Source organism: Cynocephalus volans, chromosome 18, assembly GCF_027409185.1.
Source record: "Cynocephalus volans isolate mCynVol1 chromosome 18, mCynVol1.pri, whole genome shotgun sequence".
NCBI lineage: Eukaryota > Metazoa > Chordata > Mammalia > Dermoptera > Cynocephalidae > Cynocephalus > Cynocephalus volans.
Window position 1 is genome coordinate 3,787,993 of NC_084477.1, and position 67,185 is coordinate 3,855,177.

The following is a 67,185-nucleotide window of genomic DNA, read 5'->3' on the forward strand; positions in this document are numbered from 1 at the left end:
CTCTCCCCCCACACACACCTAGCATAGTAACGATTTTGTGACTAAGACTGGTGTCACCATAATGTTCTTGGGACAGAATGACAGTCCAATGACTCATCAGGAAAAATATTCAAGACATTAACATCATTGGTATGTGAAATATTTCAGTACTGTGTGACTCTTCCCCAAAATAAGAACAACTAAATAACTTTACTCACTAATAAAAAGCCATGAATCAAAACAACTGTGACAGACTGTGGAACAAATTATAATTACTGAAAGAATCATTAAGATTACTCATAAAAACCTTAACATTTGCCAACCAATTTTTCTTGTCAAAATACATTGTTTCTTCTGGGATTCGTACCTTCAATTTGCCCAACTTCTCCCCATGGATGTTCTTTTTGGTGGCTGAGACACACAACAGCATTCAGAGTCTAAAGACGTCTTTCTGTCAGGACAACATTTGAGAAGCAGATGAGAACCTTTCAAAAGCAATTGTAGTTGGAATTTGTGGGTGAGAAAAGTGGAAACAAAAAGTTATCCGAGGACACTGGACGATCCAGAGCGATCACTGAGTGGGGCAGGTGCTCTGGGAATGAGTGGTACGGTTGGTGTCTCTCTGCTCTTTCTCTCCCTTATTTCTCCGATTCTCCCTCCTTCACTCAATCCGTGCTTCAGTCAGTTCTCTCCCCCCACTCCTGCTCCCCTGCTTTACCTCTTCCTGTGCTTCTTTCTATGCACAGCAGCCTTCTGAGGTCTAGCCTTCAGAGATAACTGAGTTGTGGATTCTAGAAACGTGGGTGTCAATGCCTTTCTATTGCACCATGTCCAAGATACAATTAATTCCATCATATCATATGCCCAGTAAGACAGAGGGTCATACACATGAAGAGTTGTATAGGCACAGAACACACAGCCTGGAAGTTGTCCGTATTTGTTTTAAGTGACCACTTTAAGAGCAATCTCCTACTTTCGAGTCTTTCTTCCAAAGAACTTAGCCTCTTTTGACTCATCTGTTGGCTGCTCAGCAACCACCTGCCCCCACGCCATAGCCATGCTTTTCTTACTCAGCAATACCCCACACTCTAGACTTTCTATGTCCCATCCCCCTAGGATACTGCTAAGTGACCAAAGCTAATTTGATTGATTACTATATGCCAAGATATTAGTGATCTAATAGATAAATTTGCATTTATCAGGAATTGTTGCCTTTTTAATTTTTATCTTTATTTTTACTATTGTCGTGAAAATACTTAAAATGAGATCTAACCCCTTAAACATTTTTTAGCTCATGAGACAGTATTGTTAACCATAGGCATGATGTTGTGCAGCAGGTCTCTAAAACTTGTTTATCTTGCATAAATGCCTTAAATTGAGCTTTTCACAAAGAAGTGGTTCAAATAATGTGCTGTTTTATAAGGTACTGTTTTCGTTCATTTTTGTTGCTTATAACAGAATACCTGAAACTGGGTAATGTGTAAGGAAATGAAACTTATTTCTTACAATTTTGGAGGCTGTGAAGTCCAAGGTCCAGGAGGCACATTTGGTGAGGGTCTTCTTCTCAGGGGAATGCTCTACTGCTGTGGCAACCGGAGTATGACACAGTGAATGACTGAGTGAGAGAGAAACTAACCTCCTCAGTTGCTCTCCGTTTAAAGCCATCACAACCACACCCATGACCACCCATTAAACCAGGAAGGTACAGTCCTCATGATCTAATCACCTCTTAAAGGCCCCAGCTTTCAATCACCATGATAGGATTCCCCACCCTCTTAACACTTTTACAATGGAGATTAAGTTTCCAAACATAAACTTTGGGGGGACACATTTGTCCCATAACAAGTACCTCCTCTGTGTTAGGTACTGTGTAAGATGTCGGATATTCAGAAGTAGATGAAATACTCATAGTTCCTGTCTTCATGGAGCATTATAATATCATGGGTCTTCAAGCCTCCATTGCAGAGTGGCTGTCTCCATACTCTTTGAGCCACTTCATGGAAGTCCACCATCTATTCTGTCACTGCATGAACTACAGACACTCTTTAGAAGATCATCTTTGGTAGCATGTACATTTTGGGACTCATTTTAGTGCAAACAAGCATCGTGTGAGCCTGACAGTTCTATTTCCATTTTGCATAGGAAACTGGCTTCATAACAAGGAAACAGCAGTGTCAGGATCTGGAAATGACTTTGGACTCCAAGTCCGACATTGTCCGCTTCACCGTAGATGTCAGCTCAGATTCCCCAAGACTCCCTTGGACATGTAGAGAGTAGATTATCATTATCAAGATTTACCTGCCATCTTCAGCTGGGAAGGATAGAGTTGCAGTGCAGGTTCTAAAATATTCCTGTTGCAATACTTCCATGTTAATAACATATCGTTCTTACTGCTTAAAATAGGCTGGCTAGAGTCGTCCAGCTAGTACCTTCTTTTTCCTTCACCTCATTAATTTTGTAAGTCTGTTAACTCGTCCTATTTCTGGGAGTCTTCCACCGAAATGTCAGCATGGCACTGGAAATTGATTCCAATTGGTCTTCTTCTGCCTGGTACTTTATCTCTAGACACAGCCCATCATTTATTACTCATCCTCTTATGTCAGTGGGTTGACAAGCTGCTTGGCCCTCCAGCTCATCTCAATAATCATTCATTACATTCATGAAACTAAGAGCTGATATCGTGCAAAAAACATGGTGCTACTTCATGAATGTTATATAAACGAGTGTATTTATTTCTTTACTACAGGCAGAGACCTGCCAAATGTTTACATCTATCAGTCCAAATAAGCAGACTTTTAGCCATCTAGAGCCTACCTGTTTTGTGTACTCCATAAAACCACACCCAATATCTGCTAGCAATAGATAAGCTTTGGGCCATAAGACCCCAAGATGCTGCTGCCCTTTGGAGCTCTCTGACTCAGAGTCTTCTGTCATGATTCTAAGTGACAGCACCTAGACATAGAATTCCCCTCTCCTACTCCCCTCTTTTTGAGAGTTCCCTCGCCTTCCTTTCCTTCTGAGTGGTGGTTCCCTGCACCTTAGGCTCTGGAAGGTCTCATGCTGCGAGGGACTTCCCCAGCTGCAAACCTGTCAAAGTGGAATAAAGGTTGTGTTTGCTGTCGCCACCTTGTGGTCAAGTCTTTTTCCTTGATCAGCCCCCAAATTCTTCGAACTCCCTACAGTGATCTCAAGTATTCTTAGGTTTACTTGCAGACACGTACAACATGCACACAATTCCCCAAACAAAGGTATGAATTCAGCGTGTTGTTTTTCATTTACGGGTGTTCAATATTCAGTTCTTCTCTAGTATGTGACAGTGGTATTAGAATTGGGATTCTAACACTTAATTCAAAATGCTTTTGTAAAATTTCATCATTAAAATAATGTAATGGATATATTATATATTTATTTTTATACATATGTTACATAATTCTCTGTTCTAGAGAATGTTGCATGTGCACTTGAAAAACAAATTCTGATGTTGGGTGGAGTATTCCATATACATCAGTAAGGTGAAGATGAGATACACCATTTTTTTCTTCTACAGTATTACTGATTTTCTGTCTAGTTATCAATCATTGAGATATGAGTATTTAAATCCCCAAGTATTGATGAATTTTCTATGTCTCCTTTAAATTTCTCACTTTTTGTCACATGTATGTTGGGACTACATTGTTAGACATGTATATTTACAATGGTTATATCTTCCTATTACATGGACTGTTTTAGGATCATGAAATGTCTTTCTAATCTTAAATAATCTCCTCCTCCTATTCCTTCCCATCCTGTGGGCATCGAATGAAGCACAGGCAATCCTTATTTTACTGTTGTACAGCTTGTGACACAGAAGTGACCTAATGCATGGAGTAGGTGTCTACCAGTCGCATTATCTCATCAGCTTTCCACGTCAAAGTTACTACCGTGCCCTCACAGAATCATTCTCATTTCTTTACAGAAATGCTTGGAGATCATAAAGACACAAACTGAAGAGCATCTTGTGGTGCCAGAAAAGTCAGGAAACACTCGAGATAATATGAGGGCTTGTCAAAAGACCAAAGTTAGAGAGACTTGAGTCACGAAGTAAGTAATGATAGTCCTGGACACACAGAATAAAATACATGTAAATAAATAATAAAATCAGCAAAGAAATGAGAAGAAACAGCTTCTTATTACAGAATTCCTATCAATAAATGGAGAAGGAGAGAAAAAAACAAACAGAACCACCATTAGTCAACTACTACAATAATGACTGTTACAGACAGGATTCACCCATGCATGCAAAAATTAGTGGGTAAAAGCTTGAGAAATAGAATTTGCATAGTTTCAACGTATCTCCCCAAGAGACTTATTAACTATGAAGGGAGAAAGATCAACTTTGCAATAGAGAAGCATGGCAGACACTCATTTAACCATGTGGTCAAGGTGAATAATAACCATGTGGTCACGAGTAATAGAGGGAGATCACGGAACCCATAATATGATGCACTGATGACAACACTTTCTGTGATATTCTTGCCAAAGATGCAAAACTTCATTTTTGAAGTTTAATCATGAGAAAAATATCAAAAGCATTCAAATGGAGGAGCATTCTATCAGATTGCTGATCAGTACTCTTCGTAAGGGTCTGGTGGTACAAGATAAGGAAGGGTTCGAGGCTGCTAAGATCTAGATGACACTAGAATTGAGAATTAACAACTCAATGCAATGTGGGATCCTGAAACCGAGAAAGGATGATCGTGGAAAAATTGGTGAAATTTGAGAAAAAAAAAATCTGGAGTTTGGTTAATCATATTGTTCCTATGTTAATTACCTGTTCTTGACCATTGTGCTATGGTTATGTAAGAGGTTAACATGAGGGGAAGCTGAGTGAGAGAGATAAAAAAAAACTTTTCATACTAGTTTCCCAACATCTCTCTAAATCTAAAGTAGGTCAAAATAAGAGTTTAATAGAATAAAGTAAAAGGGAAATAGTGGGTGGTCAGTGAGGCAAACACCAGGATGCTAGTCTCACTGCTGGAAACAATGAACTAATTGATGGTAGGTGACAGAAAGTCTTTGATCCGATTTAGCTCAGAAAAATCGAGAAACAGAAGATTTCCATGCTTTAAGCAAAGCAACTTAGACACAGACTCTCTGGTTTTCAGCTCAGGTTGGACTGCCTAGACTGCTTATTACTACCCTAACGTAATTTTCTAGAATGCATGCATGCTCATGGAGGATTGGAGAGTGTTGAAAGGATAGTGAGGAATCAAAATTCCATTTAACAATTATGAAAGCCTAAAGTCAAATACTGTTTAAGTTAAAATAAGAATATCAGTAGAGAATAACTGCTAAGTGTGCGTGTGTGTGTGTGTGTGTGCGCGTGTGTGTGTTGGGGGAGGAGCTTTTTATTTTGGGAAAACTAACACACAATTCCAAGAAACTATGATCTTACTATTCTCACCGCAAGGCTGTTAGTAAGACAAGAAAATCACTTTTGAAACAATGTTTGATCATTAGGATAAAATGACAATGAAAGTTTTCTCCTTTAATTATCAAAGTCTTTTAAGATTCCAAAGACATAAAGAAATGACTAGAAAATTTAAAAGAGCAGAAGTGGTCAATAATAAGAAATCCTGCCCGGATAACCTAAATGGCTTCATACCAGGAATGGCACAATGTACATTTATCAGACACACTAAAATGTCTATTATTGTATCTGGAATATAGTGAATTGCTAATTTATGTATTGAAAAATTATCATCGTGTTATATAGATTGGTGGTTCCCAACCCTGGCTACACATAAAAATCACCTGGAGACCTTCTTATAAAAATGCCAGTGCTTGATCCCTTCCATCACAAATTCTGATTTAATTCATGAGGGGTTGAGCTGAACATTGATGCTTTAAAAGTTCCCAAAGTGACTCTAATGTGTCCCCTACCTCCAACAAGCCAGGGTTAGAATCACTGTTACAGATGGTTTTTTTTTTCAAGTATATCTGTAATTTGATATACAAGATAAATACTATAACCAAAAACTACCTTTTAGAAAGATAGACCATAATTCAGTACTTGAAGCAGTATTTTTGAACTTTAATAGAAACGGATGCCAGAAAATAACGTTAAATAAATTGGATCTAAATAATGATAAGTATAACATGACTAAAAATAACAAAATCAGGAGAATTTAGTTTATCATAATCTCATCCCAGTAGAATGAAAATTCCACGTACTTCCTTTAGGACGATTTTGGTGTAAAACATGTTCTCAGTTTAATTGCCCTCTCCAGCCCAAAAAAGATGACTGCCGGGTGTAAATCAAAACTGGTATTTTTGTTTTGTGTGTCTGCTCATATACCAGATGAGAAACCATGTGTAGTTACATAATCCAAAAGAAAAAATTTGTAAATTACATGGGTCATTTTCTTGATTGATGCATCCACTTTAAAAACAAACAAACAAGGAAACCATCCTGTACTGAGTTGCTCATAAAGCACTTCTCACCTTGTAAAAACTGTGAAATGCATTTGGAAGAGCTTTAATTAAAACGAGCCCATCTTTAGCTACTGTTGTGAGCAGGTGACCATTTTTATCTTCCTTGCTGGTTGTTTGGAGACTCATGAGCACGTACAAGTTTTATTTAAACCCATCCTTCCTGAACACCGTAGAGAACCTGGTTGATGTTGAGACAGAATAGGGCTGGGCCTGTGAACCTCACTGACCGTACTTTCCCTGTGGAGGACACATGGTCACTTTTCCACTTCTCAGTCATGAGACTCCCATGGGGCGCAATTACCCTATGGCCCACCCTGATAAAATAAACTATGGGCATAAGGGAACAGATATTCATTAGCTGCAAAACTCCTTCCCCAAGGCTGGCTAAAATATAGCTGTTAGCTTTCTTTAAAACTTATCGTCTACCCATTCTTTTCCTGTAATGGTAAAAATTAAGTTACAGATTAACCTTAAAACCCCTTTGGGAGTTGCACACAGGCTGCTCCTGGAACTTACCCACCTTGAAACCACTGCAAAGATTATCAGAAATCATTGAGGCAAGATGCTGATGTCAATTGAGGAACTGCTTGCCTTTAAAAACCCTTCTCCAACTTCTGCTGGGGAGACAGCTTTTCTATTGCTGACTCCCTTATGCATGTCTGTCTCTTTTGAATAAAGCGTTGCTTGCCTTAAATTCTGCTGGGTACTTCGTTCATTTTGATGACTAATTTGGTAATGAGTCTAATTCTATAACAACGTGATAAATCAATCTGGCTTGATCCACAAGAATTCTGGGTGGTGGTTTTCTCAGGACTTCAGCCTTCGATACAGATGTCAACACAGTATTAAAGTGCTATAGTTACGTTTCTGCTATTAAGCAGATACAACCTACACAGCAGCATTTTCCTTTCATTCTTGGTTTCTAAAGAAAATTTGGAGGGAAAATAATTGAGACAAGACTCTTCATACCAGTAGGTTAAAGATGGAGTTATCTATTGTGTTGTTTCAATCAGTAAAATACTCTTTCACATGTGTACTAGGTAAGACATACTCAAAGAAACAAAAAGCTCATTGCAGTACATAAAAAAAGATGGGGTCTAACCAAAGAGTCCTTGATTATAACCCCAGCTATGCCTCCAACCTTCAGCTACTGACGAGTCTGTCAAGTACCCTCCAACCATGTGCCAGGTGCTTTAAAGGACAGAAACTCCAGTAAAGAATAAGATACCTCTCCTTAGGTCACTTAATTGCTGCTTACTTCAGCAACCCCAGTTTAAAATAAAAACTATGTCCCATTTTGTTATGTCACGCTCAGCTACTGGCTGAGGCTCCCCAAAATTGATACCAAACTCATAGGTCTGCCTGCCCTCAGACACTCAAAAGTCAAATGTTGGTGAAAATGGAAGTCAGCTCTTATTCAGAAATACCAGCGGGGCCGAGCCCGTGGCGCACTTGGGAGAGTGTGGCGCTGGGAGTGCAGCGACGCTCCCTCCTTGGGTTCAGATCCTATATAGGAATGGCTGGTGCACTCACTGGCTGAGTACCGGTCACGAAAAAGACAAAAAAAAAAAAAAAAGAAAGAAAGAAATACCAGCGACCTGAGGAGAGATGTTAGGCTGACCCATCTCTCCAGTAAACCCACAGGAGAATGGCCAGGCTAAAACCATCTGCAAGACTCAGTTTTACTGAGGGATTTTTAAAGAGGAGGATGAGGAAATGGAACATGAGAAATGGAAAGCAGGAGGGAGGGGACGTGAGCAGCGAGGGCTTCATGCAAGGTCTCAGGTGCAAAGTGTTGCCAAGACTTTGTCTGGTTTCTGCTCTTGTCCTTGCTGTTATCTCAGGGTGCAGGTAGAATATGCAAGTCTGCAGCTTCAGGCTGGCTGGAAAACAACTTACATTCATGTAAATAATGTCATCTTGCCCCATAACCGAGGTCCAAAATGTCAAATAACCAGGGGACAAGAGGGAACTCAGAGAAATGCATGCCAAGGAAAACAAACTGTCTTTTTAACTTTTGCCTGCAGCCCATGTGGTTTTAGGTCCTAACATGGCTTCAGTCCTGCTTATTCCAACAATTTCTTGCTGAATTGAATCTAAACCATCCATGATAATCATTCCTGTTTCTTCTGGGACATACTTACTCCATCAAACATCCATTCTCCTGTATCTATGGTCCACTTTCACTTCAAATCTACTTCTTTGTCAATAAAATGTTCCAGTTTTAGCATCTTTAAAAAAAGGAAGAGAAGGTAAAAAAAAGAAGGAAAGGAGGAAAGAAAGAAGGAAAAAGGGAGGATGAGAGGAGAAATAAGCAGGAATAAAGCTTCCCTGGATTCATTCTGTCCTTCAAGCTAAAGTTCTCTTCCAAATATCTTGAAAGAGCCTAAGGGAAAAGTTGATGATTTTGAGAACTCCATAAAAAAATGCAAAATTTCTGCATGCTAAAACATTTTGCAAACTCAGTTGTAAGGCAAACAAAAAACTAGAAAAATATTGAAGCTGTTCTCAGAAGGCTCCCGACAAAGAAAAGCCCAGGACCAGACAGGTTCACTGCAGAATTCTACCAAACCTTCAAAAAGGAATTGACACCAATTCTCTACAAACTATTCCAAAAGATTGAAACAGAGGGAATTCTCCCAAACTCATTCTATGAGGCAAACATCACCCTGATACCAAAACCAGACAAAGACACATGAAAAATAGAAAACTACAGGCCAATATCCTTGATGAATATAGACACAAAGGTCCTCAATAAAATACTAGCTAACAGAATACAGCAATATGTACACAAAATTATACACCATGATCAAGTGGGATTCATTCCAGGGATGCAAGGTTGGTTCAACATACGCAAATCAATAAATGTGATGTACCACATCGATAAAATCAAACACAAGGACCATATGATCATCTCTATAGATGCTGAAAAAGCATTTGATAAAATTCAGCACTCATTCATGACAAAGACCCTCTATAAGTTAGGTATAGATGGAAAGTATCTCAACATAATTAAAGCCATATATGACAAACCCACTGCCAATATCATCCTGAATGGGGAAAAGCTGAAAGCTTTTCCTTTAAGAACAGGAACTAGACAAGGATGCCCATTCTCACCACTCCTATTCAACATAGTGTTGGAAGTACTAGCCAGAGCAATCAGAGAAGAGAAGGAAATAAAGGGCATCCAGATTGGAAAAGATGAAGTCAAACTGTCCCTGTTTGCAGGTGACATGATCCTATATATCGAACAGCCTAAAACCTCTACAAAAAAACTCTTAGAGTTGATAAATGATTTCAGCACAGTAGCAGGATACAAAATCAACACACAAAAATCAGTAGCATTTCTTTTCTCCAACAGTGAACATGTAGAAAAGGATATCAAGAAAGCCTGCCCATTTACAATAGCCACCAAAAAAATAAAATACTTAGGAATAAAGTTAACCAAAGATGTGAAAATTCGCTAAAAGAGAACTACAAACCACTGTTGAGAGAAATTAAAGTAGACACAAGAAGATGGAAAGATATTCCGTGCTCTTGGATCAGAAAAATTAACATTGTGAAAATCCATACTACCCAAAGTGATCTACAGATTCAATGCAATCCCCATCAAAATTCCAATGACATTTTTCTCAGAAATGGAAAAAACTATACAGACATTTATATGGAATAACAAAAGACCATGCATAGCCAAAGCAATCCTGAGCACAAAAACTAAAGCTGGAGGCATAACACTACCTGACTTTAAACTATACTATAAAGCTGTAATAACCAAAAGAGCATGATACTGGCATAAAAACAGAAACATGGATCAATGGAATAGAATAGAGAACCTAGAAATCAACCCACACACCTAAAGCCATATGATCTTTGACAAAGGCACCAACTCTACACACTGGGGAAGAGACTGCCTCTTCAGCAAATGGTGCTGGGAAAACTGGATATTCATATGTAGGAGAATGAAACTAGACCCGTACGTCTCACCGTATAACAAAGTCAACCAAAATGGATTCAAGAATTAAATATACATCCTGAAACAATAAAACTCCTTAAAGAAAACATAGGGGAAACACTCCAGGAAGTAGAAGTGGATACAGACTTCATGAATATGACCCCCAAAGCACAGGCAACCAAAGAAAAAATAAACAAATGAGATTATATCAAACTGAAAAGCTTCTGCACAGCAAAAGAAACAATCAACAGAGTGAAAAGACAACCAACAGAGTGTGAGAAAATATTTGCAAAATATACATCGAACAAAGGATTAATATCTAGAATATACAAGGAACAGAAACAACTTTACAGCAAAAAACCAAATAACCCAATTAAAAAATGGGGAAAGGAGCTGAATAGGTATTTCTCAAAGGAAGATATATGAATGGCCAACAGACATATGAAAAAATGCTCAACATCACCCAGCATTCAGGAAATGCAAATCAAAACCACTTTGAGATACCATCTCACTCCAGTTAGGATGGCTAATATCCAAAAGACCATGAATGATAAATGCTGGTGAGGTTGCGGAGAAAAAGGAACTCTCATACGTTGTTGGTGGGACTGCAAAATGGTGCAGCCTCTATGGAAAATGATATGGAGGTTCCTCAAACAATTACAGATAGATCTACCATACGACCCAGCTATCCCACTGCTGGGAATATACCCAGAGGAATGGAAATCATCACGCCAAAGGGATACCTGTACTCCAATGTTTATTGCAGCTCTATTTACAATAGCCAAGAGTTGGAACCAGCCCAAATGTCCATCATCAGGTGAGTGGATACGGAAAATGTGGTACATCTACACAATGGAATACTACTCAGCTATAAAAACGAATGAAATACTGCCATTTGCAACAACATGGATGGACTTAGAAAAAATTATATCAAGTGAAACAAGTCAGACACAGAAAGAGAAATATCACATGTTCTCACTTATTTGTGGGAGCTAAAAATAAATAAATAAATATACAAACAAATAAAGGGAAGGGGGAAAGAAGACACAACAATCACAACAATTCCTTGAACTTGTTAAGACAAGTGAACAGATATGATGTAGTGGTGGGGAGGGGAGAGAGGGAAGGGGAAAGAGGAATCGGTAAAAGGACATGAAAATCAACTACAATGAATACTGAGAAGTTAAAAATCAATCAATCAATGAATAAATAAACTCATTCAAATGGATATAAAAACACAAAAATCCCAATAGAAAAAGGAATAAAGTTAAGAAGCAAAAAAATTATAGAAAATGAATGACTAATAAATGCATAAAAATATTTAAATACAGTGGTAATCAAAGAAATTCAAATTAAAACAAGAAAGCACTTTTTCGAAAAGTTAATTCATGAGGTTACCAGAGGTGGGAAATGGGGAAGCGGACAGGGCACAAGGGAGGAATTGGTTAAAATGACTACATTGTGTAATGTTGAATATACTCATTATCCTGATATGAGCATCACGTGTTGCACACGGGTACTAATATTCAACTCTGTACCCCACAGATATGTACAATCAACTATGTTACAATAATGATAAAAAAAATTACTTTGGCAATTTTTTTTGGCTGAGAGTATCCTGACACAATTGCTATTAGCAGGATAACTTTGTATTACTTTTCTGGAAGGGAGCTTGGTAACACAGCCAATCCTCATTACAGTCCTTGCAGATTCCATACTTTCTAATTTACCTCCTTGCAAAAATATATTTGTAACCGCCGAATCAATACTTGTGGCGTGATCGCTGTCATTTGTGGACATGCACAGAGTAGCAAAACATTTGGGCCGCTCGATGCCCGTGTTCTCAGTGGAGAACAAACAAGGTGAGGCTCTGACTTATTTCAGCTTTCAGAGTGTAAACAAGTGTCCTTTTCCTGGTCTAAGTAATTAGGCTGGATTCCTGAACAGAAATGTTCGATGATGTTAGTATCATTTATCTGATGCTTCAAATAGAAAATCGATTATTTCCGGTAATGGTCATAAGTTCTTTTCGTCGAGGTGTGGAAGGTGAAACAGTATTGTGAATGTTATTGTAGATTCTATTAAAACCTTCAACATGGAAGATAAAGTAATTGAACTTGCAATAATGCTTATTTTGGTGGAGCACAGAGTTGTGGTAAAAGCAGTGTTTTTACTAAATTAAGATGTGTGTGTAGCAAAAGTGTACTTGGAAATCATTGCGGTCCAAACACAGTTCAAACACACTGTGATATTTTTCCAATTTAAATAGAAACTGCCTTCGTCAACGTGAGTAAGTATTTTTACGTACAGCTTTGGAGTAACTGAATCAAAAAGTTTTGTGATGAAGCTGATGTTGAAAACAAAATGATTTAGGTTGGCGATGTACACACATTGCCTCCAGCTTTTAGAATTACTTCATAAATCATCTTAAGTGTCCTATAGTGGAATTGAACTTTTGGTGGCATCTTCCAAATTTTATATGCATTTTGTTCGATATTATTTGCTGTAGTAGGCTAAATAATGGCTGCCAAAGCTATCTAGGTCTCAATCCCTAGAACCCCTGAATGTTACTTTATATGGCCAAAAAGGACTTTGCCTATGGGATTAAATGATAGATCTTGAGATGGGAAGAGTTTCCTGGATTATCCAGGTGGACCCTAAATGCAATCACGTTTCTTTATTCCTTTAAGAGAGACAGAGGAAAATTTGACAATGACAGAGAAGAGACGGACATGTGACCATAAGAACAGAGATTGGAGCTAAGTAGCCACAGGCCAAGGGAGACACTAGCCACTAGCCCTGTGAGACAGATTTCAGACTTACAGCCTCCAGAACTGTGAGAGAATCAATTTCTGTTGTTTTAAGCCAGAGTTGCAATGATTTGTTACAGTAGCCACAGGAAACTTATACAGTTGGAAATCTTTAATCAAGGTATTTGATGAATGAAGCACCAAAACTTCAGGTTTTTTAGCTCTTCAATTTGAATTGTAATGATTGAAAACAAAGCCTGCAAATAGCAAGACACTGAAATTGGTCTCAACAAAAACAAGAGAAGAAATAAATTAAATGAGAGTTCAAATCATGCATGAGATTTAATGTGGAATATCTCAACTTTTGAGAAAAATCTTTTGTAAAACTCCTACTTATAATTGTGCAAATTTATATTCTGTACTGGAATAGAATGAATTGACAAATTCTACAATTTTGCAGCATCAAAATATGGCAAATGAATCGTACACAGAAATAACTTATTTGACAAGTATTGCTTCTTAAAAATATTTGTCAAATGACATTAGTCTGAATAGAGGCAAAAAGAGAATGTTAGGTTAAAATATTTACACATTTCAGTACAAAAAAATAGCATTGAAAGTATCCTCCATTTAGTAGAAATTGCTCTGAGCTTATCAGATACATTAGCAGCTGCAGAAAGACTAATTGCTCAATTAAAAATATTGTAGTCTACAGAGAAGAGTCGATTGAAAATGTCAAAATTTCACATTTATTAACCACAAATACAATTTTAAAGAAGGTTGTAGGCAATTTTATGAAAAAAGTGAAAAGAAGACACCGCTGGGATAAATAAAATACATTCTTTAGAAAAATACCAGGTACACTTTTAAAAGACAAATAATAAAAAATCTAATCAAATTATGTGAGTATGTACCAAGAGTAATTGTTCCACTTCTGTTATTCATAATGTTCAGATAATCAGTATGTTTTTTAAAAAATTTTGCTTTTTAATATAAACAAACATATTCATACATATGTTTTTTTATTATTTGGGGGAAAATTCTACTTTTGAAACTAGCTTTTGTGTAGCACTATTTATAGCTCCACCAATGTAATAAAACCAATTTTTTGGTCCATAAAAGTTTCAAAAATTATACAATTTTACCACCTCCTTTCTTTCTACAAAGTGTTGTGTTTGGATGATACATTACGCAGTTGAACATTTCTTGAAGAAAAAAGGTCTAATCCGATTTCCCCTCAGTGTCACCCTTTTCAAATCTGTTCAGCATTTGGCAATTTTACCCATTTTCTTTAGGGAATTAGAAAGTTAATTGAAGCTGGCATTGTGCTGGGTACTTTATCTGAGGATACTTCCAAAAGTTCATGGAGAAATAGAATTGAAAAATAATACAAATCTTTCCGTGAACTTCTGGAAGTACCCTTGTATATACATACAAACTTGTGTATCAATTGCTCCACTCTAAGGATAAAAAAATGGGTTTACAGACATAAAGTGGTGCCCGGCAATGTAACCGGTAGGCAGCAGAGGTGGAACTTAGCCCCTCTGGATCTACCGGTTTTCTCTCTCTTCCCCTGACATCTAGAGTATGAGCCTCCATGACCACATCTTTCTCCTTCAGTGGTTACCTCTCATCTTCCGCCTCTTCTTTGGCCATTCTTTTTAGCTTCACATCTCACCTCTGTTTAAAAGTGTTGATATGATGAATAGCTCTGAGTTACTGATGAAGCTCTCATCAAGAACTCTGCTTAATAAATTCCACCTTCACCTGATGGAGGTCAAACTAAGCATGCTTGGCTCCAGGTTCTTAGCAGTGCAATGTTTGACACTGGAAATATGCCTCATTTTCTCCCACCTGTTAACGCCAGGGGCAGAGGGTTCGTCATTCTCGGGTCCCACAGGCTTGTGAGTGGCTGTGTTTGATGCTAACACAGCAGGTGGACTGGGATGAGCTCTTCTGGTACCCAGCTTAGCACCCTGGCCTGCAGCTGGGTACCCATAATGATTGGTCTTATGGGAAAAGCCCTGAAGAGCAGCGTGAGATCTCAGCAGGTATCTCCACACGGTGGTCTCATCTGCCTGGCTTGACACAGGTATTTATGATGTCATGTATGTCTGTTTCTTGACATCATAAATGGCAAATAATCAGCAGCTTCTGTCTCCTCACCCAGATAGCATGTGGAAGCTATAGGTCCACTGCTCAAGTCAATTGATAAATGGCCAAGTGGCCAAAATTAACTAATTCATTTCAGTTTCCCAGTTTTAATCTTGTCTTTATAACACCTTTCTTGGAAAATATTACATTTGTCTCTCCCAGATTTCTTCCTGCTGTAGTTGTGGACCAAAAGGACGCCTGAAGAGGAACAGGCATTACAGCCACACACAGGAGCATGACCTTTAAAATGTGAGTGTGAAATATCCTCAAAAATTTTTGTGAATATATTTCCTGTCAAACAGTGAATAAATTTCATTGAATAAATTGAATAATGAATATAAATGAAATGAATAAATTTGACTGGTGGCTTTCTATGAATTCCCCTGCTGCTTGTGTGTCACGTTGGGGATAGTTCCAGACTGGCCAGTTCCTAAGTCCCCTGACTTTCCTCCTCTGAAGTCTCTGCTTGCTCAGAAAGTCCCTTGTCCTTCCTCACGTTTGCTCTCAAGGATCAATGGATTGTTTCTGTCTCCATCTTTAAACACATGGACCTGTTCTTCACCCTCCTCGTGTTTATCCAGCACAAATCTTTGGACACTTTGCTGGGAATAGGTCATTCCAAAGCACGAGCACCATGATCTGTAGTTTCATTAACACTTTCCTGTTCAGGTTCACATCAGCTGGAAAGTAGGGGGCTCTTCTGTGCATTGTTTAGCAGCACTCTGGCCTCTTTTAGCTGCCAGAAGCAGCAGCCCTTTCCCTAGTTGTAACAACCACAAATGTCTCTGGACATTGCCAAATGTCCCCTGGGAGACAAAATTGCTCCCAGTGAAAAAACACTGAAGTTGACTTTCACTACAACCCTACAAATTCTAAAAGTCTTGTTTAGATTACATCATACAGCACGGTTTTACTTCACTAATATCACACAAGGATGACTGTTAACTAAAGTGATTTCATGATGCCTTAATAAGCTAGGATGTATTAGACAGCTGTGCAAAGACTGTTTGAAGCTAGGAACTTGATCTGCTGGTATCTTTATTACATAAGAGGTTATGTCTCCAGTTGAGGCCTCAAATGACAGAATATTTAGACTGAGGATTCCTGCTCAGGCAAAACACTCAACATCACTGCTACAGGTCAGCTGCCACTTTGGTTGTTGGGTTCCAGGCACTGCTATACAACCTAACTCATTTTATTTCACTATTTTCCAATACAAATCTTTTTTTTTTTTTTTTAAACAAAATGGGCTAAGACAAAGCATGCTTTATTTTAAAGCAAGCTGAACAAACATATCACCACCTGAAAATCACTGGCAAAGACAGTAATGCATGGGCTAAATAGTAGATTCTATACCATTCAATACTGTTCCATTAAAAAAAGTTTGAAACCCTTTTTACAATAAGAGTGCCCATTCAGGCTTAAGAAATTAGTTAAAGGAATATAAATTTCATCTTTCATCACAATATTTCTAGGACTTTTGTTCTGATTATAGTTTTAAATGCTATATGAAGCAACTATTTTCAAACTACCACAGGAGAGTGGTGTTAACATGACTTTTCCAAAATTAAATAATTAGGGATAAGTATCCTGTTTTTAAAAGTATACCTGAAAGAGCACTTCTTATAGATGAGATGCTTTAGCTCATGGAAATCTCTCTTTATGATCCTGTTATTTATTATATATGTGGAAGGGGGGAAAAAAAAAAAGAAACCCAAGGCCTATTCAAACTCCCTAGACAGAAGTTGGTTCTATTTTAAATAAGCCGTTGACCTTCAGGTTTAGGTCAACCTATTGTGCATCTTCCTAGAACTGCTAATTCAAAATCCCTTGAAGTTGTTTCAAATGAATTCCTGCGAAAAAATATTGGCACTGGTGTGCAGAGGATGACGGGCAAGACCTACTTTCTCTCCAACTTTCACACCTGCTCCCCTTATTCTTTCTAATCCATGCCCTATAATCCTTGACCCATAGTCTTTCCAATCTTTCTAAGAAAACTGAAATAGGTCGTAAAGTGGGTGTGTGCATGCGTATGTATTATTAGCACATAGGTATTTATGTCCCTATTTTTTTTAACCTATCCTAATTCCTAATATATCTAGGCAGTGCACACACACGCACACTCAGAAGGGCATATCAGCTTCTGCTCCCAAATCACAGGAAAATAAAAGAGGGTTAAGGACATGGTTTGGGAATGAGATAAGTACTTTTTTACTATGGGGGAATTTTTTTAAACCACTACCAATCAAAAAAATTATAACCCTTTAAAAACTGACATGACTCTTAGAAAACTTATGAAGTGATAAACACACATGCACAAAAATCAGAGACTCAATTCTAATACAAGTCAATTAACATAAAAAAATTAGTCTTTTTAAAAAAAATTTTATACAATGTACTATATTTTACACTTGCTTAATTCACTTTGGACCTAGCATATCCTGGGGTTTTATATATTGATCAAATTGCTCTGCTGTAATATTCAAGTTCAACAGCAGTTTCCGTTCAAAATTATACATTTTGTTTAAGAAATATAAGGACTCTTTTTTTTTAAATACATGTTTGTTTTTATTATAAATTTATTTAAATCACTTTGGGCCCAGCATGTCCTTAGGTTTTACCCACTCATCAAACTGCTCTGCAGTGAGATAGCCAAGTTCAATAGCAGTTTCTTTTAAGGTTGATCCATTTTTGTGTGCTGTCTTAGCAATCTTTGCTGCCTTGTCATACCCTGAAGAAAAAAATGAAAAGATGACATAGAAGTTAGTAGTGAAATGTGGTTTTCTAAAGCATCGTTCCCTGGTATAAGTGGGGATTGGTTCCAGGACTCGTGCAGATACCAAGATCCATGGATGCTCAGTCCCTTGTATAAAATGGCACAGTATTTGCACGTCACCTATGCCCATCCTCCTATCTATTTTAAATCATCTCTTGATTACTTATAATACCTAATACAATGTAAACAGTTTTTATATAGTATTTTTTAATTTTAATTTTTTATTTATTGTTGTGCTGTTACTTTTTATTGTTTTTTTTTTGTTTTTTTTAAATACTTTTGATCTGTGTTTGGTGGAATCCGTGGACACAGAACCCACAGATATGGAGGGCCGACAATACAAACTTAAACATACCTCACTTTTTGCAACAGATTTGTTCCTAAGTTGGAATTGCCCACTAACTCAGATATTTTCATGGGAGGAAAATATATATATATACATATAGCTCAGAGATGTAAAAATATACATCTGAGTATATTTTTTGAACAAAATGTTTAACCAGAAACAATGATCTTTCTGAGGAAGCATTAACACACTAAATGCTCTAGTCGTGGAGAAAATCTAGTACTGCATGCTGGTGACTGTGGTGCCCGGTGCTGAGAGCTGAGAGAAGAGAGGCCTCCCGCAGTGTGGCAGGAGCAGCAGGGCTCCAGGAGAGACGCGCCCCCAGAACTGCCTCCAATGGCTCTTCCCTACTCGGGCTCCGCTGCAATGGCTTCTATCCCTGGCCTCATCCCAGACAGTGGAAGGACACAGCTTGGGAAGTTTTAGCAGAAACATATACTTGGACAAAAGATCACAGGTACACTGCCTACTTCAGAGTTATTCACTTTTTCAATTAATAAAAGGGCAGGGCAGTTCTGTAGGTTGTCCTGACTTCACGTAAAAAGGAAGTCACAAGGCAAAAGCAAAAATGAAATGAAACAAATAAGGGTCAAAACAATAAAAAAACAAGAAACAAGATGAGAGGAATATGACCAAAGAGAAGGAGGCTGCTGAAGCAGTACAATCACCCAGCAAAAAAGCAGCAGCATGCAATTATTAACCATCTATAAAACAAATTATGGGCATAATTTTATTACTTAATCTGAATTTGTGAATGCTAAACACACGGAAAAGGGCATTTACTGATCAGAGTAGCTTTGAGAAAGAACTCTCATGCTAAATTCTTGGGGTCAACATATAGTCTGCATTTTTATGTGAATAATGACTGTAAAGTCTAAGCCTGATGCTCACCACTGCCGGTTCTCAAGTGCCATGAGACACTATTAACCATCAGCCTGTTACACAACGAGCACAGAGAGAACGCGCGATCTGGAGGTTGTAAGGCTCATGCTCAGTCGGCTAGTATGGTGGTGTTTGCCCATCTGACCCTGGTATGTCCTCTGGTAAGTCTTTTCATTTCACGTTAAATTGATTCTAAGAAAGATTTACCAATCATTCAGCTTTGGGGGACAACTCTAATTTAAAAGTTTTGGCAACACATTCTAAAGTAAAGACACGAACAGACATTTCACATGAGCTCACACGAGCCTTTGGGTTCCTCTGTGTATATTCTTAGTTGAATGCTCATGGTACGATAATTTTAAATGACTCAAAATACCATTACCAATCTCAATACTACACTATAAGACAGACATCATATTGGGCTGAAAGCTACAAGCAGTCAAATGAGCTCTAACTCTATCAAACTGAAATTATAGCTTGATGTAAAGCCAAGCATATAAGATCTGCCTTGAAAATTCAGGATTATAGAAGTAAGACTTTCAGAACAGTAACCATATCATGCCAAATGACTACATCATAACTCGTTCTAAAACAGAAAATCAAAGAATATGTTCGGCTCAGCAGAAAGGATAAGGGGGAAAAGGCTTTTAAAACACTGTACATAACACAATACAAAGAAGGCCTCAAAACATAAAAGTCAAAACAGTCTATTTAATGGGGATCACTAAGGTCAGTCTACAGTCCAAGTCTCCAGGTTTCATTCTAAGTAATGAAATACAATTCTGGAAAAGGCTTGCAATACAAAAGTGTGGTCAGAGACAAAATATTTTCATTTTCCTACCTTCCCCTATAAGCAATAAATACATAACCTTTTTTCTTTTCTTTTAATTGGTAACTTACTATTTCTGAATTGGATTTTTTAAAAAAAATCAAAGTATTGTAGAGCATCTAGAGAAAGTAGAGTTCATTCCATGTTGCTAATCAGCCAGTGCCACCTAGTGACATTACCGATTGAGGGTCTTATAACTAACCTTCCCCAAAAGTCTGCATAAATCCCATTAAGATTAGAATAAGTTTAAACACTTACTTCTGAATACATTTCTCATAAAATGAAGCATAATGGATCAAATTTTTGAAAGAACTATGACATCATAAAAGTTATAAATATAGACAAGGGTACTTCAAAAAATTTGTGGAAAAACAGAATTAAAAGATAATACGAATCCTTCCATGAACTTTGTGAAGTATCATATGGTATCTTTCAACACAATTTCAAATATTTTAAGAGATTTTATTGAAATAATAGCCAAAAGTTTTTGCTGTCTACAAACATTGATCTCGTGCTCTCTTAAAGATTTCTCAGTTTCATTTTGTATTCAAAATGACATTATTATTCCTTAAGCGCCTACCTATATGAGGATTAAGAGCTGTCACCAGCATCAGAGACTCGTGCATCAGCTTGTTGATCCTTTCTGTGTTGGCCTGGATTCCCACCACGCAGTTTTCTGTGAAGGAAACTGAAGCATCCCCCAGCAGCCTGGCCGAGTGTAACACATTTTTAATCTGTGTGTGTGAGAGAGAGAGATTACTAAGCCTAACTTTTTACATACAATAACATATATCATTCACTGGTTCAGAGTGAATATGTAAATCAATAAACATACAGCACTTCTCCAAATTCTAAGGCACTACACCCAAGAAAACAAATGTAAAAGAAATAAACATTTGAGGGTACAGATATCTAAAAGGATAAAAAAAAAAAAGACAAAAACAAGTAACTAAAATACAAGATAGCCCACAGTAAATATTTAAAATAGAGGTATGAAGTGCTAGAGATCACACAGAAAGAGAAATTAATTCCCATAGTAGAAACTGGTGGGGTACTTTGATGGACAGGACTTCGCAGCCAGACGAGGAAAAGGCATCTTCCATGCAGAAGAGAGAAGAGAAAGTGCAGAGCTTACAAAGTTCAGCATGTTCGTGGCAACCAGTAAAGCCTGGACTTCCCAGTTCTTAATGATCACCACAATTCTCATATTTAATAAAACAAATATTCTATGGTCACTTTAACTTTTCACACAATGTTTAAAGACAGTATAAAATCAATTAGTTTGTTTTAGCATTCTTCCCTTTTTGGTAACATTTCAAATATGCATTAAGATATATCCATACATACCCCAATATCCTTTGGTCTAAAACCCCAGGGTCTAAAAACTATATCTCCAACAACAGACTATAACAGAAGGCACAAAACTTTAAGGTTTGATACTAATGACGTTATTGTAAGGCAAGTGTTGATTATCTTGATTTATTTTCTATTAAAGACAAAAAAATAGATTGAAAAATTAACAAGAATTGTTTATTATACACCTATATATGGCCAGGAAGCTGGTGTTGTTTGGAATCTGACCTCGAAGTAAAAGTTTACAGGTCTGAATTCTGCTTTGGCCAATCTTTTCATTTACCACTGAACATTCACGAGGCAAAAAAATATGTCTTGCTCATGACTCTATCCCTAGCACCCAGTACAGTGCCTGATACAGAAGAGTACTCAATAAATATCTGGTGAACACACTGAATGAATATCCTCAATATCTGTTATTTGCATATTCTTATCAAATTAAAATTAGACTTTACACCACATACCAACAGGAAATAAGCCTCTGATGTATTTTAAATATAACACTTTACACACAAATGAAGGACTCTAAACGATGTCGACAGGTCCACTATCTGGAGCTGCGGAAACTGGATGATCGATGACACCATCTCGTTCCATCTTTGTAGATGCAGGAAAAAGAACAGTGTCGGTGGACACAGTAATGTTTTCAAGGTACGTGGAAGGGGTCAGACTGATGCAAGGAAGCCTGTGAGGGGACAGGAAGAGAACTGGGGAGAAGTGCGGATGAAACCAGGGATGGAGAGTGCTTCGAGGAGGGGCAGTCAACACCAGGTGCAGTAGGAGAAGGACCATGGGACGTCTACTGGATTGAAGGTCACAAATGACTGGGAGAACAACTCATGCACAAGTGGAGGTGCTGAAGCTGGACTGCAGTCACTTAGTATAAATGAAAGTGAATACGGGTTATTCTTTCGAGAAGACTGAATTTGAAGGAAGAAAAAAGCAGCAGCAGGAGAAGGAGACAGCGTTGTGGAGGAGACTTATTTTGTTTTTAAACTGAGGAGACAAACTTATTTTGCTGGTAAGGGACAAAGAAGAAACCTAAACCCTACTTCCAATATTTTTCTTCCTATTAAAAAAAAGCAAATCATCAAATCACTGGAGCTAAAAGTCATCTAATTCCTAAAATCCAAGGTTATTCCTCTTACATTAATGAATGCTTGACTTCCAGTTGGTACTTAATGTCATCCAACTACCTAACATGGAATCTCTAGAAACCCACGAAAGACAAAAACCAAGAGAATCAATCTTCAGTCAAAAAACATTAAAAATAAAATTTAAACCTTACCATCATTGGCTTGAAAACATTCAACTCGAAATGTCCATTGCTTCCTCCAACAGTCACAGCGACATGATTGCCCATGACTTGGGCTGCAACCATGGTCATCGCTTCACACTGAGTAGGGTTCACCTTGCCTTCAAGAAAACCACCAGGGACAGAATCCACATCAAATGCGCTCACGGGTTCATTAAATAAAGAAGATATACAATGAAGCGAGGCCCGACCATCAGAGCTGATTGAATGAAACCAACCAACCGACCAACCGAGGAAAGGGGGATGGGGAGCCACACACCATGGCCCACTCAATGGCTAGTGAGTAGCCACAACTATACGTTAAACGTTAAACATAGTCCTCCACCTTCAAGGCTTTCATTCATTTTATAAATATTCATGAAGCCAGGCTCTGAATAAACAATGGTGAATAAGAAAGATGCCCTATAATGGTAAATAAGAGTGGCCCTGACCTCGCAGGACATGTAGGCAAGGATGAAAGCAGGTAATCACCACAAAGAAGGGGTAAACACAGAGCGCAGGCTGCTATGGGACATTTATAAAAGAGACACACCTCACCAACACTTGCGAGGATTCTCAGAGGAAGCTGACATTAAGCTGGAATTTTCCTGTTCATCATATGAGCCTCTGGGACCTTACCACACTGGTAATACTCCTCTGACACGCTGAAGTTTGAATCAAACATCCTAGATTCCTCTGACCAGTACAGGGTAACAAACTGGGAAGATTTATTTCCTTTATCTGTGACTCTCCATGTCCTTTTTTTTTTTTTTTTTTTTTTTTTGGTAATTACCTTGGATTTGCAATCAACTCAACCCTTACGTCATTTTTCAACATGAAGTACTTTAATACCCAATCTCTTCTCATTCTACACATGCTTGGATTTAAAAGAATCTATAGTCAGGCCTTTCTTTCTCACTATTAAAAGTTATCTTGTCAATTTTAGTCCAACCTACAGAGGCTTTTACCAATCTCAATTCTGTCATCAGATATACTGCTATCTCAAATTTCTTATCTGCTAATCTGATTAGCATGTATTCTCTACCTTCCTCCTCTGTCCCCAGTAAAGTGTTAAAGAGGCAGATCCCTTCAGTTTGCTCCTGATATGCCTCCAGACTGAAGTCAACTCATGAGGGACTCCTTCAGTGTCACTGTGTGTTCACCCACTACCTCCACATTAAACAGAGACACCTCTGTAACTGAGAATGCCTGGGACCCAGGTAAGTTCCAGCCCCAACACTTACTAGCTCTGTGATTACCTGGCATGATGCTGCTTCCTGGTTCATTTTCAGGCAAGATCAGCTCTCCCAGACCTGACCGAGGACCAGAACCCAGAAAACGAATATCATTTGCGATCTTCATCAGACTGCAAGCGGTCGTGTTCATGGCTCCACTGAGCTCAACCAGAGCATCATGAGCAGCCAGAGCTTCAAATTTATTTGGAGCAGTAACAAAAGGCAAGCCTGAAGAAATGAAAAAATAAACTATGTGAGTGAACAGGTAAAATTCAACAGTTTTCTACTACTGGCAAGTTAAACAGAAAGTTCTGGGATATAAAAAGCAAAATCAGAACAGAACAAATATTTTACTCCAGGAAAAAAATGCTACATTTCTTTAGGAAGGAAGCCCTGAACGAGTAGGAAGAATGTAGCCCTAGCACATTTAAAGGATAAAATAACAAGTACAATAAATATATTGTACTCTTGAGTAAAGATGAAAAGTAGGTGAAAGTCACTCTGCTGTATTCCACACTCCTTTCCTGCACAATTTTTCAAATTTCTTTGCCCATTTAACTCTGTTCCATTATCTCCTGTAGCCAGGGGCTCACAAGATCCCCTGTGAGAATAAGGAGCTAAAAGGGATTAGATGTTCTCAGTCAGTCTCTCCCATGTTCAAAATTTTAAAGACCTGCATATTCTAAATCCTAAAAGTACAGTTCTTTCCTATTAAAATTTGATTAAAAAACAAATCAGCTAGTAAGCCATAATGTGCACTATATAAAATCTCTACCCTAACCCTTTGGTTACATCTGCACCTTAATAAGAGTTTTCTGGAGATGACAACCTGGCTTTTACAATAGCTATTGTTATACAGGGTATAGTATTCCCTCTACTAAAGGAAAGACAGGATTCAAAAAGGTTAATGATTCAAAGAAATATCACAGTACGACATAGGGAAAAAAAAAGTAATTAAGCCTGTCTACAACTTATTTACTATTCAAATGACTTTCTCAACAATCAGTTCTACCTACTTTGAAAACTGCTATTCAAAACGGCTTTAAAGGGAAATAATTGAATACAACCAGATAGTAAACAAAATTAACAGTGGAACTGCATGATGCATGAACTCATATAGGGAAAACTTTGAAAAAGCAAAAGGATTAACATTACAACTTCTGAAACAGACATAAAACACATGTTAAATTCAGAAGAATCAAGGCAGAAACACCTAGAAAATACACATTTTCTAGTATGATGAAACAGCATAGTATGCATTACACTAATGGACTAGTATAATGAAAATGAGTAGTAATTCCTGTGATCACTAACCTGTGAGTGCAGCCACTTTTGCAGCAACTTTTTCCGCAAAGCCAATTCTTGTATTTAAACCAGTGCCAACGGCAGTGCCTCCAGCTGCAAGTTCGTAGATTCTTGGCATGGCAGCTTTTATTCTCGCCATCGCATATTTCACTTGTTGAACATAACCACTAAATTCCTAAAAAGAAGAAAATTAGGTGAAAATAAATAAATTCCTGATGGCTTACAAGTTACTGTAACTGCATTACATAGAAGTTTTAGAAAGAACGTTACAGAATACAAAACTGCAAGCTACTCAAGTGGTATTTATGCTGCAGTCACGCACCGCATCACAACGTTTCAGCCAATGACTGACCGCATATATGATGGTGGTCCCATAAGATCATAAAGGAGTTAAAAAATTCCTATCGCTGTCATAATGCAATTACTTCAGTGTTTTATAAATTTAGTATAGGCTAAGTGTAGTGTTCATAAAGTCTAGAGTAGCGTATGGTAATGTCCTTCGCCTTCACATTCACTCACCACTCACAGGATTTCCTACTGTTCTAAAGAAAATACTTCAAAACATATAACTCCTTTCAAGTAGACCTGATCCATCTGATATAACATCCTATATACATACATGTATACACACACACATACATACCCCCAGCTGGATTCACTTATGAAATATATTTTGATTAGGGAAAAATGCACAAACTCAAAAGATAATTCCAGTAAAGGCAAGTATAAATTCTTCTGATAAAGGCAAACAGAAAAATATAATTATCTGTAGTAATAAGTGGAATGATGACTTTATATTGGTGGCTGAGTCATGGCCCAAATGGACTTTAGGGCAGTGATTTTCAACATGGGACACACCAAAAAAAGGAAAAAGAAATCAAAAACCAGAGGGATACTCAAAAGTTTCAAACACGTATACTTTTTTTCCTTAGAAATTATGCATGGTACTAAAACCAGTGATGCAAAGTAAGAGACACGACCTTAAGAGGCAACTTAATCTGGTGGATTCAATGTAGTCCCATCACTTGTATTTCAATTAATTACTTTTGAGTTTTCCTCATTCCTTCCACAATGAAATTAAGCAAAATGATCACACTTTCTCCAGTGTTGCTATCTTCTATACAAAATCACAAACGAGAATATATCCAAGTAAGAAGCAGCCAAACTCTGAACTCTCATCCCCACCTCAATTTCTATAAAATATAATTTGATAACTGTCATTTGAAACTTGGCATATATCTCTAGACACATAATTTGTGTATGTCCTACCTCCCAAACTAGAATGTTGGCTGAGACATTGTTCCTTGCACTTCCTCACTTTTCCTTTGCAGTGCATGCTACTCTTTTAGGTACTGATAAAGCAACACAAAAATACTTTCTGTGCTCTTAGAGAAGAAAGTAATACCTTTTCTGCATATGGTCAAAACCACCTTCAAGAGTAAGCTTTGCCTTGTTTAATCACTTTGCGATTAAATTTTAAAGAATCTGCTAATTTAGAGTAAAAGAGACAAATGAAGAAATCATGATAATGAACGAGATCAACAAGATGACAGCAATGACAGCTAACAGGGACGGGTGCTCACCATGTGCCCGGGATGGTTCTAAGAGCTCTACATGAGTCAGCTTACTACAACCTTGCCACTATCCTATGAAAGAGATATTACTTTCCCCATTTTCAAAAACTATTCAGTTTTCTGAGCTTGTACACAGCCAAGCTAAAATCTAAACCTGAGTAGTCTGACGCCAAGTCTGGCTCATAGCCAGTACTCTCTGCTCGTCTCTTAAGTGGATGTCAATAAAAGAAATACTAATTGGCTGATACAGAACGATCTCCATCATTGAACTTAATTGTTATAAACTTGGCTTTTGAAAGCAGTGAAATTTTGAGGGTGATACACTAACCATTTGTACCAATCCCTAAACTGAACAAAATTAGTCAGACTCCCATACCTGCCCAAGAGTTAGCGGAACAGCATCCTGAGTGTGAGTTCGCCCAATTTTGATGATCTGTGCAAACTCTTTGGATTTTGCATCCAGAGCATCGTGCAGCTTCTGCAGCCCTGGTAACAGAACTTCATGAACTTCCACTGCAGCAGCAATGTGCATTGCTGTGGGAAAAGTATCATTGGAGCTCTGTTGGAAATTTTTCAGAAGAAATGTAAGATGTTAAATCATAGGCAACAAAAACACACTTAAATGTGTCAACTCAAAAACTCACTAAATGACTCCTCAAAACTCAGCATATGTACTACTGAATTATGTGTATAAGTGGCAAGTCGTAGGTCACTCAGGATCAAAAAAGCAGCAAATTGGTTTCCTAGATGTAACATACTCAGGCCTGTATTACTTACACCAAATATACTGAATGTATTATATATATATATATATATATATTGTATAATACATATCATACGTACTTGCTAATAAATGAGTAAAACACAGAGAAGTACATTTAACAACTGCATTTGAAGATGGCAATAATAACATATCTTACAATTATACAATACATACAGTCTTCCATAAACACTTCTTTATTTACTAAACTTTAGGAAAATTCTGTGAGGTAGGTCACCACTTTAAAAATAGGAAAGATCCCCATACTGGCCAGCCACTGAAAAAAATAAAATAAAATAAAAATAGGAAGGGAAGTCAAGCTCTCAGAGATTATGTAACTTGCCAAAATATTTAGGAAATGGCAAAACTGAGACCTGACCAGGTAGTGTACATTCAGTGTTCTTTCCTCAACTACTGACCCTGTACTTTTAAAGTATGATATTATTTACAGGCTGGCCTTTTATCTCAGTTGGTTAGAGCACAGTGTTGATTACACGAAGGTCAAGGGTTCAGATCCTGTGCCCACCAGCCACCAAACAAACAAACAAACAAACAAAAAACTATGATGTGATTTAAAAAGATACATTCATTAGTTGTATACTGTTAACTGTTTATTATGGAAAATATCAAACCCCTTACAAAGGGAAAATGAATGACACAATGATCACTCATGTCCCTATCACCTAAATTCAAATAATTATGAACATCAGCCAAGCTTGTTTCATCTATAATTCCACCCCACTCCCCCACCCTACCACACACCATTTTTCTGAAGCAAATTTCAGATTTCAGTATACTTAAAAGATAAATTCATATTTCTCTTTGTAAGGGGTTTGAAAAATCCCTTTATACAATGAACTTCCATGAATAAACTTCCCCTTTAATACTTAAAAATATATTAAATTGCACCTAGATCTTGGTTTCTAAATGTCATTTACTGTTAAGATTCTCCAGGTGTTTCTTGAAAAATGGCTGCTTCTAGGGCTAGGGCAGGGAAAATACAAGATGATAAGCCCGGGGCATCTAACAGTGCCAGAAAGTAAGGACACGCTTTAAAAGAAATAAAAAAGGCTGGTGGCATGTCTAAAGGACACAAGAGCCAACCAGACAGGGTTCTCAAAGCTGAAACAATTTGAGCAACAATAACAAAAGTACTGGAATATAACCCAAAGAATAAAAGAAATAATCATGAATCCACACTGATATACAGAAATGACTGAATACATAAATAAGTGGGGGAGGGAGGACAAATCTTCCTTACAGAAAAAGTTCAATTAATAAGTATAGAAGGAATAAGGAAAATTGAAAATCACTATTAAAACACCATAGTAGTAACTGCTGCAGGCAGGATCTAGTAATGAATGTGGAAATCAGTGGGCAAAAGTTTAAAAAGAAAGAGGAAATCTGCATTGCTTCAAAGTATCTCTATTAACTACTATGGTGATTTTAACATATGTCCAAAATTTTTTGATAGTCTTCCCTCCAGAAACTGAAGCTCAAGTGTAATGCCTGGAATGCAGGCAGGACTTAGTGACCCATTTCTAACAAATAGGGTTTTGGAAGAGAAAAAATAGTAACTTCATGGTGGAGAAACCTGGCAAATACCACCTTAACCAGTGGTTAAGGCTAACATCAGCAGTAATGAGTTGCGTTGGTTTCATGTACCCCTGGTATGATGTAATGAGAAGGACCCTTCACTCCTGTGATAGTCTTCCCAACAATTCCGTCTCAATTTAATCATGAGAAAAGATCAGACATACCAGAATTGAGGGACAGTCTACAAAATATTTGCCCACTACTTTCAAAAGTGTCAAGGTCACTACTATGGTATGAATGTTTGTATCTCCCCAAATTCATATGCTGGATTCCTAACCTTCAAGGTGACGGTATTAGGAAGTGGAGGCTTTGTGTGGTGATTAGGTCATGGGGGCAGAGCCCTTGGGAATGGGATTATATATTATATTAGATGGAGACCCCAGAGAGCTCCCTTGTCCCTCCCACCACGTGAGGACACAGCGAAAAGATGGCCATCTTTGAACCAGAAAGCAGGTTCTCACCAGACACTGAATCTACCAGTGTCTTGACCTTGAACTTCCTAGATTCCAGAACGTCCCAAGGGACTGAGACAGTAACAAAAGACAAAAGACCAAGAAACTGCCACAGACTGGAAGAATCTAAGGGGTCAGGTAACTAAATGTAATGTGTAGCCTGGACTGGATCCTGAAAAAGGTCATTGGTGGAAAAATTGGGGAAATTGTAAAAAAGCCTGTTGTTTAGTTAAGAGTATTGTACCCACGTTAATTTCTTAATTTCGATAAATGTACCATGGTTAAGTAAGACGTTAACATTAAGGGAAGCTGAGTGAAGGGAATACAGGAATTCTTTGAATTATCTTTGCAGTTCTTTTATAAATCTAAACCTTACTTCAAAATAGTTTTTAGCCAACAACAAAAAAATACATATATACTAAATTCAGGTTTCTGAAGAGTGATTTTTGTAAAGTTTGAGACATAAAGCTGAAATTCCTAAAAGAAACAAGAAAAATAATGTCTCCTCCATTAAAGAATATAAAAGGAACGAACTCTCCTTGTCAAAAAGCAAATGCCTGTTTTACAAGAAAAATCTCAGATATGCTTTTCAGTTGAAAAGAAAAAAAAGAAGACATCATATACTGACCTGGCTTTTATTAACATGATCATTGGGATGTACAGGTTTCTTGCTGCCAAGTTCACCTCCCAAAAGTTCAATTGCTCTATTGCTAATAACTTCATTTACATTCATATTTGTCTGGGTTCCTGATCCAGTCTGCCATATCACGAGAGGAAAATGATCATTTAATTTACCTTCAGCTACCTGCAGAAAAAAATGTTTAAAATACTTTTAAAATAAAAAATAATTTTTTAGCTATTTTAATCAACTATCATTAAGTAAGCTCCATTTATAGAACTATTTTAAAGATGTTCATTGTTTTTGGCTGGCAGGTTAGCTCAGTTGGTTAGAGCTCAGCCTTGTAATGCCAGGGTCACAGGTTCAGATCCCCCTACCAGCCATCCATCCAAAAAAAAAAAAAAGAAAAAAAAAAGATGTTCATTGTTTTCATATGCTAAAGGACTTGCTGATTGTGCCACAGAGTTTGAATGCAGTTGTCCCACAAATCTAAGCTTCTACAGCAGCACTTGTTTCAGCCACTGATACTTTAAAAAGTGAAATACTATCTATTTGGAATGGTGTTGACAATTCACTGGTTTCAAATGAAAACAGGATTAAAGCTATCTTTCTTATTTCTCTCCAACTGCCTCCTCTAACAGAGGGCCACCTGTTAAAGCTGGCAGATACGTTAAGTCTTCAGACACATTTATTGTTGATACTCAGCAGGAATATCCGACAGATGTTACCACCAGAGTCAGCAGGATAACAAATCAGTGACTTGAAAATGTGAGTTCACTAGTAGCTACTTCATCACACAGATGTCCAATAAGTAGCAATTGCCAAATGTAGAAACAAACACTGCCCACCCAGATTTGCCCCTATTTTGATCATATTTTTATACTTTTAGCTTATGTGCTAGTTTCTGGATTGTAAGCTTTCTAAAAGAGTGAGTGTTTAACTTCACCTTCTGGAATGATTTTAGCTTAAAAAATCAAAACGCACTTGAGAAATTTATTACCTTAAACAACTGGTTCACTGGATGTGATGGAAATGTTTGTTATCTTGATTGTGGTGAGGGTTTCATGGGTTGACACATATGTTACAACTGAAAAAATTGTACATTTTAAATATGTGCAATTTATTGCACTTCAATAAAGTAATTTAAATTTTAAAAATAACATAAAACTTTTTTCGTTATATAAAAATAATAGGTGAGCAACGTAGAACATTGTGAGAACTGAGAAAAGTACAATAATCACTATAGTTCTCCCTCTCAGAAATAATGACTCCTGACGTCTCCTTCCAGACTCTATTTCATGCAACGTGTGTGTGTATTTATATGTATATATGAAGAAACACACATTTTTTAATTCATTGTGTGTGTGTGTGTGTATGTGTATTTATACGTATATATGAAAAAACACACATTTTTTTATTCATTTTTTTCCTAAACAAAATTAGGGTCATAAAACGCATACATTTTTGCAAATTTTCCTACTTTTCATAGGCTAGGCTGAGTTTTATGCCAATCTTTAAAAAACTAATTTTCTACCATTCACGATACAGCTATAACTTATATAAGCAGCTGTTATGTCTAACAGTCTAATTTGTTTTTATTATTATAAACAGTACTGTAATGAACAACACTATGTATACAGTTTTTAAACTGTTATCTCTGATTACTTCTTTAAGACAATGTTATTAGCGGATTAGTAAAATTATATTCTTTTTTTTTTTTTTTTTTTTTTGTCTTTTTGTGACCGGTAAGGGGATCGCAACCCTTGGCTTGGTGTCGTCCGAACCGCGCTCAGCCAGTGAGCGCACCGGCCATTCCTATATAGGATCCGAACCCGCGGTGGGAGCGCCGCTGCGCTCCCAAGCGCTGCACTCTCTCGAGTGCGCCACGGGGCCAGCCCAAAATTACATTCTTGATATGCATTATCAACTAGTTTTACAAAGAATCATTTATACATAAAATAAGAAATCAAAGATAAAGTGCAAACATTATCTTTTCAAAAATTTGTTAAAATTATATAAATTAACACGGAAAGTCAAGAGGTTTAAAAACAAAAGGTGTAAAATCATCCAGAAATTTTATCACAATATTTTAACATCGTATTAGTATCTCACCAAATAATAATGCTGCTACTCTATGCTGAAACTCATTAACTCAAGAATTCAGTGTCCCTTTGCTCCTGCCAGAGCTGATCGTCATCCAGTGGATGACATAATGCTATTACGTAAACACACTCGTCCCCTCCTACCTCATCTGCTGCCTTCATTATTGCATTAGCAATCTTCACGTCAAGACCATAATCCTGGTTCACTTCAGCAGCTGCTCGCTTCAAGATGCCAAAAGCTTTAATAACTGGGATCTAAAATTAATCAGAAAAATATCTCAAATTTGCAATTTTAGTTAAGAATGAAAGTTTATTATTTTATGCAGATATAAAAACTGTACCTAAAACAATAACTTAAGTAACACTACAACCTAAAATGCTTAGGATATACAGAAAGATTATAGATGGGTACATAATGAACCAAGAATCACCATTACCACATTATCTATTTGTTTAGGGAACCAAACAAAACGTGTGTATGTCTCACACATACATGTACATACACACATTTATACATATACGATGCACTATTCATCCTTTTTTTAATATAAGTATACTGTACAGTATATATGTTTATTTCATATACCATATATTTTTTAAAAAGGTACTCAATCACTTTACCAGCAAAAGCTATTATTTTCCCTCACTGGATCCCATGTTGCATTATATTTTTTTCCTTCTTTTCTTAAAAAGAAAAAAATCAATGAATGATACATTTAACTGCCAATCAGTATGAATTAACTAATTACTGAATGGGTATCATTTCACCCAAAGCCAAAAAACAGTATGTTCTAATCAGTTAGTGAAGCCTTGACAGTCAATAAGTCACTGGAAATTTCTCTCAGAAAAATTTTCTTTGTTTAAACCCAGGGTTCTCCAGACTTAAAGCTGATAGGTTCGAATATACATAACCATATTTTCAAATCCAGTTAGTCTCAGATCTTTTCATTTTCTACCCCAAATCATCTCACCAAACCTTGAAGGGATAAACTGAATAACTTTTGATGAGACTTCAATGAAATGATAACCTGGTTATTGTAAGACAAGTGAATTATGAGTTCTTGTCAAAGTTAACAGTACACGTGGTTTAGATCCCACACCAGGTTTGAATGGGCAGAGAGCAGAAGGGAGAAGGGGAAGGGAGAAAGGGAGCAATGAATTTATATGAGAAGCTATAGTCCTCGAAGGGGAATTGAAGTGAAATAAAACAGAGAAGAGTCACGGGTAAGCCACATTAAACACATAAACCTGGACCAGAGTGACAAGCTGAGGGGCAAACAGAAAAAAAAAAGGAAAAAAAAAGGAAAATTTTTATTTTGAATTTGAAGTAACTAAAATTAAAACATTCTAACTGTTTTACTCAAATGAAATGGAGACAACTTGTGCACAGGATTAGAAAGTTAAAATCTTTAAACAGGAAAACAAATGATGGATTTACATTTCTACAGGAAGAAACGTGCTGGTGGGCTGAAGTCCTCCTACCCATGTCATAACCCAATGCCAGTCAACACTGGCCATCTAAATGGAGTGACTGACCCCAGTGTTTATGGACCCATAAAAACGGAAAAGGGCCACAGCAGAGAGCTTCACAGAACACCAATAAAATGGCAAAATGCATCACTAGGGAGAAAAGAAAGGTCACATTATTCTTAATTTACTCACGTTACAAGTTTGTAATCTTTTTTGGTTTTTTTTTCCTTTGGACCTCAGGTACAAAAGGTTGGGCTTAATTCAATCATACTACTCAGTTCAAGGTACATACGGTCTGTTTTATATTTAATTAAGTTCAGGAAATTAATCAAGATGAAGTCAAATGTGACAGAATTTATGCCCTGGTGTCCACCTTTCACAGACATATAATCCAAATGGCTGTCTTGTCTCTGGAGCAGCAGCAGCAGCAGCAACCACGCACCCCCAGAACCACACAACTTGCTGGTTGAAGGAAGACTATCAAAACATGAGCCACGCTCATGCCCACCAATATGGGCTGGGGCTGACCTCTTAATCCCAGAAAGTGAATTATATTTTAGGATCAGTTGCTACCCTTTGTCACCCAACCGGGTAGTCAGACCCTGTGTTTATGTCCCCACCAAGCAGACTGCAGGGGGCAATGGCAGAGATTTTCTTCAAAGATTCAGCTGCCTGCTGGAAAATTCTATAAACCTGTCGAGATACAGTCTTGAAGGCTTAGGAGTTAGTTAAAGTATGGAAGTTAAAACGCTTTAGGATAAAAAGTATATGAGAAGATAACTGTTAAACAATATCTCACCGGTTGAAGCCTGGCTACTCCTAGGCTCACTAGCCTATCCTGCATTCCTGAACTGACTGATTCATACTCCAGCTGGGCTCCAGTAGGACGTGTAATGTTTTTCATCAATTCTTTTCATACTTTAACATCTCTGAAATCAAGATGCATCTTATAAGCAATGACAGGTCACAACTTTAACTGGTAGCCTTTTTCTCTCTTGGTGGTACATATCGGTGCATCTTCTAATTGATGGCATCTTAGATTTAATGAAATGTGGTAGAAAGTTTTCTAATCTCATTAAATCATTCATGTGGCATTGAACAAATACTTATATATTATTTATTATATGCCAAACATGGTAAAGAGTAATACTTTGATCTATTTGTATACTATACACTTTTTTGGAAACTGAAACCAAGATAGAAAGTGTGATATTAAAAAAAAAATCCCAGTTTTAAATTACTTAAAAAAAAAATTTGAGTACTGAAATAATGTTTACAAGCTATTAAATCCTAACAAAAATCTATTAATTATCCAGCAAGGATTAAAAGATAATCACTTAGTTCTATCAAATAAAAATGTAAAATATTCAATCCACAGCTCAAAATAATAGCATGCTAAAACTTCAAGGTCTTTGACATTTTAAAGGGATCATCTTATTTAACACTCATGAAGCCAGTTCTTTAAAAACTTTATATTTTAACTCTGTAAAATATTTATTTGTAAAGTAAAGTCACTCATTTGAATATAGCCTAGTCTCTACAATAAGCCAACATTTCCACAAAAGCTACTTACTGGCATGCGTTCTGTCACACCTCCAATCTTAAAGTTCATTGTAGATCTCACGGTCTGGGCTCCATAATACTTATCATTTGGGACCTTGAGTTCACCAAAGGTATCATATTCTATCCGGAAGGAATTTTGGCTTGCCTAAAGACAACAATAAGACATTATTACAGCTTGAAAAGAAACCAAATATCACAAGCAATACTATCTTATCAGCTGTAAGGGGAAAGAATCCTTAATAACTATCACAATGACAAAAAAATTCCGTTTTGATTCTCAAGCTACTTCCTGCCTTTAGCTCTTTCCTTGACAAGTTTTTGTCATACAAATGCATTAATGCAGATGTAAAGACAGATTACAGAATTCATATACTACAAGGATGATAAATACAAAGAAAGTCTTTGAAGCACAAATAGTAATCTTTTCCATTTCAGGAGTATGCCTATTATTGATCAAGATTTGGCTAATTCAAAGTACTTGGGTTAATGTTTATTTTACTGGACTCTTTTGAAATGGTCTAAAAATGATTCTTTGAAATTAGTAAATATTACATATTTTAAAAATAGCTGTGGTCTACAATCACTATGCATGAGACATAGCATAGTACAATACAAACAGCCCAGGCTTTACATCGGACAACCCACCATTTAGCAGTTGTGTCACCTTCTGCGAGTCAGCTTTTCTCATCTACAAATTAAAGTAAATGCACAGACAAGGGGAGATAGGCTAGGTCAGTTCTTAACCTTTTCAGGTGATGAAACCCTTTGAGAATCTGAGGAAAGCTATGGATCCTCTGTCTAGAAAAATGAACATGAACACATGTGCATAATCTTACATATAATTTGGGGAGTTTACATCTTGAAGTCAACTAGCACCTGGAAGAAGAACTCACTGACCCAAAGTCCCTTTTAGGGAGACGCTAGGATTCTACCAAGCACATCAATTTACACTAACAAGAAAATTAATAACTGCTCAATAGATATTTTGTAATACTGTAAAAAAGACCTGTAAAACACTAGAAATTTGGAATTTACACATAATACTCTATGTTAAGGAGACTTCAGAGAAATACTTAAAACATTAATATGTTCATCTTGCATTAATTATGATGATTAATTATGATTAAACATGATCAGATGATTGAAAAGATCTAAAAATCCGGAGCCAAGTAATTTTGTTTTAGTAAACAGTCTACTAACAAGGTGATCTGTAGTTATCTCATAGGACTAGTGTTACAAAACCCTTTGTGTAAAGCCTTTTTGGCTGCATGAAAAGAAACATACCATTGTATCTAGGTAGAAATATAGAAGTATAACCAATGAAGTACATTTTTTTTTCCTGTGCCTAAAGACATGTAAGAAGACTGGCCTAGGCCAATAAGAAGCTGCTTGTAATAAAAATCATACCCTGGCATTTACAGTGCTATATAGCACACTCTTTATGTATTACCTTATTTGACTTTCACAACCACCCTAGGAGATTTTACTATTACCATGCCCACCTTAAAGGAGACATTGGGGCTTGGAAAGATTAAATAACCTTAGCAAATCATCCAGAGAGCAAAGGGAAGGGCCTAGACTCAAACTCTGGTCTGTCTGATCCCAAAAGGCATTTGGATTCACTATTCTATCACCACCTCATAAAGCCAAGAAACAGAGGCAGTAACTCCAGATCAGTCGACAAGTCACTGAGTTGTACCCTGATCTTGTAAATTAAAAGGAGCTGAAGATGTGCAGTTAAGATTTTTGTCTAATGAGCTCCGTTACACTAATACCACTATATACAAACTTGTCTCCCCTGTAAACCAAAAGCGGCTGGGGTTTATGTACCAAATGCACATTTGTATTGCAATCTTTGCTTTCGATATTCTAAGCAAAAACTCTTGTACGTTAAAATATACTTTAGACCAATAATATTAGCAATGATGCCAGTGGCACCAAGAATACTAGGTTCTTCTCTTCATCACCTTGTTATGAGACAGCAACAAGATGCCAGCTCCAAAGGGAGACTGGCTTCCACCAGAGGTTTGTGAAATCAGGCTTGATTTCTTAAATTTACATCATCACTTTTTGTGCTCAAAATATTAAAATTTCATGATAAAACAGCCATAAGGTTGTCCCCTAAATAATAGGTTGCTACAATAAAATTCGAATCCATTCAAAGTTACTTAGAAAGATCTAGATGAACAAATTTTAGTTATGTTCTTCAGCTTAAACATTAAAAAAAATTTATTTCAAATCAAGAAATAAGTTTCAATCAAATCCTAGGATTACACACTGATTAATCATTAAGAAAGTACAGAAGTCAAATATACTTCCTGTCTTAATTAATAACCTTAAAAAATCCCAAATATACAAGAACAAATGTTTGTAGCAGCTTAGTTAGCTAATTACACACATTCCAAAACGCCAAAAAGTTTCTCTTTATTTAACCCCAGGAAATATATAGGTTGCATAAATTTGTAGGACAGAAACAAAAGCAATGCTGTAAAATGCTCTAAAAGGTTGCACATAATAGACCTAAGGCAGAGGGCCGAATCCAATGGACAACAGGAAGGGAGAGTTGTGTCCCCCAAAACTGGTGCAATAAAAGCCCATATAGATATACAGATTGTTTCACAGAGTATGAGAACTCTTTAACCGTGCTTCAATGATTTGAAGTAAGATGTCATTTTAAAAGATGGAAGGAGACCCAGAAGGGAACAGCAGGATGGATGTGATCTACTTAAGAAAGCACTTGTTCAGAATAAGAAAACAAGAACAGTGGAGTGATTTTGTATTCTGCCATCCAGTTACACACATGGTAGGAGTCACTGGAGGCTATGCCTATGTGGGGCTGGCATCTGTTGGATAAGCACATATATAAAGATAGAGGAATGATGAACAGGGTAACTGCCAAATTTCTTCAAATGTTCTTTACAGTGACCTACAGAAGAATAAAACCTTTATATTGTGATTCAGTATACACGTAAACACATGCCTATGCACAAAAACCCAAAACAAAAATTTCAGAAATATACGTAATGTACTCATACTTTCTATTCTGTTATTCTATTTTGTTTAAAAAAAAAAAAAAAAGACAATGCCGGTCAGTACCCACTACATTGATTTTACCAACCACTAAGAGTCTACCGCAGGTCTGAAAAACACATGTGCTTTTCAAAACCTTCCCACATTATAATGTGCATTACCTCTTCCCAGTGGCTTGGGTAAGAACAGGAGTGCTTACCTAAATTAATGAGAAAATTATCAGTGCTTTTGATAAAAAAACGAAGTGATGAATGGCATTTCTTAATATAAATAAGTTTTAATTCATATAATACAATCCATTATTACAAAAGGCTAGTCTTTTTGGAAACCACATCTTCATATCCTATAATTCAGAGAGCAGAATTTCAGCAAGAAGGTAGTTGTCATGTCAGGGATAAATAACATGGTTTTAAGAATTTAACCAGCTAGGCATGGGGCAGGCACAGAGGTGCGATTTCTCAGTGGTTTCTGGGAATCCTCCTGGTGAATAAGTGGGTAATGTGTACAGTGTTCACTGCAGTATTCTTGCTATTAAGCACTGCAAACACCAAGTACTGTTAACAGCCACCAACTCCAGGAAACTCCGGAACTGATGAGGGGGGTGTCTCAAAATTTACATGTTAGTCTAAACCTGGAAGGTCAGCCAAAAAATACAGGCCTAGGGTTTGTAAGATTATCTCAATGCAAATGCATAAGGAAGATAACCATTTAACTAAACCATGGTGTTCTCTAAAGAAAAGGTAAAATGTTTTTCAGTGTTCAAGAAAATCCAAATCATTTCTCATACAAAAAGACTAGCTCAAGAAATAAAAATTCAACATTTGACTTCATTGTTTTGGGTTTTCAGTTTCTTTCTGAAAAAGTCTGTCAGATCCTAAAATACAGAGTAACGACCAAGTCTCAAAATAGGCAAATATATAATAAATGGCTTACTAGTAATGCATTGCAGTGCAGAAAAAAATACTATCTATCTTTCCAGACCTTACAGACATCCTGAAAATCATTAAGGAAATAAAATGTGACTTTAGAACATGTAGGGCTTCCCTATCCACCATGTTACCAAGGCAGTACCACAGCTAGTCTCCGTGTTGAATATTCTCACTCTCAATGCACTTTTTCTCCTCTGTAGCATTTATCACATTGTAATTATTCATGTGTGATATTTTTGTTTATTTAATTGCTTTGCTTAGTTAATTTCCCCCAGTAGTCTCTATGCCGATAGGACTATCTTATTTACAAGGTACATAGAAGGTATTCAATAAGTGTGCTATCTTTCTACTAAATGAAATTTTATGTGTTCTTTTAAATAAAAGGTAACGGGGCACCTAGGGCTATGTAAATTTTTAACAGCAGCAAAAAGAATTTTTAACAAAATCAACAGATATTTTGGAACTGAAAGAGAAGGTTAAAGGGCAAAAGAGGTGTTTAGAACTACAAAAAAAAAAAACAAAAAACTACCCTCTTCTGATTTTAGCTAACATTACAACACTATGAGGGAGTCAATGCTATTTTCTGACATTTGCCCCAATGGGACAGATTCAGAATTTCTCCAGTCTTCTGTTCCCCTATACAAAACACTAAACAAGCAAAAAACAAAAAAAAACAAAAAAAAAAAATTTTTTTTAAGGTTCTAAAATGCACTAAAACTATTAGTGAGGAGTTCGGTCTGGATTTTGCATAGTGATGCCATCAAATTATCTGAAAATTTATAGTTCAGAAAATGTCTTGGCCCTTTGAAATGCCTTAGATGGAGCATTTATTAAGTGGGCACTCACTACATGGTATTTTACATGCTTGATCTTGCTGAGTGAACAGCTGTAATTACTGCATGCAGAAACTGCACGCAACGACCCTTGACCCAAGTCTCAACTTTGAATAATAGAATTTGAAATCACATCTCTGATTGCAGACCTCACGAACACCACAGTTAAGAGTACAGAATAGTAACTCTTCCTAAACTATCCTTAATATCTCAAACTTTTTCTAACTACACGTAGTTATGTATCTAACGCTTTTTAAAGCCTGAATTACCGAAGGCTACACCAAATAGCAAGAGGGCTTATTTAAGCAAGCATGTCAAAACCCGAACTTGCACCTTTAAGTTCCTTAGCCGTCTTGAATGAACAAGTACCGATTCACATAGAGCTGCAATGAAATAAGCCAAAGAAACAGAAATGCCGCATGTTCTCACTCATAACTGGCTGCTAGGAAAGAAGGAAGGAAGGAAAGAAAGAAAAGAGCACAACAACATGCTGAGCTTTCAGAAGGAGAGAACAAACCTAAGGATGCTAGAGATGGGGGGAGGGGGTGGCAAGTGACAGGGCGGGCCAGGGGAAAAAAGGAAATTCACGGCTTGCAAAAATGAATATGCTTATAATAAATAAAAACTAAAAAAAAAACCCGATTCAGCTATAATACCATGCCCATGTTTATGAATTTCAGTGGCGGGGAAAACCATCCTCAGCCTAACACACTGAATGCGCAATTTTATAAGAATCACAATCTTTTAGGTTCACCTTCCACAGCCCCCTGGAGAGACACCAGACGCGCACGCGGCCCGCGTCCTGCCAGCGAGGCCCTGCCCAGGGCACCCGGGAGCTGCCCTCTGCCCACGCCGCCCTCCCACCCGGCACTGTCCCCGGGGCTGGGGCAGGAGCGCAGCTGCGAGCGCCCGTCAGGGTTGTTATCCCCAAACGTCCCGCCTGGGCCCGGCCGGGCAGCCCCGTGGAGGGGCCGGGAGCAGGCCCGGCAGGACCCTGCCCAGCGTCCCCCGCGGCGGAAGCCCCAACCCACGCCGGAGGAGGCACCGGGACCGGGAGGCCCTCCACGCCGGCGCGGGCTCAGGGCACAGGGCCGAGGCGTCCGGGGACTCCCTCCCGCCAGCCCGCGGGCGCCCGGGCGGCACGCCGGAGCGCTGAAGGTCACCGCGGGGGAAGCGGGGTACGGGCGGCCTGCGCTCACCATTCGAGCTGCGTTCGGGGCCCGGAAAGGAGGTACGGCCGCGCCGCCCAAGCCGGCGGCTGAAGCGGAGGCCGGAGGGCGCGCGAGGCGACGCGAGCGCGCGAGGAGCCGGAGTGCTCGGTACATGGTGCTGAGGCACCGGAGTAAAAATCCCTGGGCGCCGTAGCCACGCCTCCACGCCGGCTGTCGGAGCCCGTCCCGCCCACCGGGCCTTCGCTTGTATCCAATCAACAGTCCGGAACCGAGCGGGTGGGGCGGGACCAATCGTGAATGGCCAATAAGGAGGGAGGGAGCGGGTCAACTCTCTCGCTGTAGCAGTGCGCGGGTTGGAAGCCCTCGGATTCATGGGAAACTTGTGGAAGGGGATTATGGGAAATGAGTTCCGGTTGTGTGTCGGGTGGCTAGGACAGAAGGCGGGAGAGGGGGCTGGGGAGTCTGTGCTGGGGTGGGGGATATCCCAGGAAAACATGGCGAGTCAGTGCCTGGGTGGGGGGATATCCCAGGAAAACACGTGTATCTGTTTTTCATTTAACGTGCAAAGAACTCACTACCTGTTCTTTCTATTGAATCCTCTTTCATTTCTGCCAGATCACATCTTCCATGTAGAAATCTTGGAAAGCGCAGCAAATAAATATATTGAAAATTTTAAAAGATTCATCATCCCACCACTCAAAGATGATCGCTCTGTTGTTTTTGACAGAAAACAATAGAAATAAACATTTGCTAACAATAACTATGATTTCCTAGGAAATGCTAACGTTTTAGCAAACGCTTGAACAACACGGGGACGCTTATATGCGGATGTTTTTCAATAAATACATTGGAACGTTATTAAATTAAGCAGCCTACCTAGCCGGAGGCTATTAGTAGCTAAGTATTTCAGTACTTAACTATTAAACAAGTTAACTGAACTCTGTTTTTGAGATATAGCCAGGATCTTTTTAACTTAATTGTATTCCATTACATGAATATAAAACATTTTATTTATCTGGTTTCTTAATTATGGGCATTTTTTGTTATTGCACAGAATGCTATAGTGAGCATAACTTTATGATTTCTTCATAGATCTCTCTCCATTGTGTAATGTCCCTCTTTATTACTATTGTTGCTTGTTATTTTAAACTCCTTTTAAATATTAATATTTGTATACCAGTTTTATATTGGTTATTATTTGTTTGATCTATATTTCTTATTTTATTTTTTAAATTCATATTTCTTTTGAGTATGTCTCCTGTTTCTACTGCACAGTTTAATCGTTTAAAATCCAAATTGATAGCCTTTTATAAATGGGCTATTTTAATCCCTTTTAACAATCACCTATAACACATATTGTGTTCCAGAAATTTTTAAAGTACTTTAAATCCATTAATTCTTTTAATACTTAAAAACAACCCAGTAAACATAAAATATCTAATGCCTTGAATGTATTGAGAAGAGATGTAGACGATTGGGGGAGAGCTTGGGGATTGAATTTATGATGCCCCTGTGCAAAGAGAAACAGCAGAGAGGTAGAGAGGGCAATTACTGTTTATGTTGGTTGCCTTGTAGAACTTTTAGATTCCTCACACTATGTGAATGTACAAAAACTTTGCAAAACACTAAAATTAACAGCAAAAGTTAACCCACCTCTGTCTCCATGTCCCAAGAGAAGAAAGAAAAAGATCAATTCCTCTATGGATGTACTGGATTCCATCTCCTCTGGAGGTCCTTGGCCCTTTAACTTTCCACCCTTTTTCTACTTTATCAGATTTTTTTTCTTTATTGGTCTATGGCATAAGCTAATACTGTAATCTTGCTCTCTTATCTTTCATGTTTAAAACAAGCAGAGAAATAAAAACTTCCCTTACTGTACATCTGCTTCAACTACCTCCCCATTTCTAGGAGAGATTTGCTCACCATTGTCACCTCTTCACTCCTCGTTACAGTGTGCCTTCAGCACACATCATTCCATTGACATTGCTCTTGTCAAGCTCACCGATGACCTCCACATTACAAATCCAATGGCCAGTTTTCTATGTTGTCAACAGCACCAGTACTGTTGACACACCTTCATGTTGGAAATATCTCTTTCTTCATCTCTCCCTACTTTATTTCACCAGCTACTCCTTCACACTACTCTTTGCCAGATCTTCACTTATAAAGGAGGGCTCAGTCCTAAATGGACTTCCCTTTTTCTTCCTTTTAAAAACACTTAAGCGGGACCTCAGGTAGAGATGATTAAGTGAACTACACTAATTTTATGAGACATTGTGCAGTATAAGGCCCATTCTTATTTTATTCAAATATTTATTTCCTTTTTTATTCCTGTTCCCCTACACCCTTTCCTCTTTCAGACTCCCAGAAAACTACTATAATGTGTTTTTTGGTATCCCTTTGCCTTACATGTGTTCCTATAAATTTGTAGTTTCGTGCATTTCAAAATATTGTTTAAATGGTATTGAATTACATGTGCTTTTCTTTTTCTTAGCCGTCTTCTCAATCAGTCCTCTCTTCCTAGGTGAGTTGATTTCCATGGTTTCCAATACCATCTTTATGCTGGTATACTGATGACACCAAACTTATTTTTTTAACCTAGACTCCTCCTAGATTCACATAGACTCCTAACCTAGACTCCAGATTCACATAGCCAACTCTATACTTACTATCTTTATTTAGTTATCTAACTCAGTGCTCACATCTCAAAATTCTTATACCCTAAATGATTAATCTTAATTGGCACCCCCACCTGGGTCTTTCATACACAGTAAATGGTATCACCCACCAGTTATCCAAGCTATAAACCTGTAAGTCTTTCTTGATTCCTGAACTCTGGCCCCATTCCCCAAACACATGCATCTACTATGCCCAATTTGCTAACAGATCCTGGCCATGCTACCTCAAAATTATATCTTGAGTTCATCCACTTTTCTCTCTCTTCACTTCCACCAATATCTATTTGTATTCAGATAAATAAACAAATAAACCAGGTAGTTTTATATAATAGTTAACACAATGGGGGTACTAAACAAGATGTTTAGAGAATGTTAGAGAGGCTACTTCTTTTAGATAAGGTGACCAAGCTAAGTATATTGTATTTGAGTGAAGAGCCAGCCCTGCAAAGATAGAAAAGCCTACCAGGCAGAGAGCTGCAAGGACAAAATGCCCGGATCAATGAATAAACAATTATTGAGCAAACTGAGTTCATCAAACAAAGTGACACAACATTCTGTCAACTCCAACAGTACGAGAATTAAGAAAACAACAGAGCAAATATTGTGTTAATTAACCCTCTGCTAAGTTTTAATGTCTTTTCAGTAATGATGATTTGTTGTATATAGATAGAGATGGAAATATTCAGTGCCTGTTGTAAAGTATGCTTCTCTTCCAGTCAGTCATTCTGTTGTGAAAACATGCATTTTAGTTATTAACAAATAACTGAATCTCAGTGAGGATGAATTGTTTGCTTCTACTGACACAAGTTACCCTATAAAAGTTACCCTATAAATTTCTTGCTTGTCCTATAGCCTCCAGTTCTTCAGTCTCAGAGGATGAGGGAAACCAGTCTATCAATTCTTCTATTCCTCAAGAAAGTCACCCAGAGAAAGAAGGGGTAGTGGTCTTGAACCTCCCCAGCTACTCTAAGGCAATGCTTTCCATCTGACTTTTGGGAAGAACAGAGGGATAAGTAGCCATGGTCAAAGCTGTAATTTGATAATCACTAAACTTTATTCAAGCCCTTGCTGCCCTTTCTGTTACCAGGCACTCAAGGCCCTCATGCTATCTTTCAATTTCTAAAAGTCATCAGCAGTGTCATTCTACCTACATCTGTTTTCTCCTGCCTAACCTCATATAAAAAGTTAATTATCTCTTCCTTACTCTTCCAACCCAAAGAACATCTAATACAAACTATTCACGTGTTGTTATAAAATGAGTAAAGTAATTCAAATTTCATTTAGATTCAGAGTGTCAAAAAACATAAAAGCAAGATGAGATTTGAAAATTGTCACTTCTCTGGAGAAATAGCCATGAACTACTAACTTTCCCTATTACAGAATTGAGGAAATTCCTGAGAAGTAATAATAGAAAGTAATTTTATTTATTCTAAGAATGACCTGAGAAAAGAGCTATGACTTGCTATCTAAGTAATAATCATTACCTATCAGTCCATTAGCATATTGCTTACAAGCTGCATAGAACTGCATGTTTTAGCATTAATCCCTCTTATCTCATCTATTTCTCTGATATATGATTTTTTGGTTCATAACTAGAGGGTTATTTAACCCACCTTATAAATGATCTGGAACATCATAGAACAACAGATATAAGTATCCTCATAGTCAATTTCAATGTCATAAAACACTGTTTTATCTAGATCATCTGTGTGTCACAATATGTCATACATAAGGGTTAAAGTATCAAAATTTGAAGATATTTTTAAAAAATAATTAAAGCAGATACAATGTTAGTCAGATAGTAATACATTATCAAATATGTGCTTCTTTGAATAGAAGAGAAAGGGTAAGTCTACAGCTATTATTAGGCAGAGAATTCTATGTAAACTACAGGCTGTCTTATCTGTGATCAATATTAGTCCTTCCTTGGGAGTTTGTCTTTCAGATGAATAGCATTCAAAATGGGCACATCATGTGTTGTAGGCTAACAGAGAGCAAACGGCATGGAGATCACTAGTTTATTCTCATATGGGCCATGTAGACAACAGAGGAACAACTATTCCAGAGACAGACAGACTGCACTAATATTACCCACTGAGTGAATGTTGAATCACCCATAGGCACATGGCAGAAGCATAAATAAATCCTTTCTAGAGCAATATATTGATATCTTAAGCTTCAAACTACATATATGTGGAGTATACCAGCATTTATGGAGCAAAGGTATTTCACAGGGCCTATTTTCTGGGGCTCTGTGGTCTCAGGTTTAGCCTCGCCTTTTGGGATTACATATAGAAATGTTAACCTTGAAAAATACAGGAAACTTTCCCGAGGCTAAAGTCTCTGTTGTAAGATAAAGAATTGTAACACAACAAGGTTGCTGGCTCAAGGACAGACAGGTTACTTGATTGATATGTAAAAATGCTGGGGAAGCTGCTGTATGGAGAGAGAATGTTTGCTAAGATCAAGCTTTTGTTGGTGGATTGACTTAACCTTTTGCAAATTGCACTATGGAATGCCACTTTGCTTGTTTTACTGATGTTACTAGCCTCTGTTGTTAAACTTGTTAAGCTATACTTAGCTAAAACCCCACCTATGTTCTTTTCCTGTAACTTCCTGGTCTGGAGAATAAATGTGGGGCAAGAACCCCGTTTGTGGTTAATTTCCAAAGGAAGGAATGCCTCGCTCTTGAGAGTTCTGGGAAATTAACCCCTTTGGGGTCTCTCACTGTTCCAAAGAGATGGGCTTTGAGTAATCCTTTTTGTGGCCCCGTCACCCAGGGGAAGAGAGGTGACAAATTCACGGAAGGCAAAGCAGCACATATACATTTTTTCAAATACAATTTTGAGCACTCAAAGTTTAAAATCTTCCCATAGAAATTAGATAACATGAATACCTACAAAAAGAAATAAACAACAATCCAAACAAACCCACAAGAGGAATGATCAGACACAGACTGTAAGGCAATTATTTATTAGGTTAAGTAAAAAACACAAGCTTGAGAATTTTGGCAAAGGTACTGGAAACTAAAAATAATTCAGTTTATATGAAAAGAACCAAATAACTAAAAACTACAATAATCAAAATTAAGAACACAATGATGAGTTTATTAGCTGATTAGACACAGCAGAAAAGAGAATTGGTAAATACGGTAATACATTAAAAGAAACTATTCATCATATAGCACAAAGGACAAAAGATGAAAATATAGATCAAAGGATAAGAGACAGGCAAGAAAAAAAATTTGGAGAGGTAGTGGTCAAGAATATTCTAGAACCGATTAAAAAAAATCCACCTTTAAGAAACCCAATAATTCTCTACTAGGATTTATAAAAAGAAATCTTTATCTGGATACATCTTAGTGAAACCACAGAAAACCAAAGACTCAAGTTAGAAGATAAACATTATAGACTCTATTTTAAAAATATTCAACATAATGCTGTTTACAAAGGCTACATTTAAGACATAAAGGGAAGGTGATGTCATCAATACGGCAGAATAGATGATCCCCAGTGTTACTCCCCGCCACAACTGTTTAACTTACTACTGCTAAAATACAAAAAATGCAATCCTGAGACTTCTGGAACTTGGAGGAAGAGGAGAAGAGACCAGCGGAGTTCATGAAGGCATGAAAGGACATGGAGAGAGGAAGGAGGGTCCACTCTGACAATTCCAAGCCCCAGCTGCTTCTGGGTCTGATGTGGTATGAGGCAAGGAGAAGCTGCCAGCACATGGAGCACATACCAGCAGATGGCAAAGCTATAGCAGCACCCTTTGCATGATGCTACGTGGAGTCTTCAGGGGAGAAGGGTGCTCCATAGTGCACCATTCCATCTCCCAGACCAGCAAAGCCACTAGCAAGCTTCCCCTGGACCAACACTGGAGCAAGTTGCTGCAGCCAGCAGGAAGAATAAACCAACCAGAGGTCATTGTGAGTCTTCTGGGGGACTTGAGCATGGCCTACCCCACACAAAATGATTGGAATGCTGGGGTGGGGAGGGGGATGACCCATCGGTGGAGCATTGGGGTGCAGCATAGGCAGCTGATCTGTCTTCTGATGGGTACAGCTGCCACACAGTGGAGACCAGTCAGGGTGATAGAACCGCAGGAGGCACAATTCGTGGGAAAGACTCAATTCCAGGCTGGAATGTCTATACAGCCCAGATGTGTTTGTGGTGAACCCACAAGATCTAGAAGTGAGTAAAAGGCCAACAATTAAAATCTGCTTGCACAAAAAGCTTTCCCCAGTTTGAGAAATACCAAGCAAGGCAGCTAGCTCAGGAATAGAGTTCAAGTCTGGTTCCCGCTGGAAGCTTCTCCCCAATTTGGGAATCAATCACAGGACAACATATCAGTTCCAGTGCAGGGTTTAAGCAATAGTGGTATCTGTTAACTGACTATAGCACAGAAAATAAAAAACAAAACCACAGGCCTGAGACAAAGCTTTGATGTTAACCAGTAAAAGTCAAATATCAACAAAGAACACCTATAAAACCAAGAAGAGGTAGCAATCTACTCAAATGCCCAGGTGTCAATGTAAAGACACAGAGATCAAGAAAGAATAGAGACGTGATACCACCAAAGGAAACAAACAAAGCACCAGCAATGGATCCAGAAGAACAGTGAATTCATGAAATGTCTGACAGAGAATTCAGAATAACCCTTTTAAGAATGTTCAAGGAGTCACAGGAAAATACAGATAGGAAATTAAATGATATTTGGAAAACACTTCAGGAGAAGAATGAGAAACTTGACAAAGGAATAGAATAAATTTTGAAAAACCAAATATGAATTCTAGAAATAAGGAATACATTATCTGAACTGAAAAACTTGACAGAAAGCTCCAACAGCAAACTTGATCAAACAGAGGACAAAATCACTGAGCTCAAAGACAGAACATACAAAATTGTCCAATCAGAGGAGCAAACAAAAAAAGAACAAGAAAAAATAAAACAGAAATGTAGCAATTATAGGACTTTGTCAAATGAAATAACCTTGGCATAATTGGCATACTCAAAAGAGAAGAAAAAGAAAGAGATGTAGAAAGCATATTCAAGGAAATAATGGCTAAAATTTTCCCAAGTGTGGAGAAAGAGGACAGAATCCAGGTAGAGGAAGCTCAGAGGTCACCAATCAAATTCAGTCCAAGGAGGAACACCCCAAGGCACTTCATAGTCAAATTATCAAAAACCAAAGACAAAGACAGGATACTTAAAGCAGCAAAAGAAAAGATACACATAATATTCCACAGAGCCCCAATAAGGCTCTCAGAGGATTTCTCGGTAGAAATCCTACAGGCCAGAAGAAAATGGGATGATGTATTCAAAGTGCTGAAGGAAAACCCCGTCCAACAAGAATATTGTATCCAGCAAAACTAACCTTCAAATATGGAGAATTAAAGTCTATTCCAGACAAACAAATGCTAAGGGAATTCATCAATACTAGACCTTACAAGAAATGCTAAAGGGAGTTCTTCAGTTTGAAAGAAGATGATGCTAAGGTGTAGCAAAAAAGTATTTGAAAGTACGTAACTCACTAGTAATTCAAGTACACAGACATCCTCAGAATACAACCTTAGAATGTTGTAAGGGTGGTGAATAAACCACTTATATTCTTACTATGAAGACTAAAGGACAGACTTAACAAGACAATAACAAATACAACCACCATACGAGAGACAGGCAATATTAAAAGAGTACCTTGAAACAACAGAATGTTTAAAAGTGAGGAGGGGGGGAGATGATGATGTCAATATGTAGGGTTGGCTTTGTTTTTTTATTTTTATTTTTTGGATAGCAAAGTTATTATTAGTTTAAAATATTCTGTTAAAACCATAACACGTTTTTTGTAAGTCTAATGGTTACTGTAACACAAAATCTTATGACAGACTTACTAAACATAAATAGGGAGAAATCAAAATATACTGCTAGAGAAAACATCTCAACCACAAAAGACAGTAAGACCAGAAAAAAGGAAAAAAAGATCTACAAAACAACAAGAAAAAAGAAACAAAATGGCAGTAAGAAGTCCCTATATATCAATAATAACTCTAAATGTAAATGGATTAAGTACCCTAATTAAAAGACACGGATTTGCTGAATGGATTATAAAATCAGAACCAACAATATGCTGCCTACAAGAAACTCACTTCACCTATAAAGATATATATCAACTGAAAGTGAAGAAATGGAAAAAGATGTTTCATGCAAGTGGAAAACAGAAAAGAGCAGAGATAGCTATACTTATATCAGATAAAATAGACTTCAAGCCTAGGAAAGTAAAAAAAAAATAAGGAAAGTCAATACATAATGATAAAGTGATCAATTAAAAAAGAGGATATAACAATTCTAAATATATATGCACCCAACACCAGAGCACTTAGATATGTAAAGCAATTGCTATTAAACGTAATAGGAAAGATATACTCCAACACAATAACAGTTGGGGACTTTAAAACCCCACTTTCAGCAAATGACAGATCATTCAGACAGAAAATTAACCAGGAAACATCAGAATTAACCTGTACTCTAGGCCAATTGGATCTAGTGAACATTTATAGAACATTTTATCCAACAGCTGCAGAATACACATTCTTCTTAGCATTAAATGGAACATTCCCTAGAATAGACCATATGTTAGGTCACAAAACTAGTCTCAAAAAAAATTTTTTTTTTAAATTGAAATCATATCAACTATCTTGCCTGACCACAATGGAATAAAACTTGAAGTCAATGACGAAAGGAAAACTTAAAACTGTAAAAGTACATGGACATTGGGCCAAGCCCGTGGCGCACTTGGTAGAGTGCTGCGCTGGGAGCGCGGCGACGCTCCCGCCGCGGGTTCGGATCCTATATAGGACTGACCGGTGCTCTCACTGGCTGAGTGCCGGTCATGAAAAAACGACAAAAAAAAAAAAAAAAAAAAAGTACATGGACATTAAACAACATGCTCCTAACCAATGAGTGGGTCGAAGAAGAAATCAAAAAGGAAATTAAAAATTTTCTGGAGATGAATGAAAATGAAAACACAACTTATCAGAACCTATGTACAGAGAAAGCACTTCTAAGAGGGAAGTTTGTAGCAATAAATACCTACCTCAAAAAAAAAAAAAGACTTCAAATAAACAGTCTAACATTATACCTCAAGGAACTAGAAAAACAAGAACAAACCAAGCCACAAAGATCTGAGCAGAAATAAATGAATTAGAGGTTAAAAAAAAAACTACAAAACATTGATAAACCAAAGTTGTTTTTTTGAAAAGATAAAATTGATAAACCTTTAGCCAGCCTAATTTTAAAAAAAGAGAGGACTCAAGTAAATAAAATCAGAAATGAAAAAGGAGACATTACAACTGATACAACAGAAATACAAAGGATCATAAGAGACTACTCTGAACAACTACATGCTAACAAACTGGAAAACCTAGAAGAAATGAATAAATTCCTGGACACACACACCTTACCAAGGTTGAATTGTGAAGAACTAAAAGACTTAAACAGATCAATAGTGAGTAATTAGACTGAATCAGTAATAAAAAATCTCCCAACAGAGAAAACTCCGGGATCCAATGATTTCATTGCCAAATTCTACCAAACATTTAAAGAAGAACTAATACCAATTCTTCTCAAACTCTTCTAGAAAATTGAATAGGAAGGAATATTTTCAAAGTCATTTTATGTGGCCAGCATTACCCTCACACTAAAACTGGAAAAAGAAAAGAAAACTACAGACCAATATCCCTAATGAACACAGGTGCAAAAATCTTCAACAAAATACTAGCAAATCAAATCAAGCAGCACATCAAAAAGATCATTCAACATGATCAAGTGTCATTTATCCCAGGGATGCAAAGATGGTTCAATAAACACAAATCAACAAAAGTGATACATCACATCACAGAATAATGGGAAAGAAAACCATATGATCATTTCAATAGATGCAGAAAAAGCATTTGAAAAAAATCCAACACACTTTCATGATAAAAACACTCAACAAATCAGGTATAGAAGAAATGTACCTTAACACAATAAAGGCCACATACGACAAACCCACAGCTAATATCACACTGAATGGACAAAAGTTGGAGGTTTTTCCTCTAAGATCTGGAACAAGACAAGGATGCCCATTTTCCCCACTCAGCCAGTGAGTGCACCGGCCATTCCTATATAGGATCCAAACCCGCGGTGGGAGCGTCGCTGCGCTCCCAGCGCTGCACTCTCCGAGTGCGCCACGGGCTCGGCCCCAAGCACTTGCTTTTGAAGGCAGATGGGGAGGGGAGGTTTTTTACATAGTCTTATCAGCTTAAAGGTCAAGAGAGCATGCATCCTGTCTCAATGCCTAGCTATTGCAAACTCCAGCATGGAAGTGCGTATTTGGCCAGTAAGGGCTAAGGCAAGGTTCCCGCAGACACCCCCACCCTACTTCCTCCTGGCGCCGTCTTAGGCTGCCACATTAATATGCCCTTGTGGGCCTATAATGGTGCTGCTTGCAATGTCACTTAAGGTGGTGTTAGTTTTTAAGGCCCGACACACTGAAACAGAAAAACAGTGTAAAAATTTGTACAGAATCACAGAGTCCATCGCTAAAGCAAAAAGGAGAAAGTTGGAGGCATCACACTACCTGACTTCAAGATATACTATGACACTATAATAACCAAAACAGCATGGTATGGGCCTAAAAACAAATGAATAGACCAATGGAACAAAATAAAGAGCCCAGAAATAAACCCATGTACTTAAAGCCAACTTATTTTCAACAAAGGTGCCAAGAATACACATGGGGAAAAGGTCAGCCTCTTCAATAAGTTGTACTGAGAAAACTGGATATCAACACACAGAAGGTTGAAACTAGACCCCTCTCTCTCACCATATGCAAAAATCAACTCAAAATAAATTAAAGATCTAAACTGAAGACCTGAAACTATGAAACTATTAGAAGAAAACACGTGAAATGAGTAGACAGCGCTTTTTTGGACAAGACTGCAAAGGCACAGGCAACTAAAGCAAAAATAGATGAAATGGGTTACATCGAACTAAAAAGCTTCTGCACAGCAAGGGATGCAATCAACAAAGTGAAGAGACAACTTACAGAACAGAAGGAAGTGTTTGCAAACTACACATCAGACTAGAGGCTAATATCCAGAATCTATAAGGAACTCAAACAACTCACCACCAAAAAACCAAATAACCCAATTAGAAAATGTGTGAAGGACCTGAACAGACATTTCTCAAAAGAAGACATAGAAATGACCAAAATGCACATGAAAAAATGCTGCGCATCACTGATCATTAGGGAAATGCAAATTGAAATCACAATGGGACATCATCTCACTCCAGTTAGAATGGCTATTATCAAAAAGACAGAAAATAACCAAAGATGGAGAGAACATGGAAAAAAAAGAACTCACCTGCATTGTTGGTGGGAACTGAAAATAGGTCTACCTTACAACCCACCTATCCCACTACTGAGCATATGCCCAAACAAAATGAAATCAATATATCAAAAGGACACCTGCACCCCCATGTTCATTGCAAGGCTGTTCATAATAGCCAAGAAATGGAATCAGCCTAAATGCCAACAGAAGAATGGATTAAAAAAACACGTGGCATATATACACAATGGAATAGTATTCAGCTATTAAAAAAATGAAATCCTATCATTGCAGCAACATGGATGGAACTGGAAACCTTCATTCCTAATGAAGTAAGCTGGGCACCGAAGGACAAATACCACATTGTACCACTCAATGTATAATAATAATAATAACAATAAGTGCTTCTCAGAGAAGGAGAGGGTGGAGTAATGGTTATCAGAGGCTGGGGGGGACGGGGTCAGCGAGGAGAAGGGGAGCACATGAATGCATTGAAACAGCACGCTGACCTCCCAAATGCATACCAGTAAATGTGAAAAGAAAAAAATTTTAAAAAAGCAAAACAAAGACACAAACAGTTGAAATCAAAAGATTGGAAAAATATGATATGTAAATGCTTACCAACTATAAAAGTTAATATTAATATCAAACAATTAAACTTTAGGGCAAAAAAATCATTCCTTGAAGTGAAGATAATGATAAAAGCTTTATTTCACCAGTAACATGTAGCAATTTTAAATGTGGATTGTTCCATATAGAGAGGAACTCTGAAGAAACAGACAAATACCAATCACAATGTGAGTTTTGTTTTTTTTTAACATACCTTCTTCTGTAATTGACAAAACAAGCAGACCAAAAGTAAGAATATGAAAGTTTTGAATACATGACTAATAGATTTGACCTCATGGGTATGTACAAGAAAATGCACAGAATAATTACAGAATACACTTTTTTTTCAAGGACATAAAGGCATTTATACAAATTTACCTTTTGCTGGCCATAAAGCAAGTCTCTAACAGCTTCAAATGTTTAAAGATCTATAGGGTACATTCTCTGGCCACAATAAAATTTTGCCAGAAATCAATAACAATGAGATCACTAGTAAATTCCATGTGTGTGGAACTTAAGAAATACACTTCTCCTCTACACTGTACTGGAGGTACTAGACAGCACAATAAGGCAATCATTCCAATGTAAAGAAAGAAACAAAATTGTCATTGTAATTGTGCTTAAAAAAATCCGAAAGAATCTATAGATGAATTATTAGAATTAATAAATTAGTTTTGCAAAGTTGCTGGATACGAGCTCAACAAACAATAACTAATTGTTTATAAATATTATCAACAGCAGACTATGAAATTAAAGACATCATTTACAGCAAGTAAAAATATGAATTACTTAGAAATAAATCTAACAAAAGGGGACAAAACCTCTACAGGGGAAAAATAAAACTTTATAAGTTCGAAGCAATTCCAGTCAAATGCCCCAACAGTGTTTTGTTATTTTTTTTCCATGGAATTAACAAACTTCTATACATGGCGTTAAGTAAAAGTTAGCACACTATTTTGGAGTGTAACTTTGATTTATTTAGGAAGGTTGAAAACATGCATAAGCAACATACAAATCCTAGACAGGCCCATACATATGTGTACTGCTTGAATATACAAGAATGTTCACAGCAGCAGCATTATTTGTGATATTAAATAATTGGAAACACCCAAATGCCCATCATCAGCAGAATGGATAAATAATCTATAGCAATGAAAATAAATGAACTAGGGCTACATGCAACAATACAGATGGATCTTAGGAAGCATAATATTGAGAAAAAAAGAAGCAAGTTGCAAAAACAAACAAACCAAAAACCAGTATGAGTTCATTTTAGCAAAGTCCAAAAAAAGGCAAAACTAAACTATTTTAGGGATGCACGTATGACAGTACAATCATAAATAAAAGCAAGGCAGCGACGAAGTCAGGATGGCGGATACTCTGTGAAGGAGGGGGGATCTGCAAGGGACACGTGGACTTCTGGGATTCTGGTGACTCTGTTTCTAGACCTGAGTGGTAGTTCCATGGGTGTTTGCTTTATAAGCAAAGGACACTAAGTTATTATGCTGTGTATTTGTGTTTTATGTACTTTACTTTTCTGTGTTATCGTCTATAATTTTAACAAAGTTTTAATAAATTATACAGTTTGCAATATATTGAGATGGAAGAATTCTCGAGCTATATGTTGTTAAGTGAAAAGTGTGGAAAAAGGTGGAAAGTTTGCTACCATTTATGTTTAAAAAGAAAAGAAGGAAGGGAGTGGGGAAAGAAGGGAGAGGGAGCTAGTGAGAGAGCGAGAGAGAGACAAAGAAAGAGGAAGGAAGGAAGGAAGGAAGGAAGGAAGGAAGGAAGGAAGGAAGGAAGGAAGGAAGGAAGGAAGGAAGGAAGGAAGGAAGGAAGGAAGGAAGGAAGGAAGGAAGGAAGGAAGGAAAAGGGAGAGAAGTAGCAAGCTTATAGAACAGGGTAACCCAAATACTGGTTGTCTCTGGGTTGAAGAAATAGGTGATCAGCCAACCAGATTAGGAGAACTGCTACTCACTGCATATCCCTTTTGTGTCTTGAATTCTATACCATGTGAATATATTACCTATTCAAAATAAATAAATAAAAACACCTAACAACAAAGAAGTTTCTAGCAACTCTGACCATACTTATCCACAAGGGGTCACTATTAGACGATGTTTAACTCCAGTTCATAAACCAGGGGAAAACCGTTCTGAATTTGCGCTCTTCCCAGGAGGTGGAGAATTATCTCTGTTTATGTTCTTATTTTATTTTACACTACATCCTGTTCCAGAAAAATTTTCAGTTCACAAATAAGCACAAAAAACAAATAATATACGTTTAAAATGAGGTGAAAAAGACAAAAAGCAGGTAGATAATAGGAAGCCCTGCAAGTGTTTGCAGAAGCGTAGTGTTAACCATGTCCCCTGGTGGTAATGTGCAAATTAGATTCTAAATTTTCTAGCATTTAAGGCAAAAATAAAAATGAGACAAGGACATATGGTAGTTACACAATTCAAAATCTTGCTTGGGAGAATATTAAGACACGGCAAAAAATTTGCCCCAGTAAAGTCTGTTAAAAGACAAACCATGAGGACCTATTAAGTGAAATTCCTGGTTGGTATTAATTACAAGAATAACCCACTAATGAATTATGACACTATGTCATCTTGAGAAGTATAAGATGCTTTGGGACTTCAGATGAGAGAAGTTTCATTCGTGCTTAACCACAAATGAAAATGAAACTAGAAACTCATGCGGTAGAAAAAGAAGAAGAAAAACCCTAAGACTGTCTAAAAGAGTCTGTGTCTTGGACAAAAGAGAGTGTCTTCAATTGGCTGGATTTTTCAAAATTTGGTTATGGTAATGAATTTCACTTTTTTTCTTAAAGCAGAGCTAGACTGTACTTTGGGCTACTAATGGGTTAAATTTGTCAAGGGACATTAACCCTGACCAAACATTGCTGCTGGCTCACATGAGCAACTGGGCTTTGAGCAGAGCAAGACTGAGAGAGATCAGTGACAGACACAGCATTTGTGCAAAACACTTCAGCAGTTATGGACTCACCTGACGTTCAAACGAAGAAAATAGCTGTCATTGGGGGTGGCTTGGTAAGAGTCTATTTGGATATATTATCGCTGTTTGTGGAATTATATTAATTACTATTAGTCTGAGCAATTCTAATTTATCACTTGTACAGATTGTTCATTTTCTTGTGAAAACTTTTCTGACACCTATTTTAAATATAGTATTAGTTTTAATCAGTTTTTTTTCCAGAGAAGGTATTTCATATCCATTAAATGTGTGTCTGTTTTCCTTGTCATTTTGGTTTAGCATTTCTTAAGCACCCAAACCAAAGCAAATTGAACTAGATTTTAACCCCAAATTGGCTATGTTATTACAAACCGATATTAGTCTTAATAATCATTTTAATCAAAACACATGCCCCACTTTGGTTAATAACTCAGTAAATACTGTCTGATGAGAATAAAAGGGTCAAGGAACATGAAGCTAATGTAAAATGATCATGTCGGATGTTCGCTAGTTACCTGAGTAACTGGGAATACCTATTTGGATGCCTGACTTAGTTGGCTGTTCCTATGGAGCACCTCAGGTGGTGGAATGAGGTGCTCCCCTCTTACCTGAGCAGGTGAGATAAAGGTGCTGAGGCTTGCCCCACACCTGGCAAGGTGTAAGGGGAGGTCGCTGCTCTGCTTCTGTCGTTATGGGCCTCAGCTAGTTCTGTTTAGTGTAGCTGCCTCAAGTAGACTATTCTTTCCCCTCTCAGCAGAATTCTCATTTGAGAATAAAAATATCCCAATTAAGGTTTAATCATTTTGATTTCACCTTTGGTCAAATCATTTGCAGACTTTTAACCCAGAGGTATTCCTGCCTTCATTCATTCATTCATTCATTTATTCAACAAATACGTATTGAGAGCCTAACGCTGTTCTAGGCTATCTATAGATTGGCATATTTATGCCACACGTGTATTTATATAGTATGTGCCAATTTCGTCTTTCGTTCTGCCTTCTTTACTGTGCTTTCCCCAAAGTGCTATAATAGTTCCATTAACATTTCTGGTTCTAAATTTCAAAATGCTTAGGAATGCTGTCACATGCTGTGTTGGTCGCTAGATGAGTTTGGTCATTGCTTCGTACTGATTCCACCCAATTCTTTCCTGTGGAAATGTTGCAGAAAATGAGAATTCATGTATTCAACAAAATCTGATTGAGTGGCTGCTATGTGCCAATATTATGGGCAAACGGGTGAACATTCTAGGGAGAAGACAGACAATGAAGAAAAAAACAAATAAGATCATTTCATTTGGGGGTAAGCTGGAAGCAATGCAAACAGGACAATGCTGTAGAGAGAGTGTCTTGGGGAGTACGTGTTCAGAGTGTGGTCAGGGACAGCCTCTCTGAGGAGGGTTTGTATGACCAGAGGCCTGAACGGTGACAATGAAACTCACCACGTGGGGATCTCAGGAAAAAGCATTTCAGGCCGAGTTTTCTATCCTGCAGCAATGTTCCAGGAGCAGAACGAGGCCAGAGAAGAGTAGCTGCTGAGGCTGGAGAAGGTGACACAGCCAGACTTTGCAGGATCTTAGAGGGCCAGGCAAGAAGATCGGATTTTATTCTAAATACAATGGAAAGCCACTGGAGGATCTTAGGCAGGAAAGCAAGCTGGGATTTTAGAAGGTCCCTCGGGCTATTAACTGCAGAATGACTAGGAAAATCTAAGACAAGACAGATCAGGTAGGAGAGGCTGTTCTCTAAGTCCAAGATTTGGACGAGGGTGGTATAGTGATACCTCTTAAAATGTCTCTTAGAGGGCCGAGCCTGTGGCGCACTTGGTAGAGTGCTGCGCTGGCAGCGTGGCGACACTCCCGCGGCGGGTTCGGATCCTATATAGGAATGACCGGTGCACTCACTGGCTGAGTGCCGGTCACGAAAAAATGACAAAAAAATAAAAATAAAAAAATAATAAAAAATAAAAAAAAATAAAATGTCTCTTAGAAATCCAAGGAGGAGACAACAAATATGTGATCTGCTGTGTGATTTTGGAAAGCATGACACTGTGGGAATCATCCATGGATTTCTCCGTGAACAACGTTTGAACTCTTGATCATGAAATAACTCCATACATGGGCTAGGAAATAGAGGACCTAAATTACTCCACATGTGTTAGGAAGCCACAAAAATTCCTCTGCGAAAGAATTTTATCTGCCCTATTGCTCAGGTCCATGCCTAGGCATCAGGTTTGATTCCTTTTTTTCATTTTATGTAAACCCCTATTCTTCTCTTGCTCTTATCAAGAAGTCTTGGTGGCTCAATATCCAAAATAGATTTCAATTCTGGCCATTGCTACCAGCTTACTCCAAGCAGTCATCACCCCGGCTCCAGACTCCTGCAACAGATCCCTGAGTACTCTCCCAGATTCATCTCTCATTCATCTGCAGTCCACTCTCCACACAGCAGCCAGAACCTACCTTTTAAAACATATATAAAACTCTCTGCCTAAAACTTCCAATAATTATTATAAACAAAGTAAAATGCAAACTCTTTACCAAGGCCCTATATGAACTGAGTCTATTCACCTTTTTTGGCCTTACCCCTTCTCTGTCTGATGTTATGTAAATTCACACTGTTTATTTTTTAACCTGTTTTACTTGTTTATTAAATATCTAGTCCAACGAGAATATAAACTCTTATTTACCAATGTATTCCAGTGGCTGGAGTCACGCTTAACGTTGAGTATTTGATGGATGAATGAATGAGAGGAGAGGATATGAAGGTGAAAGAAGTTTTGTAACAGGTGCAACTTTAAATATTGAGGAAATTGTGAAAAAAAAAAAGTACAATCATCCCTTGATATTCGCATGAGAAACTATATCATTCAATTTCTGTTTTAGAAGATGACTAGCTCTAGTGTGAAGTACGGCTTGAATAGGTAGAGACTGGGAAAGACGGGCTTAATTGCACACTGTCGCAGTAGTCTAGGTGACAGGTAATGAGGGCCCCAGGTGAGGACAGTAGAGAGATCTGTTTGGAGAGAGATTCAAGAGGAGGAATCAATAGGACTTGCTGCCGAAATAAATGTCTGTTGGAAGGTAGCGGGGGATTTAAATATTATCCAGGCTATCTTGGTTGGGTGAATTAGTGTGTGTAGTTGTGGTTCCCTGAGATAAGGAATACAGAGTACAGAGGAGGAGGGAAATGGTTGAGGGATGAGAATAAGTTAACCTACAGGTATGTTGACATGGAGATTCCTGCAAGGCACTCAGGTAAACAGGTTCAGTAGGAGAGATGGAATTTGGCAGAAAGGTCTAAGCTAGAGGACAAGTCATAAATAAGTTTTCCTAAGAGCCCCATAAAGCATGCAGACATTCACCTTATTATCATAAAAGGAGGGGAAATCAAGACCACCGCTTGTCTTTAGAGACCAAGTCGAGATAAGATGGATCAGAGAGTTCAGGGTAAGGCTTAAATAATAAAACAGTACTTGGCGTAACATGCAATTCCAGCAGATGTGATAGTTGCTAACAAGGTCTGAAGACATCATAAGTAGAGTTAACAATCTGATTCTTCCCATTACGTTGATATGTCCAAAAGATGAAATTATCGAGCGACCAAACTAGAGTTCCGTGACTAAGTACAGATTTCAAGAGATATAAACACGCTTTTAAAAAGTCTGTTTGATGACAAACTTAGAAACACCTGTGTTTCTTAGGGAGCATTTTAGATGCCTCAGTAAATCAGAAGTAGCTGGCGTGTGTTTAACGTTACATTATCAGGTGAATTTCAAACACATTACATAAAGAGGCATAGAATACATGACATTTTTCTAACTAAGTTTTTATAATAGTGTCAGCATTTATGAATTAAAGGGTATGGTTTTCTCATGATCACGGGTACTTGATAATCGCAGTTGGGGGGTCACCTGGGGCTGACAGAGCCACACCAGCAGAGAACATGAGAAGCATACCTCAACATGCATGTAGAAGAAAATTTCAAATGATGTTTTCACTGGTGAGCTAAGCGTCCGTGCAATGGGCCAGGACTGGGTCAAAGCACATGACCTGTAAAGAGGGAAGTTTGAGGAGACAGAAAAAGTGCAGGAATGGGAGAATAATAAGTTAGCTAAGTCCGTAGTCATGTAACCAAACCATCTCTTCAGGCCTTCTCTTACATACAAACAGGCTAGAACAGTTGTTCATAAAACTTAATTCACAAACTATTTTGTGATGACAACAGTTGACTACTGTGGACTTTTGATGCTTTGGAACAAACACAGAAACTTTTCGTAATTGTCTATGTCCTTAATGGAAGCTGTCCCAAGAACTGTCGTTGTGACATCTATTTGATTTTCCCCAGTTGTCTAATCCTCCCCAATTTCTTCTCTTCTCTCACCAACCTCCTTCCCCATCTATGCTCAAGAACCCAGCTGTGCCGGAACCAAGAGTTTGCGGTAGGTTTAGAATGACTTACACACCACACTTTCCTTCCCATTTATATCTTTATGTCTTCTAAGTCATTTTTGGCAGCGTAACTACTAAAGATGGCACTGACAGTTATTTCCCATTAAGCACTTTTTACAGAAAGTGAGAAGGGGAAATAAAATTAGAATCCACTTGTTGGCCACATTGCTAACCCTTCCAGCTGGACTAATATAACACCTGCCATTTTGAGCTTTATTCCAACTTCAGTTGCACAGAACTGCAATGATCATAATTGTTGCTTCATGACACACTGTTATGACTTGTCTTGGAGAAGACACTTTTATCTACTTTTTTGCTTGTTTCTTTATTAAGAATAATAATAATAAGCAACTGTGAACTCACCACCTGAGAATTAATATTTTGCTGTAACTTTCATCAACCTTTGCTTCTCCCCCACCCATTAGAAACATCGACCTAAGACTTGTTTATTATTCCCTTGCTTTTTTATATCTGTAGTTTTATTTCATGCATGATAAATATATTTATCATATATGTGCACATATATTTATCATATATGTGCATATAAATAATTCAGATATTTTAAAAATTACATGTGTGTACATGTGTTTATGGTTTAGTTTTGGTTGTCTTTATTTTATAAGAATATTATGCAGTATAAACTCTTCTGGGCCTTATTTTTTCACTGTTAGTATTACTAATATATTCATATTATTGCATTTTGTTGTGTGAATATACTGTAATTTGTTTGCCCATTCCTCTGTGATGGCTATTTGGGCAGCTTCCAATATTTCTGTTTGTCTATTTAGTTATGAAAAGCACTGTTCTGAACAGTCTGGCCCATGTCTCCTGGTGCACACACAGGAAAAGTGCAATGAGGAGGAATTGCTGGCTTGTCAGATATGTGAATATTCGACTTGACAAGGTGCTTACAAGCAATGCATAAGAGATCCCATTGGCCCTCACCTTCTCGGCACTTGATAGATTCTGTGAACTGAGGATTAGATTTCATCCTATTGCATCCACACTACCAGGGGTTCTTCTTTTCCCTCTTTGAGAACCATGAATAATGCTCGATTGACAAACACATAAGAATTGTTGGAGAGGCATGGAGTGTGTCACCTGCCAACCTTAGAACAAATGGAAGCAAAATCTCCATGTGGGTCACTCTTCCCCTCCCCAGATCCTGGAATCGATTTTTACCAAAGAAAAGGAGCATAAGCCATGTAAGCAGACGATAGGCCCACCGGTGGCTCGGAGCTGATCCTGTCTGACACGGTCTGAGACCCTTGTTTGCCACACTCCTCGTTATAGCTCCTTGACTGAAGGTGAATTCCCAGGACATGGATGAATGCATTTCTTGCTTCTGAATCCTAGTCTGTCTACTCCTAGGCTATTTCCCTACAGGTTGTTTCACTGATGATTTGTCCTTTAGGTTGTGGCTCTGTGTCCTACTCGTCCTTCCCCCTGGCCGATTTTCCCAGTAACTGAGCCCCGTTTCTGAACAAGCCACCCCCCCCATGACTTCATCCCCTCTCTCCTGATCTGAGCGTGTCCTCTCCTGGTCCACGTACTTCCCAGCCGCTTTCCACCCCCTCAGGAGCAGCAGTTATGATTGCAACGTGGTGAGAGAAAGAGGAGTTTCACAAAGCTTTCTCTTTCCCTTTAGTCTTTAATTCATTCTTTTTTGTCCCCTGAATGCTATACAGCTATTTAGCCTTTGGAAGAAATGTATCTTATTGTGTGAAATTCACTGTAAGCTTACTGTTTCTCTCTCTCTCTCTCTTTCTTTCTTTTCCTTGATACAAACACCCACAGTCCTGCCCTTACTAGATATTCTTTAACACACAAGTGTAAAGAGAGGCAATTTTTCATAAGTTGGAAGAAAATGGGGAGGGAGGAAGGAGATTTAAGAAGATTTTTGTGTTTAAGAGAAGGAAACCTCCTATCAGGAATCAAAGGAGCTATGATCAGTAAAACATGGGTCCAGGGCTCTGCTGGCAAAGGTGGGAAGAAAGTAATAAATGAGGTTAAGATGTGTAGTTTTCAAGCCTTCTGGGGTCCTGAGACAGGGGCTGTGTGCCTCAAGTCCCCCCCTGTACCCCCAGACCCCCCTGCAGCCAGGCAAGCATCAGAGCCAGCCACCCGGGCCCTGAGAGGGGAGCTGAGGGCCAGCGCCTGCCCCCAACACCATCTTAGAATGTATTTATTAGCCACGTGTGTGTCTCTAGGTTGTGTGTGACTTCTCTGCTCATGTTCTTCACCAAATTTCTGCTTAGATTTTTCTTATTCATTCTTGAGTTCCTTTCGCATTAAGGATGTCGAGTGTTAAATTTGTTCCGTACCAATTGACTTTCAATTTAATTTGTGATGTTTTCCTTCGTTTCTATGTTGGGAAAATAATTTTCTATCTAAACATTAAATTAAAAACATAATAGAAAGAAATTGGGGAAAAAAAAAAAAGATATGCAGTTTTCTATGCTGGGCACCAAGTCATACTCTTAGCTGGGACAGCTTTGTCACTGTTGAGAAAAGGATGACAGCAATAAAGAGTGAAGTCACTTCAGACTGAAGGACTAAGAGGGGGCAATCTGTATTGATCTCTTAAGATACACCAAATGCTAACACATAATGTGGTCATCATTTGAGTAATAACTACATAGGAAAAATGGAATATTTATTTGAAGAAATCTTCATGTGCAAAGTCCTTTGAGACTTGTGTCTTCTACTCATACAGCCTTCTGTCCCCCTCACCATTGGCATCAATCAACCTCTGGGTCCCCTGCCCTCCAGTACTGAAGACTTCAGCCCTTACGCACATCTTTTCTCTATAGCCCAGCCCTGCCATCACCCTGGGCGTCTACTGAAGTTCCCACCGTGGACCCACCTATTCTCTAGCCCCTCAGTTCCTTGAACTCTGGGCTTCCGATCTCTCCCACCCCCACTGTACTTCAGCCTCCGAGTCCCACCACTGACCGCATCCTGAGCCTGGACCTTGTCATCCCACGGAACTGCCCTATCTCTAAAATAATAGTGTCGACCTAGGACTCTCTGACCAAAGATCTCCTAACTTTCTAGCTCCCTCTCAGCTGCTTCTGCTATGTCTGTTCTTCACAGGGACCTCCTACTTTTCCCTGCTCATCACCTCTCCTCCATCTTCCTTCCATTCCATCCAGCTTCGTTGTTGTGGTCCATCAATTCAACTAATATTGTCAACACCTTTGCTTCATTGTCTTTCCATTCTACCCACGTGGCTAAATCCCACCCTGCTTGATTCCAGCAGTCTTCTTCCTCTGCATTGAAATGCAGGCTGTTCGGTACTCAGGGAAAAAGAGAAAAAATGACCCCCCATCTTGTGCCACTGTAAATGCATGGTCTCCATCCTCAACTGAATCTCCAGTGCTGTCCAGACTCAATTCTAGTTTATTGGTTAAGAGCTCATGTTCTGGAATGAGACTGGATGAGTTTGAATCTCAGCACCAACCCCAGCACTCACTAGCTGTGTTGACTTAGGTCAACCACTTAACATTTATCTCTGTGCCTCCATGTCCATATCCTTGAAACAGCACAATAACTGTACCAACTTCATATGGCTGAAGCGAATGTACATCACAAATGCTCCATGAGTATTATATAGTAGTATTGTTTTTGTTTCTTTAACCAGATTTGTTTCATTCTTTCCAGTAGTTATTTTAAACTATTATCGTGGACTCTTATCTAGAGTCCTCTTTCTGCTGATCCTTTTCTGGCTAGCTCCCACTCATCCTTTCAGTCTCAACTTAGTTTTCATTTTTTCCAAGAAGACCTACCTCGTCCCACTGCATACTCCTGCATTTGGATTAAGGGTCCTTCTTGCAAACTCCCAAAGCTGTATTTCTTCCCGTCATACTGTCATTCTGTGTTGTAATTGTTCGTAATCTTCTTGAGAGGTCTGGGTATATCTTGCTCTCTGTTGTAGCCCTAGCACCTAGCACAGAGCTGGCACATAGGAAAAAAATCAATAGATGTGTGGTAAATAAGTCTAGGAATGATAAACTTAAAAAACAAAGACCCGGCCATGACTGTGAACTCCCCAAGAGCAAAACTTGTGTATTATTTTTGGATCACCTTAGTGCTGAACAAGGAATCTTCTAATACTTAGGAATAAATAAATGTTTTTCAAATAATTGTTTTTCTGTATCTCTTGAAAATTGTTTTTAAATTTCCAAAAGAATTCATTCTCTCTATCAGCTTGTTTCTTCTCTAGATGGCAAAATATTCTCATCCCTCAAAGCTCAACCCAAAAGTAATCTTCTCCAGGAAGTACCAATCCCCTTGTTCTGTTTATCTATTCTTATATAACAAACCACCCCAAAACTTAGTGTCCTAAAACAACAGTCTTTTATTATGTCTCAGTTATGTGGGTGGTCTGTCATGTGGTGAGGGATGCAGTCACCTGCAAGGCTTGACCAGGCTGGACAACCAAGATGGTGCACTGCCACCGCCGGCAGTTGGGGCTGACTGTTGGTGGGTGGGATCCCAGCTGAGGCTCTTGCTGGGACAACTACATGTGGCCTGGGCTTCTCACACTTGACAGCCTCCAGGTGGTTCCTCTACTTCCATGATAACTGGTTTTCAAAAGGCAGGAAGCAGAAGCTTCCAGACAAGTTAAAGACTATGCCTGAAAATGGCTCAAGTGTTACTTCTACTGCATTTTATTGGTCAAATGTGTCACAAGCCCTCCTAGATTCAAGAGAGTGAAGAAATAAACTCCATCTCTTGACGAAGGAGTGTCAAGGTCATGTTGAAGAAGAGCATGTAAGACAAGAAATATTGTTAGGACCATCTTTGAATAATGCAATCTGCTACATTCCTCAAGGGAAATTCCTGAGAGATAACAATACAAAGCAATTTTATTTATTCTAGGAGTAAACTGAGAAAAGAGCTGGGACTTACTACCAAAATAATAATAATCACTACCCATCAGTCCATTAGCGTAGGGTTTACAAGCTGCATAGATAGAAGTGCATGTTTTATCACTAATCTCTTTTATCTCAACTATATGTCTGATATATAATATTTTTGGTTCATAACTGGAGAGCTATTTAACCCACCTCATAGATGATCTAGAAGCATCATAGAACAACAGGTATCAGTATCCTATAGTCAATTCCAATGTCATAAAACACTGTTTCATCTAGATCATGTGTGTGTCGCAATATGTCACACATAAAGGCTTAAGTATCAAAATGTGAAGGTTGTTAAAAAATAATGAAAGTAGATACAATGTTACTCGGGTAATAACACACTATTAGATGTGTGCTTCTTTGAGTAGAAGAGAAAGGGTAAGTTTATAGTTGTTAATAAACAGAGAATTGTACATAAATGGGAGTTTATCTTTCAAATGAATGACATTCAAAATGGGCACGTCATGTGTTGTAGGCTAAAAGAGAGCAAACAGCATGGAGATCACTAGTTTAGTCTCATGTGAGCCATGTAGACAACAAAGGAATCACTATTCCAGAGATGGACAGACTGCACTAATATTACCCACTAAGTGTTGAATTACCCATAGGCATATATCAGAAGCAAAAATAAATCCTTTCTAGAGCAACATATCGATATCTTAAGCTTCAAACTAATATATATTTATTCAAATACAATTTTGAGGACTCAAAGTTTAAAATGTTCACATAGAAATTAGGTAACATGAGTACC

General features: G+C 37.9%; 1 protein-coding gene across 1 annotated transcript; it reads right to left on the reverse strand.

Moving 5' to 3' along the window:
- Positions 1 to 17,852: 17,852 nt before the first annotated feature.
- On the reverse strand, positions 17,853 to 41,622 carry FH (fumarate hydratase). Its single transcript, XM_063082781.1, has 10 exons — positions 41,457 to 41,622; positions 35,476 to 35,610; positions 32,577 to 32,687; positions 30,340 to 30,516; positions 27,280 to 27,462; positions 25,339 to 25,504; positions 24,049 to 24,252; positions 22,784 to 22,911; positions 20,723 to 20,876; positions 17,853 to 18,040 (listed from the first exon to the last, which is right to left on the reverse strand). The coding sequence occupies exons 1-10, from the start codon at positions 41,580 to 41,582 to the stop codon at positions 17,898 to 17,900; spliced, it is 1,527 nt and encodes a 508-aa protein (XP_062938851.1). The 5' UTR covers positions 41,583 to 41,622; the 3' UTR covers positions 17,853 to 17,897.
- Positions 41,623 to 67,185: the final 25,563 nt, after the last annotated feature.

Bases quoted from the DNA above. Each gene is read 5' to 3' on its own strand.
- FH (XM_063082781.1), bottom strand. From the start codon at position 41,582: ATGTACCGAGCACTCCGGCTCCTCGCGCGCTCGCGTCGCCTCGCGCGC. The intron at 30,517-32,576 runs GTAGGAGGGGAC...TTTTTTCTGCAG, and splicing joins TAATGAAGGCAGCAGATGAG to GTAGCTGAAGGTAAATTAAA. The intron at 20,877-22,783 runs GTAAGGTTTAAA...TCACACACACAG, and splicing joins ATGTTTTCAAGCCAATGATG to ATTAAAAATGTGTTACACTC.